The following is a 72089-nucleotide window of genomic DNA, read 5'->3' as shown; positions in this document are numbered from 1 at the left end:
CTTAACTTGAATTTGTAGACAGCGTGTTGATAATGGTACACTTTTAGTTTCCATAACACTACGTCCAAGTAAAATTAACAGGAGCCGTATTTGCTCCTGTGAGCCTCTGGTCTAGTATCAACAATGGCTGTTTAACACTCCATACTATTGACGTTACTGGCCGACATTGTCCAGATATGATAGGAGCCGAATTTGCTCCACACGTCTCGGAGGTGACACAACAATGGCTGCCCTCCTTCCCCCTGACGCCTGGCTTACATTGTCCAGATGTCCAAAGGTGATAGAAGGGTCACATTTACTCTACTTTAATATTGATAATTAAGTTAATTTATATGAGATGTTTTATGATGGTAAAGTCCAAAGACTAATGTATTTAAGAATAATTCCCAGCAGAATAGCTGGTGAATTATAATAGTATGTGGTGATGATATCCCGTTTTCTATAGACGGTAATTCCACTACAAGTTACGTTTTCTATGGGTAACTTGTTTATACAACACAGCTATTATCTGTATGATATATTAAATGCTGTCGGATTTTCCGACATAATTCCCCAGGGGGCTGCTCACGGGTCGAAGTCCTATTTAGAACAGACGAACACCGATACTCCTCCTTCGAATTATTACATTAATTTGATGTTAGGAGTTAGTAATCACACATTTGTGTGTCTGTTCGTACAGGACGGATGTCCCGTACTAGAGTTGCAGGGGTTAGAAGTCTAATGCGATTTCATTTCCCTGTTAACTCTTGAAAGGCTAATATTCAAGCCTTATTACATATTATTTAACCCAGAAGACTGGATGTGATCAAGTACTACAGTCAAGTATGATTCAGGGACTGCAGTGAGATCAGTGACATTAGATATAACTTGAAGTTTCTTCAGGTAACTGGTCACTGATATATAAACATTGAGGCCCATGGAATACATCTTGATTAAATAATAAATGTATCAAATCAGTCATCAAATTTATTGGGGTTTAATTTAGTTAATTGATTCAGAAGATTGAATAGCTCATCATTAAAGTAAAGTATGGTTCTGAGACTGCAGTGGGTTCAGTGACATTGGTCGCAGTGACTTGTAGCTGTTTTAGGCTACTGTTCACTGATTTGCCACTGAGGCCTCACGAACTCATCTCCAGCTTTAAATGATGATACTAACATCAACCTCTGTTGGTATAGTCAGCTGTAATCTCCTTAGTATAATGCTACTGGAGAAATATAATCAGCGGGCAAATTTAGATTTCTACTGGTATTGTTTATCTGCAGGCATAGGTCTCCTCAGGCTTGATACTGGGCCTGAGAGTAATTTACCTCCTGCAGAGTTTAACATGGTTATACCCTGATATTTAGTAGGGCTACCGATGAATTGATGGTAGTAGTCTGTCCCCACAAGGACAGCCATTTGGCATTTGATTTGCTCAAATTTACCTGCAGCTGCTTGATAATAGCTTTCCAGGTCAGCATAATCAACTGTTGATTGTTGTGACAAATCTTCACACTTCTTGATCTGTCTTGTTAAGTGGCCTTTAAGACCTGCAAGGGTTCTTTTCATTCTCCCTGCATTATCCATACTGGCTAGTTGGTAAAGCCTTGTGGGGCTTGTACTTGGGCTGCTCATAATACTGAACAAGCTCTAATGGTAGCCTAGGGTAAAATGCACTCACTAGGCAATAATCCTACCTCTACTAGAGGTTAGCACTTAAAATTAATACACATTATATATATACAATCATACACACTAATGATTTGAGTGATAAACCAGTGTCACTGGAAGTACCTTTAGGTTAGCTCTTCTATATCACCCTAGGATGGAATTGACACTAATTAATCACTCAAAGGTGTAATGATCATAAGTAAATTATTATATATACAACTCAACTCGAGTTGATAAAAATTACACCCAAAATGGGGTCTGCACCATTCATTAATGGTGTTAGGTTGTTGAATATAGTACAACTGACTATGGTAATAATGGGACTAGGATGAGCAATAATAGTTCAACTAGTCATATCCTACCCTGTTGTGGGTTGGCAATTAGTAAATATTATACTGTGATCACTAGTGCAATATATTAAATAATTCTCTATTTTGGAGAAATAATATACACAATTATTGATAATAGCCTCTTAATTAGCCTCTATGAAACTTCTAATATTATCAAGAAGTATTAAATATTATTAGTGACCTCGCAAAATAAACTCCACAAAATTCGTGGATAATCTCTCGCGAAATGTAACACCACGAAATCCGTGAACAATCACGCGACACCACAGCCACTACTTTGGCTGGCTTCAATATTAGCGCTGTCATTTCACGAAATAACACGCCACCAAATATCTGTGGGTGTGCATGAAACCGCTGATGAGGCTGAACTCAGTTGAGGGAGGCTCCTGAGCTCCCACGAGGCTTCGCCGCTGTCTTTGACTGGCTGGCTTTGTTTAAATCACACTGCACTAGTATATTTAATGAATCCACTGGTTAACTGGTTCATCCGGTACTAAGATGACCAAATGTGGGTTCATAGGACCAAATATTCCGGTTCCGAAGGTCCAAATAATGTGGGAACCGACCTGTGAGATTTATATTTATTTAATTTATATACTTCGATAGCAATTTGTATAATGATAAGTGGACTGTATTTCTGCAATAATCTCTTAATCTCACAAATCGATCCTCTACACATTAGGGGGGGTTATTAAATTAATATATATGCAGCCAATCAAACTACAGAATTAACTACATACATTGAAGAGGTTCCTTATCTTATAGTACAGCAGGTTAGTCCACCAGGTATAACTAGGGTGTAGACACCAAATTATCCTCTTTGAGGCAGCTTCCATCACCCAGTAACTGGTGCACAAAGCATATGCTTCCTCGTCTTGACCTGTCAAAAGGGCGCTAGCTGTAAAGCCAGATTCTATATATGACAAGTATTTCAGAGAAAACTGTACATGGAACATTGAAGACCTGGCTTAATTACCTTTAGTTTGAGGCTTCCACGTGCTCTAACCGGTCCACCCTATATAATGACATTAATGGCCATAAATGAAAGAAACATGGGTTTCGGAAAGAACACTTAACTTGAATTTGTAGACAGCGTGTTGATAATGGTACACTTTTAGTTTCCATAACACTACGTCCAAGTAAAATTAACAGGAGCCGTATTTGCTCCTGTGAGCCTCTGGTCTAGTATCAACAATGGCTGTTTAACACTCCATACTATTGACGTTACTGGCCGACATTGTCCAGATATGATAGGAGCCGAATTTGCTCCACACGTCTCGGAGGTGACACAACAATGGCTGCCCTCCTTCCCCCTGACGCCTGGCTTACATTGTCCAGATGTCCAAAGGTGATAGAAGGGTCACATTTACTCTACTTTAATATTGATAATTAAGTTAATTTATATGAGATGTTTTATGATGGTAAAGTCCAAAGACTAATGTATTTAAGAATAATTCCCAGCAGAATAGCTGGTGAATTATAATAGTATGTGGTGATGATATCCCGTTTTCTATAGACGGTAATTCCACTACAAGTTACGTTTTCTATGGGTAACTTGTTTATACAACACAGCTATTATCTGTATGATATATTAAATGCTGTCGGATTTTCCGACAAACAGAGAAATCATACTGGAACAGCTTGCCGAGCTGGGAATACAAGGAAAATTACTGAAATGGATAAAGGGCTATTTGTCTAATCGAACAGCATATGTTTTGTTTAATGGTGTTAAAAGCACAGAGAGCAAACACTTTGAACTGGGAACTCCACAAGGAGGGGTCCTCAGTCCCTTGTTGTTCAACGTTCTGATGCATAAACTTATTAAAGATCTTCCAACTAATAATGAAGACACTGTCATTTGTTATGCTGATGATATATCTTTACAGGCTGCCACCGAGCCTAGAATGCAAGTTCTGCTCGACGCTTTTGCTACTAGAGCTGAGGAATGTGGCCTCCTTATCTCTGTACAGAAAACTCGTGCCCTCATTCCATGTGGTATTCCACCACCCAATTATCATATAGATGGGCGAGCACTTGAGAACTGCGAGTCTTACAGATACCTTGGTGTCCCCATTAACGACCCTGGGTACCTTTCTTCTCTCAAGAGGAGACTTTGGGAGAGATTAAAGCCCTTGCGGGTCCTTGTTGGTGTCAATCATGGGCTTAACGTGAGACTTGCTAGAATGTTTTATGTATCATTTATACGCTCTGTGATTGACTACAATGCTCTACATCTCACACTGTATACTGACAAAGAGCTGAAATCTCTTGAAACCTTGCAAAATGAAGCTATGCGTCTCATCCTTAGGGCTCCAAAGTCCACGAGAATAGTTAACATGAGAGCAGAGTTAAAATTACCTACCATAAGTGAGAGAATCTTGTCTATTAGCACAGTTTTCGGCGTGAAGGCATTGAGTAGATCTAGACAACACATGAAGTTTCAAGCTAAACTTTCTAATATGCTACACTCACCTGAGGTCTATAGAAGAAGAACGAAATCTGATTATGTATATTGGTTCTACAAGGTAGCCAACTCCATCAAAATATTAAATATGTACCCAACTCGACTAATGATTAATCAGCCAATTACTCCAAGGGATAACTGGGATCTATCAGTTGATTTTGTAAATGCGCCCAAGAAAGATAGTGTGCACACTACATTATTAAAACAGTTAACACTGAAAAGCATCACTGAAAGTACTCAGAGTATGGGTAACGATGTTTATCAGTGCTATACCGACGGCTCTGTAGAAGAAGGTGGACGATGTACCGGATGTGCATGTAACATATTTGAACAATCTTCTCTCGTACATACAGCAATGAAGCGCGTCAATGACTGGGCAAGTACAACTCAAACCGAACTTGCAGGCATATACCTTGCCACTGAATTTTTAAAAGACAAAGGCAGTGGACTTATATACTGTGACTCGCAGAGTGCACTCCTGGCATTGAACGCACATAGTAGTGACACCCAGAAAATAGTCAGTGATATTCGAATGAATGTTTTAGCTGCCAAAGAAAACAGATTTGAGATTAAATTCCTATGGATACCATCACATGTTGGCATCTCAAGGCATGACACTGTTGATATGCTTGCCAAGTCAGCCTGCAGAAAACCAGTGGTAGAAATTGATATGGGTGTTTCATTAGCAGTGACAAAGAGAATACTTAAACAAATATCTAATGAAAATCTCACCGACCTAACAAATTCTCAAAGACCTGAAAGTTGTAGCATTAAATATTATGATAGATATCGTGAGGAGACATTCACATATGGGACTAATAGAACAAGAACCCGGCAATGTGATGTTATAGTGGCCAGAATACGCCTGGGATATAGACGTATCTGGCAGCTTTCTCAAAACCCAAATGTCGAGTACACAATGTGTCAACTTTGTGAAAGAGAAAACATGCACTCTCTTGAACATTATATTGTAGAGTGTCCAATACTGACTGACTTGCGCCCTCCTGGGCTAAGGTATGCTGAACTCTGTAGTTACTATATGAGTACTGGAACACTTGATGATATATTGGACTTGTATCCAAAATTGACCATGTAATGTATCAATCATACAATGTATGTATGTGATGTAACTATTAACCTGAACTTGTAAAAGCACCTTCATCACCTTCAGTGATTAAGTGCTTAATTGCACACTAGTTTCTTTATCAGCTACCTCACCCTGTCAGGGTAAATGAGACAAATGTATGTGAATGCATGTGTGTGTGTATATATGTATGTGTATGTGTGTGTGTGTATGTATATGTATGGGTATAAAGCATATATGGAAGCTGATCAGAATTACATTTCACCTTTGTGAATGTACATTAATGACACTATGTAAAAGACACATCTAATACTTTATGTAGGGCATACGTAAATCTGTGTATCTATGTATTTATGTATGTAGGTTAGCTGTTGGATATTTCCAACACCGAATACAACACTGTTGTATTCTCATTACTTATTACTAACCATACTAATTATTGTAGTAAGTAAAATTAACAACACGTAGAGTTCTCATGTACTAATAATTTCATCTGTGCAGTAGGCTAGAATTCTCACGTCACCTGACGCCAGTATTGCGTCAGATTTCCTTACAGTAAACACATTTTATCCAATGTATGTGAGAATTAAATTCGATTCTCCATAATTAAAGCATTCTGTATGATAACTAATTGCAGACGAATTGATCTCTAACAAAAAGCCGAATAGAGCGTTGGAATCATAGCGTCTATCTCGTGATAAAGTTAACGTCACCAGTGAATGCCATGGGGAGACATTAATTCCTCTCCCTTATATATTTACTATTCTTAAATTGGTAAATAACAATATTTTCTTCCTCTAAATAATAAACCCGTCCAGTCTTCAACGTTTCAAGCGTAAATGCGAGAAATATTAATGTTCGAGACAATAATTTGTTTTATGAACGCGGGCTCGGCGTGGGTAGAGGAAGGCCAGCTCAGTACACGTGGAGAGCCGTTCAGAGGCAGACCTGCGCTTACCGTACTCATAAGAAGACGCCATTTTCCAGCAACTAGGACAGGCGTTATCCATCCTCAGATGAAAGTCGCCACTGTGAGGCGTGAATAACCTTGCAGATAGTATCTTCAGCTGGTGCTGGTGTCGAATAAGGAGCCCTTTGACTTGGTTCTTGACGACATGTGACCGGCCAGCGAAGCGCGTCACTATCCAGGATAGGGTTAACCAGAGCCTGGGACGCGAAGCACGGCAATCTTAATACTTATACAGTGCCCACAGCTAAGTATATTCCTTTATGTGATGCATCAGGTAAAAGGTTTAATGGTAGCAGGGTGATTGTCCGTTATGACGCACGATAACATCTAATAACAGGTGATTAAAATTTATCACCTGTAATTCTTAATTTTCTTGAATATATAGATACAGTAGGTAAATCAGTTGCTACTGTAAAATATTTGTCTTGCAGCACGAGAGAAGAATTCTCCCTGCTGCCTCCTCCCATGTTAACCCGTTCTACTCGTCAGTCTACCGAGTCCAGAGAATAAGAGGAACTTCCATGGCTTTCTAAAGGAATCTTCATTAAGCTAAGATTTATTTCCTTTTATGATTCTATTGCAATTTCTTGTGTGCAGAATTCTTTGGGATTAATATGTGATTTACTGTAATTCATTACTATGCTCATAATCTATGTTCCCCTTTATGGTAATGATATCAGTTTCAATATAATTTTATAGGATTAGATTATTATTAATTGAATTAGTGAACGAACCACACTAGTTCCTGGACGTACTTACCTCCAGTAATAACCCCCCAATGTAGGTGTTTGAGGTTTGTTTCATTTAATAATACAGCCCATTAATTATTTCTATGATCATATTTTCTAGTTTTGTCCATAGTTACAGGTTTCATCTAGGAATTATCTAATGATCAGAAATTCTCAGTTTCCCTCTTTACTATAAAAGCGGGTGGTCCTTCGTAATTTAATTTACTACATTAATATTTAAATAATCATGGTCAAGCCCCAAATATCCCACATTAGCTTAGCTTTTTAAAAGCACCGAATCACCTTCTGTGGTTGAGTGTTCAATAAACCCTTGAACTGTATGTTTAACACATCTCTAACCCTGTCCATGGAGGACAGAAATGTATATATGCTGTTTAGCATTGTAAATGTGTGGCCACGTCTGTGGTAGAAAATAATAATAAAAAAAAAAAAAAAAAAAAAAAAAAAAAAAAAAAAAAACTGCCTCAGACACCATCACATAACATTGCCTCAGACACTACCACCCAACACTGCCTCAGACACTACCACCCAACACTGCCTCAGACACCACCACCCAACAACTGCCTCAGACACCACCACCCAACTAATGCCTCAGACACCACCTCCCAACACTGCCTCAGACACCACCACCCAACTAATGCCTCAGACACCACCTGCCAACACTGCCTCAGACACCACTACCCAACACTGCCTCAGACGCAACCACCCAACACTGCCTCAGACACCACCACCCATCCACTGCCTCAGACACCACCACCCATCCACTGCCTCAGACACCACCACCCATCCACTGCCTCAGACACCACCACCCATCCACTGCCTCAGACACCACCACCCATCCACTGCCTCAGACACCACCACCCATCCACTGCCTCAGACACCACCACCCATCCACTGCCATAGACACCACCACCCATCCACTGCCTCAGACACCACCACCCATCCACTGCCTCAGACACCACCACCCATCCACTGCCTCAGACACCACCACCCAATCCTTCCTCAGACACCACCACCCAACGCTGTCTCAGATACCACTACCCAACACTTTCTTAGACACCACCACCCAACACTGCCCCAGACACAACCACCCAACACTATCTCAGACACAACCACACAACCATTGCCTCAGACACCACAACCCAACACTGCCTCAGACACCACCACCCAACATTTCCTCAGACACCACAACCCAACACTGTCTCAGGCACCACCACCCAACACTGCCTCAGACACCACCACCCATCCCCTGCCCTAGACACCACCACCCAACACTGCCTCAGACACCACCACCCAACACTATCGCAGACACCACAACCCATCCACCGCCTCAGACACCACAACCCAACACTACCCCAGACACCACCCAACATTTCCTCAGACACCACAACCCAACACTGTCTCAGACTCCACCACCCAACACTGCCTCAGACACTACCACCCAACACTGCCTCAGACACCACCACCCAACCACTGCCTCAGACACCACCACCCAACTAATGCCTCAGACACCACCACCCAACACTGCCGCAGACTCCACCTCCCATCACTGTCTCAGACTCCACCACCCAACACTGCCTCAGGCACCACCACCCAACCCTGCCACAGACACCACCACCCAACACTGTCTCAGACACTACCACCCAACACTGCCTCAGACACTACCACCCAACACTGTCTCAGGCACCACTACCCAACACTGCCTCAGACACCACCACCCAACACTGCCTCAGACACCACCACCCAACACTGCCTCAGACACAATAACCCAACATTGTATCAGATACCACAGATACCAACCCAACACTATCTCAGACACCACCACCCATCCACTGCCTCAGACACCACCACCCATCCACTGCCTCAGACACCACCACCCAATCCTGCCTCAGACACCACCACCCAACCCTGCCTCAGACACCACCACCCAACACTGTCTCAGACACTACCACCCAACACTGCCTCAGACACTACCACCCAACACTGCCTCAGGCACCACTACCCAACACTACCTCAGACACCACCACCCAACACTGCCTCAGACACAATAACCCAACATTGTATCAGATACCACAGATACCAACCCAACACTATCTCAGACACCACCACCCAATACTGCCTCAGACACCACCACACAACCATATCCTTAGACACCATCACCCACACTGCCTCAGACACAATCTCCCAACACTGCCTCAGACACCACCACCCAACATTTCCTCAGACACCACAACCCAACACTGCCTCAGACACCACCACCCATCCCCTGCCCTAGACACCACCACCCAACACTGCCTCAGACACCACCACCCATCCCCTGCCCTAAACACTGTCCAACCACCCAACACTGCCTCAGACACTACCACCCAACACTGCCTCAGACACCACCACCCAACCACTGCCTCAGACACCACCACCCAACTAATGCCTCAGACACCACCACCCAACACTGCCGCAGACTCCACCTCCCATCACTGTCTCAGACTCCACCACCCAACACTGCTTCAGGGACCACCACCCAACACTGCCTCAGACACCACCTCCCAACACTGTCTCAGACACTACCACCCAACACTGTCTCAGGCACCACTACCCAACACTGCCTCAGACACCACCACCCAACACTGCCTCAGACACAATAACCCAACATTGTATCAGACACCACTACCCAACAATGCCTCAGACACCACCAACCAATACTGCTTCAGACACAACCACCCAACACTGCCTCAGACACCACTACCGAACACTGCCTCAGACACCACCACCCAACACTGCCTCAGACACCAACACCCAACACTGCCTCAGACACCACCACCCAACACTGCCTCAGACACCACCACCCAACACTGCCTCAAACACCACCACCTAACTACTGCCTCAGACACCACCACCCAACAACTGCCTCAGACACCACCATCCAACACTTCCTCAGACACCACCACCCAACACTGCCTCAGACACCACCACCCAACACTGCCGATGACACCACCACCCAACACTGCCTCAGACACCACCACCCAACCACCACCTCAGACACCACCATCCAACACAGCCTCAGACACCCCACCCAACACTGCCTCAGACACCAACACCCAACACTGCCTCAGACACCACCACCCAACACTGCCTCAGACACCACCACCCAACACTGCCGCAGACACCAACACCCAACACTGCCTCAGACACCACCACCCAACACTGCCTCAGACACCACCACCCAACACTGCCTCAGACACCACCACCCAACACTGCCTCAGACACCACCACCTAACACTGCCTCAGACACCACCACCCAACACTCCCTCAGACACCACCACCCAACACTGCCTCAGACACCACCACCCAACACTGCCTCAGACACCACCACCCAACACTGCCTGAGACACAACCACCCAACACTTCGGTCTGCCCTGGCCCTCTGCGGATCTACGGCAGCGGGCTCGGTTGACGTTCATTATGAGATGCTTCACCATCTCCCTCCGTACACGTTTCAGTATTTAGTGAATTTGTATAACCAGGTCTGGGAGTCGTCATCTGTCCCTGAGGACTAGCTCGATGCCGTTTTACTCCCTATTTGAAAACCAGGGTCTCTCGGTACGTCCCCTAAGGACTTCCGCCCTATTGCTCTCACGAGATGTGTTTACAAGCTGTTTGAGCGTATGGTAAATGTCCGGCTGATGTGGTTCTTGGAACACCATCACCACCTCTCTCCATCTCAATTTGGTTTTCGCAAGTGCCGCAGCACGACTGATGTCCTGGTAAACTTGGAGGTCTATATTCGTACTGGTTATGCTGCGAAGACCTCCGTTGTTGCTGTCCTTTTTGACCTGGAAAAGGCTTATGACACGACTTGGAGATACCATATTTTGTCCCAACTTCGTTCTTTTGGCCTTCGTGGTAATCTCCCTCTCTTCCTTCAAAACTTTCTCTCTCGTCGTACCTTTCGAGTCAGGCTTGGTGCCGCTCTCTTTGCCTCTTTTTGGCAGTATGAAGGTGTGCCCTAAGGTAGTGTCCTGAGTACTACTCTTTTTCTGGTTGCCCTCAATGGTCTCCTTTCCTCCCTTCCTGCTGGCATCTTCTCCGCTCTCTATGTTGATGATCTTACTCTTTGCTGTCCAGGTGATGATTCGCCTCTCCTTCAACAGCGGTTTCAACTTGCGATTGGATTGGTGCCGATTCATCTTGGGCCATCGATCATGGCTTCAAGTTCTCTACTACTAAGACTTGTGCCATGATTTTTACTCAGAAGCGGGTCGTTCTTCGTCCCTCTTTGTCACTTTATGGTCATCTCCTCGAGTACAAAGATTCCACGAAGCTTTTGGGGTTATTCTTTGACACTCGTTTGTCTTGGTCGCCCCATGTCTCTTACCTCCGTGTTGAATGCTCTAAGGCCCTTAACCTACTTAAGGTTTTGTCCCATACTTCTTGGGGAGCGGATAGGCGCACGCTCCTCTATTTGCATTCCTCTCTCGTCCTGTCTAAGCTCGACTATGGTTGCCCTGCATACTCTTCTGCTTCTCCTTCTACTCTTCGCCGTCTTGATCCTTTGCACCATACTGGGTTGCGCCTCAGCTCTGGTGCTTTTCGTTCAACTCCTACCCTCAGCTTGTACGCTGACACTGGCTTTCTGTCTCTCCAGGATCGCTGTAATCGCTACAGTCTTCGTTATCTTGCGTGATCCTTACAGCATCCTCACTCTCGCCTCTGTCGTGCTTTAACTTTTAACGAGCCCCAAGCCTGCTGTGGTGACCGTCTCGTCCCCTTGCACGGCTCCATCTCTTCTTGCAACTACTGAACCTTTCAACCCGTCTCTCTCTACGGGTTCTCATCGCCGTACCCGCCACGGCCGCTCTCGTATGCTCCCTTCCCATCCTCCTTCGTTCCATGCTTTGTTTGGTCCTGCTACATGGACTGAATACTTTGACCTCCAACCTTTGGACTCAACTCCTGATGATTTTTCCCTTCATAGGCATCTTGTTGACTCCGTGGATGCCTCTGTCACCTTCAACCCCACTCGTCTTGGTACCCGTGTCGTTGCTGCTTCTCAGGATGCGGCCACTCGCTTGGCCGCCTTATCCTGCCTTGGTGAAACCCCTGTTCAGGTCTCTAAGAACGCCCGGTTGAATGCCAGTGTGGGCACTGTTCTCCTGCACCATGTTGCGACCGGTGTTAGGGATCTCAGGGACTGCCACGAGGATATCAAGCATGTCCTCGAGGCCCAGGGTCATTCTGTCCTCCAGGTGGATACATTTACTCGTCCCCATCGTGGTCATCGCCGTCTGCCTCTTTGGGTTGTGAAGGTTACCTTTGATGGTAGGACCCTTCCATCCTCTGTTATTCTTGCTGGTGCCAGGTGCTCCGTTCAGGAATATATTCCCTCTCCAAGGCTCTGCGGTAAGTGCTGGAAGTTTGGGCATGGTGCCCTCAAATGCTCTAGTCCTGTCTCTCTCTGTCCCCTGTGTGGAAGCGAGGGTCACTCTAAGTTGGAGTGCACTTCTCCCCAGGCCCGCTGCCTCAATTGCGGTACCGGGCGACAGACTCAATGGTCTCAGCAGGAGAAGAGGAACGAGAGCGAACAACACGAAGATTGCTGGGAGGATGATGGATATCAGCCTGGACAGACAGGTGACGTGGAGGGTCAAGAGACTGGGGGGAGGGTCGGGAAGAAAGAGTGGGGGGAGATGGGGAAGAAGACAAAGGAGATATGGCGGACTGGGTAGGAAGGGGGGAAATCCCAGACGGAGAACCGGGAGGTAGACCATCCGGGACAGGAGGCAAAGGAATAGGGGAGGAGGTGGTGGGTGTGGTCGGGTTTAAGGCCTGGAAACGGTTGTGAGACTGAGGAAGACGGGAAGGACAAGGAGAGGTAGAACGCAACACGCGAGCGTAGGAGACGCCCACGAAGGGGCGAGACGACGAACTTGGCGTCTCGCTTCAGGAAAAGACAGACGATCACGGTGCTTCAAGTTGAGGACGGCTTCCTCGAGTTTGTAGTGCATACACGAGCGTGAGAAGGTAGGGTGGGCTTCACTGCAATTGAGGCAGCGAGCCTGGGGAGAAGTGCACTCGGACTTAGAATGACTATCGTCCCCACACAAGGGGCACAGATACACAGAACTGGTGCATTTGAGGACACCGTGCCCAAACTTCCAACACTTATTGCATAGTCTAGGAGAGGGAATGTACTCCTGAACGGAGCATCTGGCACCAGCAAGAATAATAGAGGGCGGAAGGGCCCTACTATCAAAGGTGAGTTTTACAACTCGAAAGGGCTGACGGCGATGACCACGAGGGGCTCGAGTAAACGTGTCCACCTGGAGGACAGAATGGCCTTGGGCTTCGAGGATATTTTTTTTTTTTTTGAGATATATACAAGAGTTGTTACATTCTTGTACAGCCACTAGTATGCGTAGCGTTTCGGGCAGGTCCCTGGAATACGATCCCCTGCCGCGAAGAATCGTTTTTTCATCCAAGTACACATTTTACTGTTGCGTTAAACAGAGGCTACAGTTAAGGAATTGCGCCCAGTAAATCCTCCCCGGTCAGGATACGAACCCATGACATAGCGCTCGTGGAACGCCAGGCGAGTGTCTTACCACTACACCACGGAGACTATAACTATACCACGGACAATAACCACGGAGACTATAACTATACCACGGACAATAACCACGGAGACTATATGTTTAATATCTCATGGCAATCGTTGAGGTCCCGAACATCAGTTGCAACATGGTGCAGGAGGAGAACAGTGCCAACACTGGGATTTAACCTTGCGTTCTTGGAGACCCGAACAGGGGTATCTCCAATGCAGGACATAGCGGCTAAGCGAGTAGCTGCATCCTGAAAAGGAGCAGCGACGACACACGTACCGTAACTGGTGGAGTTAAAAGTAACAGAGGCATCTACTGAATCAACAAGGTGTTTATGGAGGGAGAAATCGTCAGGAGGAGTAGAATGCAGATAGTGGAGATCAAAGTATTTAGCCCACATAGCGGGACCAAACAAGGCATTGTAAGTAGTATTACGGGAAGGGATCGTGCGAGTGCGGACGTGGCAGGAACAGCGTTGAGAACCCCCGGAGTTCATGGGGGGGGGGGGTAAAAGGCGCAGTAGTCACAATGAGAGACGGAGCCGTGCCAGGGGACGAGGTGGTCACCAATGGGGGCTGGGGACTCGACCCTACCGAAGAGGAGGGAAGGGAGCTGAGGGGCGTAGTCAGGTCATCGGGGCCCAATGCAGCAGGGGCTACAAGGCCTGGTCTTCCAACACAGTCCGACTCGGGGGTTTGGTCGCCCACCCCACGAGCCTGAGAAAATTCAAGGGAAACATTATTAGCCATGAAAACGAGGAAAAACTTTCATTCACGAATGTGCCCCAACACCCACCATGGAGCCACAATTAGAGGCAGGACACCCAACAAGAAGCTATCGCCGATCTTGCCGGGGTCCTCCAGGGGTGTGTCGGGAGTATACGCCCCAAAAACGCCACCTTAAGAACCGTGAGTCCGTCGAGAGTTCAGTGACGAAAGGAGGATTGACAATAAAAGGGTCCCCTCGCTCGAGACGTTGGGTACTACAGTTCTACAGGTGCAAGAGTATGCCTCCTCAAACTCCCGAGCGTCAAAACAAAAGAAGGTCGAAAGAATAATCAAAACAGGCAAAAGGTCGGCAGGAAATGACAATTTGATAGATGGGGGAGAAAAATGAAACACGGGTAAAAGGAAAAGGGGCCTGGCAAAATTGGTAAAGGCAGCAAAAGGACAGGACTGATCGACAGAGCATCACACTCCGGCAGCTGCCCACCAAGCCCCCTCACGGCGACAACGAGGGGGAGATAAAAACGAAGCACTACCTAATAAACTCTATTGTCAACCCAAGTCTGTTTTTTTTTTAAACAACGCTGTTTGTCGACATTATTGTATTTGTGCTGCTTTTTCAGCCATGTTCCCCCCTTTTTTATCGTTATCTTTATTTGTTCTCAACACATTTTATTCTTTATACTCAATTAGAATTAAGCTTTAGTCATTAATGTTTTTCATGCCTGAAACGCTTTGCGTAATAGTGGCTTTAGGCATTGTATGTACTAGCTCTATCTATAAATCGATCAATCTTTGTAAAATCTCTTGTATGTATGTACCTTACCTAAATAAACATTTATTTATTTATTTATTTATTTATTTATTTATTTATGAGCAGGTGCTATTTAGGAGTTTGTTTTTTGCAAGATTTTCTGTGTAATACCTGCAATAATGATGATCAATGTGCTGATTTGTGTGGGTATGGGACAGAATATTTCGATCAGGATCAATATCAGTAAGCATATAGATACAATAATGTCACGATACAATAAGATAAACAATTACAGGAATAGTTAAATAATAAATCTACTGTAAATAGAAAGTAATTATAGCAAAACACAACGATAAACATAGGTACACAAAAAATAGAAACAATTAGAAGTAGAGTAAAGATCCCCGTAGATAGCCAGGAAGGATACAGTAGTTAGGTTAAGAGAGAAGGAAAAATCAGTAGACTGACAAGAATAATATATAGCAAAAAAATAAAGACAAATAATAATCGTAAAGTAAAAATAATCTTAAAAATAAATTATTTAATATAGCTTAATGGTGAACCTATAATTAGTATGAACTTAAAAAAACAAAATGAGCTCAAAATGAATTACAATAAATGATGTATAAATCAAATTACAATTAAATTTAAAAATTAAAAAAAAAAAAACAGCGTTGAATGTAATGAAACGCCATTTTCTGGGTGAGTCCCGGAGGCTCTCCGGAGCTATCCCAGGCTGATATGCTAATGTCAGACTTTGGCATCAGTCATGTGTATGGAGTTCTTAGGCCTACCGGGGACCACGGCCAGAACCGGGCCCCCTCAGAGAGGCAAGGGGAGCAATGGCCTATAGAAGCCCCCGTGTGGTTGAAAGCATTCTATGTCTGCCATCGACCGGAACAGGCACCCAGATAGGTAAGCGCTCAAAACAAACCCCTATTCTGGTTAAAATTGCTACCAAAAACCGAACTAGTGGATAGAACTCCCCAACCGAAAACAAGCAAACTAGTGTGACGTCACACACCGCCACGCCGCTGTCTGCGCAGCTCCCCCCTCCCCAGGAGGGGGAAGGGGGAGCCCCAGACCCCCCACGCCGGCTACCCACACCTCAGTTCTTGAGGCTGGATGTCATAAACGCGAAAAACCGCCGACCGGAGGGAGGGAGGGATGCCGGGGAGCCTCCGGGACTCACCCAGAAAATGGCGTTTCATTACATTCAACGCTGGTTTTCTGGGGGGAGCCCCGTCGGCTCCCCGGAGCTAACTACCCACAGACAGAAAAAAGAGGGACTTACCCGGGAAGCGGTCGTCGCTCACTCCCCAACTCGAAGCCGAGACAACTGGCTGCAACCGCCGACCCAAAGCAACACAGGCCCGACGAGGCCAGGGACATTCACAAGGTAACGAGCAGCCAGGACCCTGTTCGACCGCCAAAATCCCCGCGCCCGAATATAAGACCAAGACATATTCCCAAAGATGGCAGCAAGAGCAGCGAACTTACAAACGTCATGGGCACGGGAAAAGACCGCAGGCTGGCTGGACTTAATAACCCTGCGGACGACCTGGAAGACCCGAACCCTCGAACAGGGAAGAAGGGAAACCGGATCAACCCACAGCGCGTTCCCGGACACAGAAGCTGTGGCACGCAAATAACGGCGAAGCGCCGCAACCGGACACAAAACATGATGCACCCCCGGCCTGACCAACCAAGCATCAACCACCCATGGACCCCTCCGGAACGGAACGCAGCAGTCTCATTCTTCGCCAGAAAAGAAGGAGACGGCTGCAAACGAACAAAACAATCACCACGACCAAAAGAGCAGAAACCCCTGCCCCCGAGGAGAGCATGAAGCTCCCCTACCCGACCCCCAGAGGCCAAAGCCAACAAGAAAAGTGCCTTGAAAAAACAATCCTGGACCGAAGGGGCCACAACGAAACGAGGAGACGAAAGGAAAGCGAGCACTCTGTCCAAAGACCAGGACGGCTCAAGCGACGCATGAGCAGGCCGGAGGTGAAACAATGCACGAGACAGCTTGCGAAACGGCGCAGACGTAACATCGATACCAAAAGCAAGCTGAAGCGGCTCCGCCAGCGCTGCAGTGTTAGCGACAGTGTTAGGCATAAGATGACGGTCCTGAAACAACCACGAGAGGAAGGACAAGACCACCCGAACAGACAAGAAACTAACACGACGAAGACGCAAAAAAAAACGGAAGGACCGCCAGGAAACTTCATACTGCCGCCGAGAAGAAGCCCTCAGGTGGGACACCAACAAGGAGGCCACCTGATCACTATATAGATGATGATAGACTCGAGTCAAAAAAACCATACGCAAAGACTCGAGGAGAAGATTGAACCAGCCACGTGACGTACCGGCCCGATCTGCTGAAAGAGGCGGAGCCGCGGGAAAACCCTTGGGTTCGGACACCGAGCAACCAGCGCCTGAAACCAAGGCTGGGCTGGCCACCAAGGGGCCAGAAGGACAACTCTCCCCTGGTAAGTCTCTAAGCGAGTCAGGACCTGGAGCAACAGCCGAACCGGGGGAAAGAGGTACAGGAACCCCTACCTCGACCAGTCTAGGCGAAAGGCATCGACCCCGACGGCCTCGCGATCGGGGATGGGCGCCGCATAAATGGGAAGACGCCGCGACCACGCCGACGCGAAGAGGTCCACCTCGGGGCGCCCGAACATCTGGCAAAGCCAACGGAAGGACTCGTCGTCGACCGTCCACTCCGTGGAGAGGGGAATGAAGCGAGACAGGGCGTCGGCCAAGACGTTGGACACGCCCCGTACGTGAACCGCCAGGAGAGCCAAACCACAAGAACTCAGCAGATGAGTCACCCGAAGCGACCAACCCCAAAGAGACAAGGACCGCATCGAACCCCCGCGGTTCAGGCAATGAACCACCGGAGAGCAGTCCGAATGGAGCCGAATCGTCGATCCGCGGGCAACCCGAATCCTCCCCAGAGCAAAGCACACTGCCGCGAACTCGCGCACCGTGCTGTGAGCTCGACGGAAGGACGGATCCCAACGCCCCTGGCCGGCCTGGTGAGCACTGGTCACAAAACCCCAGCCGAGAGACAACGCATCCGTGTACACATCGAGCGAGGGCTCGGGTAGGCGCCAAGGCACTGAACCCCGAAAAACCCCGAAGAGGAAGCCGGTGACACAGCAACCGACGCAAGGCCCCCGGGGGTCGAACTCTGCGATCGCGAGAGAGGCGGAAGGGGAAACCACGAAGGAACCAGAACAGCCGTCGAAGCCAAACCCGACCCGGCGGGTAGACCACCATCGCGAAGTTCAGGCTCCCGCACAGCCCCTCGAGCAACCGCCGGGTGACCCGAGGGCCCTCCAGAAACAGACGAAGGTGGGACCACAGCCGCAGGAGAGACTCCGGAGGAAGAGACAAGGAGGCGGTTCGAGTCCCAAATAACACCCAGCCAAGTCCGAACCTGAGAGGGAACAAGATGGGACTTCCTCCAGTTCACCAAGAACCCGAACTCGGCGAGCTGGGAAAGAACCAAATCCCTGGCTAGCAAGCAAGCCGACTGGCTTGGAGCCCAAACCAGCCAGTCATCGAGGTAGGCCAACACCCGAACACCTAGGAGACGCAAACGAGCCACCACAACCCGTGTAAGGCGCGTGAACACGCGAGGTGCCAGGTTCAACCCGAACGGGAGACAACGAAAGCGGTAACTCAGACGCCACACAACAAAACCGAGCCAGTCCCTGAATCGGGACATGCCAATAAGCGTCCCGGAGGTCCAGGGACACCATCCAAGCTCCCGGCTCCAAGAGGAGCCGAACCTGAGACAGCATAGCCATCCGAAAGGAGGGGCAATGAACCCAGGGGTTCAGACGGGACAAGTCCAGAATGAACCGCAGGTCCGCGCAGTCCCGTTTCGGAACCGGAAACAGACGGGAAACCCATCTGAGGGATGACGTCGTTTCGTGGTCCCTTGGGTGGCCCCCTCCCCCGTCATCGGGGGAGGGGGCCACCCAACGCCACTGCAGGCCGTGAGACACGACCCGAAAGGCCCACGATTCGTGGAACAAGGCGCAGGCGAACAATGCAAGCCGCCCCCCCCATCGCCCCATCAAGGGGGCAAACCGCGAAAGGGCCGGCGACCCTTACGAGACCCAGAACCCCGCACAGCGCGAACACCGCACCGACCAGACGAGGGAGGGTCCGCAGGAGGAGCCAACCCTGAACCTGACACCAGAGGCCCAGAGGCCTACCACGACAAGAGGAACCCCGAGCCCTGGCACGACCTTTCCGGGAAGACCCACCCCGGGACCCCCGGAAAACCAACAAGTCCGACATCGGATGACAAGTCGCCGACGCAGCCTGAATAAACTGCGCCACGGCAGACTTCTCAAACAGAAGAGGACAAAAAGGTGAAGAACGCCTAAGAGCCAGAGCCCAAGCAGATTCCACAGAGGAACCCAGCACCGCCTGCCGACACGCGAGACGAGAAGCATAAAACAGGGAAACCGCATCCCGCAAAATCAGCGTGAACAGCTTCAACAAGGCAGCCGACGAACGCGCAGCCGAGGACAAGGTGCCGGACCCCGGAACGGACCCAAGCATCTTCACATCCTCCACGAGCCAATCCGAAGACAGCTCCAGGAGGGAAAAGAACCGCAAGGCCGAAGCCAAAAGGCCCCGGGCACGCAAGTCCTCCGCAACGAGCGCCACTGAAAGGGAGGGAACCTGCACGTGGAGCTGAATAATGCCTACATCGCGGGGAAGGGCAGGGGCAAACAAGCACTCATTCAGGTACTCAAGCTCGCCCCCCAGGAAAACCTGAAGCACCGTGGAAGCTTCCCGCCACTCCAGCGTGCGGGAACGACAGAAGGAATGCCAGGAATCCAGACCAAACAAGGGGCAGTCTGCTAGCCAGGATGACTCCGGAACCTCGTAACGGAGCCAGAAAGGGAACGAAGTCCCAAACCTGAATGTGGACGGATCCATTTCCGAGGCATAATCCGGGTCACGCAGGAGGTAAACTGCAAAGGCCGCTCGCACCACACCAGGTTGGATGCGATAAGCCAAAAACCTTCGGAAGGACGGAACCGACGTACCCGGGGGAACACGGAACCGAACCCGGGGAGGGGCCGACACCAAATCCAACTCGTACGCAGAGGGGGGAAAAGAAAACCCCCACTCCTTGTAACAATAAGCCCCGCTCAGAGGGAAGAAAAACCCAGGCGGGGTCCAGCGGGGTCCAAGGCCCCCAAGTCAGCCCCTCCCCAGCCTCGAGGTCCTTCACCACAGGACCCGAGGCCGAGTCCTCTCCCCAAGCCCCGACCCCACAAGACAAGGATGGAGCAGCTGGAAAAGCTGGAGGAAGGGGGGCCCACTGGTCAGACCCTGAAGCTTCAGCCGGGAGACAAGACTCGAATGCCTCTGCCGCCCCCCCGGAAGGGGCACCCCCCGAAGCTGCCCGAGTCTCGAGATCAAGTAACCCCTGCTCCGACCCCGAAACCCTCAGACGCTTCGGGGCCGGAAGTAGGGGGGGGGGCAGAACGAACAGAAGGGGAAGGACGAGGAGGTGCGGACTGAACCAGGATCGAAGCGACCCCCACCCCCAAGTCCGGGTTTCGAAAAGCAAAGCGGGGCAGCCCCGGGGCATCCGGGTGAGCAACCAACCGAGCGCGTCGCAACAGACGAAACCTAGACTGCAACGCACGCGCCGCCTGTACCCGAATAGAATCATCAGAGGATTGGGTAAATTGAGTCACAAGCAAGCAGCAACACTCACAGGACTCAGGGTCGAAAGTATCACCGACCCAACAGGCAGCGTGGCAGAGGCAAAAAAATGAGGCTCACCCTGAGACAAGGGGACCGAGCAACCCTCAAACTCGCACACAGCGAGTGGGGACTCCAGGGTCACATCCATCGGACCCACGCGCTCCCTAGGGGATTCCCAGGGTCCTGAGCGTTTACTTTAAGAGGACTCGCGCTCAGGTAGTCCCAGGCAGGGTGCTGCAAACCGGCGACCAAAACTACCAAGCAAACTTCTAAAGCTGAACCCCAGAGACGTGTACACTCACGGGGACCTAGCAGAGGGCGCCACCGAGGAGAACAGTGGAAGGGCAAAAACAAACTGAATAAAATGACAGAACCCCCCTCCAGGCAAAAAGAAAAAGAAAAACAAAACCCCGCAAGAGGACAGCGAACCCCAAGGAACAGAGCCGGCCGCGATGTCGGGAAATACAAGCTGAGCAGCACCCTGCGCCCCTACCAGTGCAAACTGCCTCTTACCTGCCGGTAACAAGGGAGAACAGAACACCCAAGAGCCCAACAGGCGGCCGAAAATCCGAAAGGTAAAACGGACCAGCAGAGGCAGACCCCGAGGAGCCTGCGGAAGGTTGCCCCAAGCCCCAAGGGCAGTACTTACAGGGCACCTAGGGAAGGCAGCCCTAGGCGCATGCAGCCCGAGTTTACTGAAGATAACTCCTGGCTCTCGCACCCACAAAACCAACACCACACGCAAAGCACAGTGCAGTAGCGACACCGGAGCCAGAGCACACGACCATCGCCTATAGCATCAGCCTCAAGAACTGAGGTGTGGGTAGCCGGCGTGGGGGGTCTCGGGCTCCCCCTTCCCCCTCCCGGGGAGGGGGGAGCTGCGCAGACAGCGGCGTGGCGGTGTGTGACGTCAAGTTTGCTTGTTTTCGGTTGGGGAGTTATATCCACTAGTTCGGTTTTTGGTAGCAATTTTAACAATAGGGGTTTGTTTTGAGGCGCTTACCTTTCTGAGTGCCTGTTCCGGTCGATGGCAGACATAGAATGCTTCCAACCACACGGGGGCTTCTATAGGCCATTGCTCCCCTTGCCTCTCTGAGGGGGCCCGGTTCTGGCCGTGGTCTCCGGTAGGCCTAAGAACTCCATACACATGACTGATGCCAAAGTCTGACATTAGCATATCAGCCTGGGATAGCTCCGGGGAGCCGACGGGGCTCCCCCCAGAAAATAACAGGGTAAGTTTATATTTATGAGCAAGATTTTACTAAGACACTGAGGTAAATGCTTACATAAATACTAAGTCTGCTATAATTAGAGAATAAGTATAGCAAAACACAACAATAAATGCAAGTAAACAAAAGAATTGAAACAATTAGAAGTAGAATAAAGATTACTAGATAGCCATGAAGGATACACAAGTTTGGTGGAGAGAACAAAAAATCAGTAGAGACTGTCAAGATGAATGTATACAAAATTTGACAAATGATGATTGTAAAGTAAAATAATCTTAAAGATAATTAATTTTATTTAGTTAGAGATGCCTATTAGTGGCTTTCGGCATAGTATGTACTACCTGTATATAAACTAGAAATCCACCATTCTGTTTGTAACTCATCTTATATGTTTGCCCAAAACGCTATGTGTATCAGTAGCTTTAGGTACTGTATGTACTTGCTCTATCTATAAATCCAACATTATGTTTGTAACTCATCATCTATGTATGTACTTTTCCTGAATAAAAATTTAATTTTGAATTTTTAAATCTGTATGTACTTTTACCTAAATAAAACTTATTTATGAATTTATTTTGTTATTACAGTCTCTCTTTTAAACTGGTTGGGAGGCATACAAATTTTAATTAAATTACAGTAATTTTATTAATTTAGCATTCCCAATAATTAGGAAACCAGCCATAACCTGCATTAATTTAGCATTCCCAATAATTAGGAAACAAGCGATAGGAAATCTCATAAATGTACCTCACAATATAAACTGGGAATCTGAACTCAACAATACACAGGATATAAATTCATAATGGATATAAACTGCCAAAAGATTAAACAACCCCTGGTTCACAAGTGGCATACTTAAAGCAATTAACAAGAAACACGAATATGAAACAAAACATAGAATTGGCCTAATTACAAAAGAAGTTAAGAGATACTCATCAATGCTCACCAATATAATATGACGAGCCAACGCTTCCTTTTATGAGAATAGATTTAAAGAAGCAAAAAGAAATATGAAAATGAAAAAATCCACAAGGGCCATGACGAGGATTAAACCTACGTCTGAGAGCATCCCAGACATTGCCTTAATCGACTGAGCTATGGCATGGATAAAGGCCTCGTCACGGCCCTTGTGGATTTGTTCATTTGATGCATCACGCTATTGTGGTTTCTGTATGTAGTGAAATATGAAAAGTACATCTCTCAAAATGTACAAATCATCAAAAGTACTACATGGAAAGCCATCTCTAACATCCTAGAGTCTAAACAACAATCACATAATAAGCAGATAAAACTCTCCAAAGATGGTTACACACCTGCAACAGACTTAGATATTGCAACTGAATTCAATAGCTTCTCTTAATCAATTGGTACAAACCTTGCCAGAAAAATCCCAGAGACCCAGACACATGTTACTACAAATCTCACAGGCAGCTGTCCTAACTCTCTACTCCTTTTGCCAGTCAGCCCGAAAGACATTATATCATAATTCAATCACTTAACACTAAAGCTGGGAACATTTTTGAGATACAATCTATAATATATATATAAAAGTGGTGCCCCTGCTCTTGCACTACCCATAGCTCTGTTATTCAACAATTTTCTATAGCGTCATACTTTTCCTGATATCCTTAAGCAAGCAAGAGTGATGCCAGTTCAGAAAGGAGACAAGACAGCTGACAAAAAATATTACAGACCAATATCAAATCTACCAATACTTTCAAAAAATATATGAAAAATTATTTATAAACAGCTCTATTCGTACTTTGTAAAACTCAACATACTACTGATTAAATCCACAACGACCGTGATGAGGGTTCGAACTTATGTCCAGGATGATCCCAGATGCACCTTAATCAGCTGCGCCACGACATGGTAATATGAATTGCAATCAGGTTCGCTACTGCTCACACACGGATCCCACAGTCTCTCTGAGACACAAACTGGGGCTTTACACAATTCCCCCATGCACTTGGGCTCTTTCAACAAGCTGTTCTACCTCTTAAGAGGTTGACTATATTTCTTTGGACTATATACATTCCTATCTCAGTGACAGACATGTGGTCATCAATAGCATAACTTCAGATAGACAATGTTAACATTACTCATAAAAATGATGGAAAGTTCCTTGGCCTATACATAGTCAAGGGACTGAACTTTAGCACCCACATACAACACATAGCTAAAAAAAGTCTCAAAAACGGTCGGTATGCTTTCTAAAATCAGAAATTATGTTCCCAGGGAGCCGGTCGGCCGAGCGGACAGCACGCTGGACTTGTGATCCTGTGGTCCTGGGTTCGAACCCAGGCACTGGCGAGAAACAATGGGCAGAGTTTCTTTCCCCCTATGCCCCTGTTACCTACCAGTAAAATAGGTACCTGGGTGTTAGTCAGCTGTCACGGGCTGCTTCCTGGGGGTGGAGGCCTGGTCGAGGACCGGGCCGCGGGGACACTAAAAAGCTCCGAATTCATCTCAAGATAACCTCCCCCTCTCTGCTCTTCTCCCATTATGCTACCTAATAATCTATCCATTTCTTTCATTCATTATCTGTACATGGGGTTCAACCACTGCAAATTACCTCAAACCCATCATCACTCGGCAAAAATCTGCTATCAGAACTGTAACGAACCCTAGTCTTCAGACAACACACAGCCCCTCTATTTAAGTTCCTTAACATGCTAAACATACATTCAGTCCACACATTCTCATGTGCAATCTACATGTATAAAACCTGGTTTATAAAAACCCTGGTTCCCTGGAAATCACGTATAAAACCTGGTTTCCCAAACGCTAATCTTGATCTGAAACTTTTCCTTGATAGATGTAATAGAACCCATGAGCACTACACCAGAAATAAATATTTTTTTGGTATCCCCAGAGTCAGACTAAACTTGTGCAAATATTCCATGCAAATAAAATGGGCCAGTCTTTGGAACTCAATCCCTGATGAATTAAAAAATTGTCCAATCCATGCCCTGTTCAAAAGTATAAAAAAGTACCTAATTTCATCCTCACAGTTTCCTACCTTGTGCTTCAAACTCACTGAAAATCTGAAAGGGTACACTGCCACAATGTACCCTTTCATCTTACCTGATATGTTAGATTAAGGACCTGCCTGAAATGGTATGCAAGCTAGTGGCTTTGCATGAATGTAAAAATACCAATCTTATGTAATGACACCAACCCATTGCACCTTCTTGCAAATAAATTATTATTATTATTATTATTATTACCTAGGACAAAGTGATCGTCGAACGCCAGGCAAGCGTTATAACCACTACACTACGGAAGTTGTACATAACTAAACTTTTTAGTTATATTTTATATATGGCAATGGAAATTTTGTTTGTTGTCATAGTGAACACCAAGGAACTTCCCATCAACTCTGCTCACAATTTGGTATTGTTAAGTTTTAGACAATGAATCACAACAGATATGGTTGAGATATGATGACCAAACCACACACCAGAAGATGAGGAGACAACAACATTTCGGTCCGTCCTGGACCATTATCAAATCGATTGTGATAATGGTCCAGGACGTTGTCGTCTCATCTTCTGGTGTGTGGTTTGGTCATCATAGTCTTAAGATTAATTTGATTGTTGAACTTCTTACCAAACAAAAATGAAAAACACCTTATCAATGTTAAGGGTAAGTTTGTTAACAGTCAATGTAATGGACTTCATTTAGTTCAGTATTTACCGTGTCATTTAGAATAAGTGGGTTAGCGTGTGAGAAAATATGAAGATTGTATCATCAGCAAACAAAACTGAGGTAAAATGTTGCGCGGTATTTGAAAGATATATATGAGAAATAGGAGTGGACCAAGTATGCTACCCCTGTAGAATGCCAATGTTAACTGACAAAGTGGGAGCAGTAGCAGCGTTCACTGAAATACACTGCTGACAGAGATAAGATTGAAAGTACTGAAGGGAGTGACCTCAATCTCCATAGTGTTGGAGTTTCAGAAGAAGGTTATTGTGGTTAACAGTGTCAAAACCCTTACGTAAGTCAACAAACAAACCTATGGGGAGCTCATTTTTATTAAGTACTGCATGTAATAATTTAAGCATATTTATAAGAGCATTGTTGGTGTTTTTATGGGTTCTGAAGCCACACTGTATTATCAGACGATGATAACCTTAATAAATTCCTCTCCCAATGTGATCTATCTGAACAAACTGACCCTATTAGTGCCTCAACTTAATTATCCCATTGTTACCAATAATGTAAGTTATTAATAGGAGTTAGCTAAGTTCTATAACATATTGTTACTATAAGTGGACAGTGACTTTGTATGTTAAGATAATTGTCAACTAAATTAATAGTATTAATAATAATAATAATTTATTCACAAGCAAGTACAATGGGGTTGGTGAGAATACATAAGACTGGTATTTTTACATTCTTGTAAGGTCACTAACATGTACAGTGTTTCCTGCAAGTTCTATAACATATAGTTTCTGTGAGTGAACAGTTACTTTGTATGTTGAGATAATTGTCAAGTAAGTTCTATAACACTTCTAGTTACTGAGCGTGGACAGTGACCTTTTATGTTGAAACAATCGTCCAGGTTTATATAATATAATTACAGTAATAGGTAAAAGTCAAGTATTACACCATATTCTATCTATAAACAATATGTGGCAATGATTGCTCCTAAGCAAATAATAACTACACATCATTCACATCCATCAACACAACAAGAACCTAAACTGTCAATCATAACAGTAATCTATATTGTTTTGGTTTACCTAGATGACAAATTGCAAGCCGTGGTTTGGCCACAGGGTGGCAAAAACCGCAGCTCTTTGACATTTAATTATTCAGCTAGTAAAAAATTCTTGAGAATGTGAATATTCTAGAAGTTCCTACCCGAATCCAGGGCAAGAAATGCACGACTATATAAATAGTTCCGATACTTGTGGAACAAAGTTTGCATTCACAGTTAAAGAAGGTAAACCTTTGTGCCTTGTTTGCCAAGTGCTACTCAGTCATTACAAAGCAAGGAACTTGACATGCCAGTACAAACCTATCACAAAAACTTTTCGTATGATTATCCACCTAAATTAGACTTAAGGAAAAATAAGTTAAATTGGTTAAAATCATAAATAAATTGCCAGCAGACACTATTGACATTATTTATTTATTTTTTTATTTATTTATGCATATACAAGAATGTACATAAGGAATGTGAGGATACAAATATGGTAATTACAGTCTTGTAAAGCCACTAGCACGCGCAGCGTTTCGGGCAGGTCCTTAATCTAAGAAAATTTTAAGGAGGTAAATACTTGCAAAATTTATAGACAAAAAAATGATAACAGTTACATGAAATGAAAAAAAGAAGATGAGAGAAAATTGTAGGTACAGTATATTAAAGCACATAGGTAGCTAAGATTGATTGCAATGACAGCTTGAATGGTAGTTGACAAAAATTGGTAGTCACAATACAGCATATGGCTAGCACATAAAAGAAGACAGCAATGAACACAATGATAAGGTTGTTTGATATTACATAAAAATTAGGAGATTGGGTAACACTAGGTACAGAGCAAATTTAAAGTTCAGTGTAGGAAACTAAGAAGATGAAGTTAGGTACTTTTTGGTTTTGCTTTTAAATAAGGCAAAAGTTTTACAGTTTTTCAATTCACTAGGGAGTGAGTTCCATAGACTAGGTCCCTTAATTTGCATAGAGTGTTTACACAGATTAAGTTTGACCCTGGGGATATCAAAGAGATATTTATTTCTGGTGTGGTGATAATGGGTCCTATTACATCTGTCCAGGGAGAGTTTCAGAGCATGGTTTGCATTTAAGAACAGGGTTTTGTAAATGTAGTTGACACAAAAGAATGTGTGGAGGGAGTTAATATTTAGCAAGTTTAGGGATTTAAACAAGGGAGCTGAGTGTTGTCTGAAAGCAGAGTTAGTTATTATTCTGATAGCAGATTTTTGCTGTGTGATGACGGGCTTAAGGTGGTTTGCAGTGGTAGACCCCCATGCACAGATACCATAATTAAGATAGGGGTAGATTAGTGCATAATATAGTGAGAGGAGAGCAGAGTTAGGAACATAATATCTGATTTTGGAGAGTATACCAACTGTCTTAGAGACTTTCTTAGTTATGTGTTGAATGTGGGTGCTGAAGTTGAGTCTCTTGTCTAGGAATAGGCCAAGAAACTTGCCATCATTTTTATTACTGATGTTAATGTTGTCTATCTGTAGCTGAATTGCATTTGATGATTTGCTTCCAAATAAGATGTAGTAAGTCTTTTCGATGTTTAATGTTAGTTTGTTCGTTGACATCCATAAGTGGACTTTTTTTAATTCATTATTCACAACATTATTTAGTGTATGTGGGTTGAGGTTTGAATAGATAAGGGTAGTATCGTCAGCAAACAATATAGGTTTGACAATATTAGAGACATTAGGCAGATCGTTTATATATACAAGAAATAGAAGAGGTCCTAAGATGCTGCCCTGTGGCACTCCAACGGTAATTGGTAGAGTGGAAGAAGTTGTATCATTGATGGTTACATATTGGTGTCTGTCACTAAGATAGGATCGGATGTAGTCAAGGGCAAGGCCTCGGATTCCATAATGCTGGAGTTTAAGTAAGAGGTAGTTGTGATTAACAGTATCAAAGGCTTTTCTTAGGTCAATGAAGAGTCCAATCGGAAACTCATTTTTGTCAAGAGCTGAGTAGATAACGTCATGGAGACTAATGATTGCATCGTTGGTGCTCTTTTGGGACCGGAAGCCAAACTGGCAGGGGCTGAGTATGTCGAATTTTACGAGGTAGGAATAGAGCTGTTTGTAAATAATTGTTTCAAATATTTTTGATGGAATGGGTAGATTTGATATTGGTCTATAATTGTTTATGTCCGCCGGATTGCCTCCTTTATGGACTGGCGTTACTCTTGCTTTTTTGAGGATATCAGGGAAGGTGTGACACTCTATTACTCAGTATTACTGACACTCTATTATTCAGTAAGGAAGCTGTGGCTCTCAAATGGTTCTCCTGCAGCTCTCAAACATCTGAGGTTTATCATTTGCAGCTCTTACAGTAAGCAAGTTTGACCACCCTGCCATAAAGGCTACTCCTATACCTGGTAAAACAGGCCTATAATAATCATACATACCAATTATGCAATGACTAAATTTAGGCTTATATCTACAAATTAAAAATCATTACACTGTAATTTATAGTTAGAAATACTTATTAATCAAAGATATTGAGAATAATGGAAATATAGACAACTGATGTAAATACTAGCAGTAATTAAGCCTAGGCTAACTATATTCAATGAAATACTCCAAAAAATATCATAAATTATAGTCATGGTAATATACTATAAATGAAAAATGTACTATAAATAATATACTATAAATGAAAAAATGCCCCTCTATAAAATAGGTTAATACAAGTGGCAGTCAGGCTAATATTATTGTCCGATAAGATAATAAAATTGCCAGTATTCTAATATATTTGTGTCAGGATAATATTATTGTCATTCAAGATAATATATTTACCAGCACGCTAATGTAACTGCCAGTGTCAGGCTAATATAATTGCCAGTCAGACTCATTTAATTGAGTCAGCATAATATAATTGCCAGCCAAGTTAATACAATTATCAGTCAGGATATGTGTAATATAATTGCAAATCAGTATAATATTATTGAAGGTTAAGATATTATAATTGTCAATCAGGCTATTATAATTGCCGGAGTCATGCCCACATAATTCCCAGTCAGGATAGTATAAATGATAGTCAAGTTAATGTAATTATCAATCTGGATACGTGTAATATACCCAGTAATTGCCAGTCTGATTAATACAATTGCCAGGCAAGATAATATAATTGCCAGTCAGGATAATATAATTACCAGTCAGGATAATATACCTGCTAAACATAAATATCTCAGTCTGGCAAATATTATTTAACAGCTGAGTAATATATATTACTATACATCATTGGGCTAGAGTAATAAATATTTCCAACTCAGAAAATTATAAATGCCAGTCAGGCTAATATGACTACCCAACTAAGGTTAGTCTTTTATCAGAATCTATCTTAATGCACACAATAATGCAAGGGTTAGATCACTATAACTACTGTAGATAGGCCAGACTACTAAAAATATCTGATGCAAATATAAATGAAGAGGTTTAGTTGAAATAAATTCCAATCTAATATATATTTGTTAATGATTTATATATCTCAGTCATTAAGCAAAATAACAAAAATTATGTTAATATTTCATAAAAATAGTACAATAGTATATATATAAAACCACAGTTAAAAGTTAACAATCAACTAGAGTGCTTTTGGCTTGCTTTCAAGCCTTCAAATGTGGTGGCAGTGATGGCACTGCCAATGCCAGCACTGTGGAACATTGCCACGTTTTTTCTGTGGCAGAGAAGAAAATGGAATGGAAGCTATGAGGTACACAGATATCAAAGAAGACAATTGGTACCAGTACATACACGTTGTCTGTTGTCATGATCGTGTACATACACGATCATGACAACAGAAAGGAAAATAGGGCAGGGGTTGGAAAGTGAGAAACAAGTTAATGTGAAGTAGCAACACCATGTTTTTGAATACAGTATGTGGAATTGGGTAAGCTAAAACAGTATAAAAATATATAATAAATTATAATGGTTGAAACCATGGTGGGTGCAAGATATTTTCCTGATAAAGTTTACGATTTCCAACAATTTTAAAATTGGAAAAATGGTATTATAAGTTAATGAACTAATATGTGCTTTATTTTACATTATACTTAAAACATTTTCTGATTTATCTCTCACACTCAAAATGTTTAACCTATCACCTAAATGCACTGTCTTGTGAGTTTTCATACTACAAAGATGACCGAAACTCTTCCAAAACTCTGGACACTCATCCCAGCAAACATTTTCATGTTTTTAAAACATCCTAAAAACGACATTTCATTGTTTTCAGCACGTTTATAATTACGTTTAGAAAAGGTTTTTTGAGAACTTTTATATACAACCTTAGAACGTATATAATTAACATTTCTAAAAACTTTTTTATGATCTTTTAATTACCTACATTAAAACGTTTAGGGTAAATTAGGGTATAATAATTTTGTAATTCATATCTGAAATAGAAAGGGAGAGAAAGAAAGAAGACATATCTGAGATAGAAATGGACATCCTATATATGTATGTGTAAATTACAAATAAATAGGGTACAAAAAGAGAATTAAAATATTATATTTATTTAATTAAGAATGAGTAATACAACAAAATATATGTAATAGCTCGAAATATATAGACTATATCTATAACAGAATATAAAAGTAAAAATTTAAAAATCTATATATGCAATATGTGAACACAATAGATTTTGTGATCAAGCAGCCTGTGATTCATGTCATGCTGAGATCAGTCTGACGTTATAAGCAGTTATTGTTACTTAAAACTAAAACAAGTAAAATTTTCCGAGTATACATATAACACTATAGTTTTTCTATGACTAATAATAAAAATCTATTAATCAAAAGTTTAGGACTAATTAACTAAAAATAAAAATCTACAAGTGAATGTAAACACAGTCAAGTATAATATTCATGTAGAAAGAGAAAGAAAAAGAGAGAGAAGGAAAGAAAGAGAAAGAAAGAAAGGGAGAAAGAGAAAGAAAAGAAAAAACAGTCATGTATAATATTCATATTAGCACCATGCAATATAACTTAGATTAAGTAAAAAATCTCAGACATTTTTAAATCAAATGAAATATGAGAGCCAGAGAGACCCAGAGCCAGAGAGAGAGAGCGTGAGCCAGAGAGAGAGTGAGTCAGAGAGAGAGAGCGAGCCAGAGAGAGAGAGCCAGAGAGAGAGAGAGAGAGCCAGAGAGAGAGAGAGCCAGAGAGAGAGAGAGAGCCAGAGAGAGAGAGAGAGAGAGCCAGAGAGAGAGAGAGCCAGAGAGAGAGAGAGAGCGAGAGCCAGAGAGAGCGAAAGAGCCAGAGAGAGCGAGAGAGCCAGAGAGAGAGAGACAGAGCCAGAGAGAGAGAGACAGAGCCAGAGAGAGAGAGACAGAGCCAGAGAGAGAGAGACAGAGCCAGAGAGAGAGAGACAGAGCCAGAGAGAGCCAGAGAGAGAGAGACAGAGCCAGAGAGAGCCAGAGAGCCAGAGAGAGAGCCAGAGAGCCAGAGAGAGAGCCAGAGAGAGAGAGAGAGAGCCAGAGAGAGAGAGAGAGAGCCAGAGAGAGAGAGAGAGAGCCAGAGAGAGAGAGAGAGAGCCAGAGAGAGAGAGAGAGAGCCAGAGAGAGAGAGAGAGAGCCAGAGAGAGAGAGAGAGAGCCAGAGAGAGAGAGAGCCAGAGAGAGAGAGAGAGAGAGAGAGAGAGAGAGAGAGAGAGAGAGAGAGAGAGCCAGAGAGAGAGAGAGAGAGAGAGCCAGAGAGAGAGAGAGAGAGAGCCAGAGAGAGAGAGAGAGAGAGCCAGAGAGAGAGAGCCAGAGAGAGCCAGAGAGAGAGAGCCAGAGAGAGCCAGAGAGAGAGAGAGAGAGAGAGAGCCAGAGAGAGAGAGAGAGAGAGCCAGAGAGAGAGAGAGAGAGAGAGAGAGAGAGCCAGAGAGAGAGAGAGAGAGAGAGAGAGAGAGAGAGAGCCAGAGAGAGAGAGAGAGAGCCAGAGCGAGAGAGAGAGAGAGAGCCAGAGAGAGAGAGAGAGAGCAAGAGAGCCAGAGAGAGAGAGAGAGACAGACAGAGACAGAAAGACACACACACAACAAAAGAGGAGACAGAACAAAATTAAGGCAAGGAGAGAGAAGACAGAACAGAAACAACAGAGAGAGGAGAGAAATGAGAAATCATTGAAGAGAAGGGGAAGAGAAACACAAGATAAGAAAAAGATACAAGAAAAATATACAAGATAAAAATGACATAAATGAATACCACAAATATAAAAAGTAAAGGAAGAGAGAAGCTAGAAGAGACAGGAAACGAGAGGTGTTAGAAGAGAGGAGGAAAGGAGAGATTAAAAGACAAGAAAAACAGGAGAGAAACGTAAAAGAAATAAAAAAAGGGACATTTGTGAGGAGAGAAAATAAAGAGACCAGAGAAGACCATATATCAAGAGTGTGAGGATAAAGACATATATTTTCTTAGTAGACATCCTCTGGCTCTTGTTGCCCCTCTTGTATACGAATTGTACTTGCAAGTTTTCCCTGAAAAGATATTAACAAAATTAATATTTAATTATTTATTTATATAAATTACACACACACAAACTTATATATATATATATATATATATATATATATATATATAATATATATAGACCAGAGACCAATTATATATATATATATATATATAATTTCGTAAACCTCACCCTGTAAACATTCATGTTTCTACATGTTAAACAAGCTACGAGGATGAGGGAAGGGGATGTTCCCTCCATGCTGGATATTATATTTACCAGGAAAGAGAAAGATATATTTATCATTCAGTACCTCCCTCCTTTGGTACCTCCCTCCTTTTACCCAAGTGACATGGTCACTTGGGCAAAAGTGACCATGTCTTTTTTGGAATAAAGTATGCAATGCATTATAATCTGGAAGAAAATGAGCTTGAAGCAGTTGAAAAACCTGACTTGTGGAGAGGTCATTATGGGGAACTCAGATATTTCCTTAAGGAATTTGACAAACACTTGCTGTTAGGACATGAAGTAAATGAGATGTATGTCAAGTTTTGTGAAATATATGATAATGGCACAACAAAATTTATACTAAAGCAGAGATGCAGAACTAGGAAAAGGGGAAAAATTGCCCAAACATACAAGCAATACACAGATGCGAGAAACAACAATAGCAGTAAGGAGAGGGGCAGAAAGACTGACTTTCGGTCATATTCAACAACACAAATATACATACACACACACACATTATTGGAAAAAATTGGAATTGGAATATTGGAAAAAATAATTAAAACTAAATGGGTAGAACACCTGGAGAGAAATGATATAATTTCAGACAGACAGTATGGTTTTCGATTTGGAAGATCCTGTGTATCGAATTTACTCAGTTTCTATGATCGAGCAACAGATATATTACAGGAAAGAGATGGTTGGGTTGACTGCATCTATTTGGACCTAAAAAAGGCATTCGACAGTTCCACATAGAGAGGTTGTTCTGGAAACTGGAAAATATTGGAGGGGTGACAGGTAAGCTTCTAATATGGATGAAAAATTTTCTGACATAGAAAAATGAGGGCAGTAATCAGAGGCAATGTATCGGACTGGAGAAATGTCACAAGTGGAGTACCACAGGGTTCAGTTCTTGCACCAGTGATGTTTATTGTCTACATAAATGATCTACCAGTTGGTATACAGAATTACATGAACATGTTTGCTGATGATGCTAAGATAATAGGAAGGATAAGAAATTTAGATGATTGTCATGCCCTTCAAGAAAACCTGGATAAAATAAGTATATGGAGCACCACTTGGCAAATGGAATTTAATGTTAATAAATGCCATGTTATGGAATGTGGAACAGGAGAACATAGACCCCACACAACCTATACATTATGTGAGAAATCTTTAAAGAATTCTGATAAAGAAAGAGATCTAGGGGTGGTTCTAGATAGAAAACTATCACCTGAGGACCACATAAAGAATATTGTGCGAGGAGCCTATGCTACGCTTTCTAACTTTAGAATTGCGTTTAAATACATGGATGGTGATATACTAAAGAAATTGTTCATGACTTTTGTTACGCCAAAGCTAGAATATGCAGCTGTTGTGTGGTGCCCAACAACAGAAGTTGGCCCATATCTTAAGAAGCACATCAACAAACTGGAAAAGGTGCAAAGACATGCTACTAAGTGGCTCCCAGAACTGAAGGGCAAGAGCTACGAGGAGACGTTAGAGGCATTAAATATGCCAAAACTAAAAGACAGAAGAGGTGATATGATCACTACATACAAAATAGTAACAGGAATTGATAAAATCGACAGGGAAGATTTCCTGAGACCTGGAACTTCAAGAACAGGAGGTCATAGATTGAAACTAGCTTAACACAGATGCTAAAGAAATATAAGAAAATTCACTTTCGCAAATAGAGTGGTAGACGGTTGGAACAAGTTAGGTGAGAAGGTGGTGGAGGCCAAGACTGTCAGTAGTTTCAAAGCGTTATATGACAAAGAGTGCTGGGAAGACGGTCTCATCCTTTAACTACACTTAGGTAATTACACACACACACACACATACATATTATATATATATATATATATATATATATATATATATATATATATATATATATATATATATGTCGTACCTAGTCGCCAGAACGCACTTTTCAGCCTACTATGCAAGGCCCGATTTGCCTAATAAGCCAAGTTTTCATGAATTAATATATTTTCTCTATTTTTTTTCTTATGAAATGATAAAAGCTATCCATTTCATTATGTATGAGGTCAATTCTTTTTTTATTGGAGTTAAAATTAATAGAGATATATGACCGAACCTAACCTATCTTTATAGGTTAGGTTAGGTAGCTGAAAATGTTAGGTTAGGTAGTCGAAAAAACATTAATTCAAGAAAACTTGGCTTATTAGGCAAATCGGGCCTTGCATAGTAGGCTGAGATGTGCGTTCTGGCTACTAGGTACGACACATTATATATATATTTATATATATATATATATATTTATATATATATATATATATATATATATATATATATTTATGTGTGTATATCACGAAAATAAACACGTGATTAAGAATGTGACAATGTCAGACCACGGAGGAAAAATGAAACAGGAAATTTCCTTAAGTACTTTCGTATATTAAATTGTATATTGTATATTATATTGACTTTATATATTATATTGTATATTATATTCAATATAATGTATATTATATTGACCTTCTGAAGATGTATTTAATATACGAAAGTACTTAAGGAAATTTCCTGTTTCATTTTTCCTCCGTGGTCTGACATTGTCATATATATATATATATATATATATATATATATATATATATATATATATATATATATATATATATATATATATATATATATATATATATATATATATATATATATATCGGACAATTAGTAAAAAAAAAAAAAAAAATTAAATTATTTTACCTTGTACCTAGATCCACCAGGCCTGTTTGGTGCCTGTTTCAGTACTTCAGAAATCTGGAAGGTCACATCCTCCTCCTCAACTTGTGGATGTGCGTCGATAGATGATTCTGTAAAATTAAGTTATTTATATAATAATAAATTCAGTATAACAATAATATTCTGTAAAATTAAAAGTAATTTATACATCAATCAGATAAAACTCTCCAGAGATGGTGATACACAACATATAAAGGACAAGTTTCAGAACAAAATATGCATTTAGGAATAAGGTTTTGTACATGTAGGTAGCACATGAGAAAATAAGTGGAAGGTGATCAAGTTTATATTAACATGTTAATGACTTTGTTAAGGCTTTGCAAGAATGAAAAAATATTAATAATATAATATCACCTACCAATTAATTGTACATCATTTATAAGTCAATTATTTGCATTATTATTATTCAATACTAATGATATAAAAATGCATTTTGTAATCTACTATTTATGCAAGTATTAAGCACAGGATCATGAAATAAACTGCAAAATACTGTAATGGATAAACCAATTAATTTTACATTTTCCTATAGCTAAGTCAGTCAGTTCTATTAGCAGCAGAGAACAATTATGCCCAACCTCTATTAAATGAAACAATCTTAAGAGCAAGTGATAGAAATATAATCATTTATGCTTGGGATTATGGAATGGTTCCAAATATGAAAAATATCAAGTTTTTTGGTTAAAATTTTTTAACTTAAAATTTACATTTTTAAGTGAATTTTAAACTTTAAAAAAATTATTTAATTTTTTGGTTACTTACTTAAAATAACATTATATAGTTCTTGTTTTTGTAGAAATGCCAATTTCTTCTTTTGCCCTTCCAGACTGTATAGTGACCACAGGCCGTTTGTTCATATCTTCATTATTCTTCGAACTGTGGTTGCGCAATCAGACCCACATACACTGGTTAAAAGCATCACCTAAAAGCAACAACAAAAATGTAGTACACTGACGAATTTTGAATATATATATATATATATATATATATATATATATATATATATATATTAGTTGATTTTATACCCGCATTAGGTCAGGTGATAATACAATGAAGGTGAAAACATGGGGGGATACATAAGGGATAAACATAGGGGCTGCAGAAGGCTTATTGGCCCATACGAGGCATCTCCTATCTAAACACAAAGATTAATCCAGTGTAATTGGCCTGTTATGTTGTAACATATTATATATATATATATATATATATATATATATATATATATATATATATATATATATATATATATATATATATATATATATATATATATATATATATATATATATATATATATATATATATATATATATATATATATGTATGTATGTATGCCATATACATATATATGCTATGTTGTATGCTACAACTTGGCTGATAATAAAGCCATTCACAACTGCAGGCCTAATAAAAAAAGGAGGTGGCATAGCAATATCTTACAAAGATACCTTCATCTGCAATAGTCTCATTAGTAATAGAGACGACTATTGTGAATATACCTTTGCCAAGTTCTCCAGTAAATCCCTTAAATCCTCCTTGACTATAAGTGCCATCTATAGATTTCCCAATACCGACATAGCTTCATTCTCAGATAACGTAAGGAATCTTATCATAAATAACAATCTCAACAAAAATCAAACCAACTTAGTGGTTTGTAATGGTGAACAAAACATGCAGATACTTATATATAACCTGTGAATAGAGTGTAATAACACCAAAACTATTTGTTTATTGTTTTATGACCATAATAATTGAATCACTAATATGATTCACTAATATATAATCCTAATAATAATCACTAATATATAATCCATTGAGCATGCTGCATCTCTTTCAGTCTCTTTGCAATTTGAACAAGAGGGTTTTTAATTGATCGAACCATATTCTTAAAGTAAAGTAAATGAGATGTATTCCATATTTTGCAAAATATACGATGAAGGCACACAAACATTCATACCAAAACTGAAGGGCAGGATTTATGAGGAGACATTAGAGGCATTAAATATTCCAAACTAGAAGACAGAAGGAAAAGAGGAGATATGATCACTACGTACAAAACAGTAACAGGAATTGATAAACTTGATAGGGAAGATTTCCCGAGACCTGGAATTTCAAGAACAAGAGGTTATAGATTTAAACGAACTAAACAAAGATGCCGAAGAAATGTAAGACAATTCACTTTTGCAAACAGAATGGTAAACGGTTGGAACATGTTAGGTGAGAAGGTGGTGGAGGCCAAATCCGTCAAAAGTTTCAAAGCATTATATGACAAAGAGTGCTGGGAAAATGGGACACCACGAGTGTAGCTCTCCATCCATCTGATTGATAACCCAAATGAATTTTTCATGGATATGATACCAACATCAAATCATAAATCAGATGTGATCCTATCCCCACTGGATTTTGAAGAAGCCATAGACAGTATGCCTATGCACTCTGCACCAGGCCCTGACTCTTGGAACTCTATATTCATCAAGAACTGTAAAAAACGTTATCGCAGGCCCTTCACATTCTTTGGAGACAAAGCCAAGATACTGGCATTGTCCCTGACATACTAAAAACAGCAGAGATAGCACCGCCCCATAAAGGAGGAAATAAGGCAGAGGCAAAAAACTACAGACCGATAGCACTAACATCGCACATCATAAAAATCTTTGAGAGAATGCTAAGAAGTAAGATCACAAAATACATGGAATCACAGCATCTCCATAACCCCAGACAACATGGTTTCAGAACAGGGCGCTCTTGCCTATCACAGTTGCTGGACCACTCTGACATGGCACTAGATGCCATGGAAGACAAACAAAACGCTTTGACAAAAAAAAGCCTTTGACAAATGTGACCATTGTGTTATTGCACATAAAATGCGTTCAAAAGGAATTACCGGAAAAATAGGCAGATGGATATACAACTTCCTGACTAATAGAACCCAATGTGTAGTAGTCAACAAAATAAAATCTGGACCATCAACCGTAAAGAGCTCAGTCCCCAAGCGTACTGTGCTTGCTCCAATACTTTTTCTCATCCTCATATCGGACATAGACAAGGACACAACCTATAGTACTTGATCATCCTTTGCAGATGACACTAGAATCTTCACGAGAGTAGGCAACATAGAGGACACGGCAAACCTCCAATCAGATGTAAATCAGGTCTTTCTATGGGCTACAGAAAATAACATGGTGATTAACGAACATAAGTTTCAGCTCATGCGCTACGGAAAAAATAAAAAATATAAAAACGGAAACCACTTACAAAACTCAGTCAAATCATAACATTGAACGGAAAAGCAACGTAAAGGATTTGGGTGTACTGATGTCAGAAGGCCTTACATTTAAAGAACACAATAAAGTAGCCGTCACAACTGCAAGAAAAATGACAGGATAGATAACAAGAACTGTTCACACTAGAGATGCTATACCGATGATGATAGTTTTCAAGACGCTAGTGCTCTCTAGAGTGGAATACTGCTGCATAATGAAAGCCCCTTTCAAAGCTGGAGAAATTACTGACCTATACTTATGCATTTATCTTCGGTTTAACACAACAGGCACCAGACACACGCTAGGCATCATACACACTAGGATAAAACAAACATTAGGCCAGAAGTCAGAAAAGAATTCAAAGAATTTTACTGGAAAGGCTTGCTGTTAGGAAAGGAAGTAATTGAGATGAATTAATGCACAGTATGTCAATTTTGTGAAATATATGATAAAGGAACAAAAACATTTATACCAAAACAAAGATGCAGAACTAGGAAACAGGATTTGTTCAACTGAAATTTCAAGACGGACAGAGACCAAAAGACACAAAAATGGAATCAATATACGAAGAGGCCAAACCCCCAAACATACCAGTAATACAAAGAGAAACAACTACACGGCAGTGAGGAGAGAGGCAGAAAGAAATTTTGAAAAAAAGGAACAAACAAATGTAAAGTAGAACAAATCATATTCTATAAATACAGCAACAACCAATTGCAGGTAAAGGATAATATTCAGAGCTTTTAAATGCATGGATGGCGAAATACTCAAGAAATTGTTCACGACTTTTGTTAGACCAAAGTTGGAATATGCAGCGGTTGTATGGTGCCCATATCTTAAGAAGCACATAAACTGGAAAAGGTGCAAAGACATGCTACTAAGTGGCTCCCAGAACTGAAGGACAAGAACTATGAGGAGAGGTTAGAGGCATTAAATATACCAAATATACTACACAAATATATATACTACACATGCACAATAAACTACCCTACACAGGCTGAGTATGGTGTGTACAATAAATTATTAGCTAAAAGATAAGACTGAGTTTGTATAAATGGGGGTTAAGTCAGAGTGGGAAAATGTAAGTGGAGTGCCTAAAAACCCTGTCCTGGGACCTCTGTAATTCATAATATATACAAATAATTTAGACTCAGGTTTGGTCAGCAATATTTGAAAATTTCCAGACGATACAAAAGGGATTTTTTTCTGGATTCAGGATTATTTTTTTATTGCTGAAAACAGGTTTTCAGCAATAAAAGAAATACAGTATTGCTGGAACAACCGTCGACATCTTCAAGAGAAAACCTGAACATCTTCAAGAAGTGAAGATGACCTTGAGAAGAAGTATAGGTTGGGAGAAGTATAGGTTAGGAATTGTCTCCAAAGAATTCTCAAAGAATTACTCGTTATTGCTATCCAAGATAATTAGACGAGCCAAAGCTAAATACTACGAAGATAAATTTACCCAAATAAAGAGTACCTTACCTAAAAATATGTATGTACCTTACGTAAATAAACATTTGATTTTGAAGTGCCGGACAAACAAGGCTGTGGTGGATATGTGGGCCTGAGGGGCCTGTCCAAGCAACAGCCTGTTGGACCAAGCTCTCACATGTCAAGCCTGGCCTTGGAAGGGCTTGGTGAGTAGAACAACTACCAGAACCCTATAATGCATGTATCAAGGTGTCCAGGCAGTGAGCACCACATAATGCAGTGCAGTCCTGTAAGAATAAGCACAGTAAGTATGGGCATGGAGGGGGTGCAGCAGTGGCTTGTGAAGGGCTGGAGAGTAAATGGACATGCCCAGGGGTAAAAAGCATTAGGGTAACAGAACATAGCCCATAAAAATAGTAATGACAATGAATGAATAATTATATGAATGCAATAATACTTCATATCTCAATAGGAATACTAAGCAGGATGCAAGACAAGGTACTGGTGGTGATAGTGGTTGGTACAAGTCCTCACATCCCCACAGACACCAGTAACAGCCCTCACCTCCCAACACAGTACCCTTGTAGCGAGTTAATCTTATACTCGCTTCATTATCTTATAGCATAACTAATTAACACTAATTACAGAAGCTACACAGGTGATACTTTGGTGTGAGTTGAGCGCACTGAGCGTCGGTATCGCTACACCCTTGTTCCTTAACAACCCTTTGGACCTTTATTACAGAAAAATAGAATCAATTAATTTAATAAAATATAAAATATAAGTGCTTACTTACGATAATACTATCGGTGGAACACAAAATCTTCTTCTTCTTGATAGTAGGTGCAGTTTGCATGAAGGGTTAGTCCTCGCCATGACTGAACTGACGACAAAATGGCCGATGTGTTGATATGGCGTCAGGTGACGCTGTGACGTCACAGGTGAGGGACGCTTTGCGCATTACTCCCTCGTACTTAAAAAGTACTACAGGTACTTTTTGGTTTTATTTTTGAATATGGCAGAAGTTGGACAGCTTTTCAAATCATTATAAGGGAGTGAGTTCCATAGACTAGGTCCCTTTATTTACATAGAGTGTTTACATAGATTAAGTTTGACTCTGGGGATATCAAAGAGATATTTATGTCTGGTGGGGACGTGGCCATGTGTTCTATTACATCTGTCCAGGAAGAGTTTCAGAACAGGGTTTGCAGTTAGAAAAAGGGCTTTATAAACGTAATTTACACAGGAGAATGTATGGAGTGAATTTGTTTAGCATGTTTAAGGATTTGAACAAGGGAGCTGTGTGTTGTCTGAAGGTAGAGTTATTTATTGTCCTGATAGCAGATTTTTACTGGATGATGATGGGCTTGAGGTAGTTTGCAGAGGTTGAACCCCAAGCACAAACGCCATAAGAATGATAGGGATAGATAAGTGCATAATAGAGTGAGAGGAGAGCAGAGTAGGGTACATAATATCTGATCTTAAACAGTATACCAACTGTTTTAGAAACCTTTTTAGTTATGTGTTGTATATGGGTGCGGAAGTTGAGTCTCTTGTCTAAGTATAGGCTAAGAAACTTTCCATCATTTTTATTGCTAATGTTTACATTATCTATCTGAAGCTGAATTGCATTTGTTGATTTGTTTCCAAATAAGATATAGTAGGTCTTTTCTATGTTTTGTGTGAGGTTTGTTGGTTGACATCCACAAGTAGACTTTTTTTAATTAATTGTTTACAACATTATTTAACAGGAGTGGGTTGGGGTCAGAGTAGATGAGTAGTATCATCAGCCAACAATATAGGTTTAAGTATGTTAGAGACATTAGGGAGATCATTGATGTATATAAGAAACAGGAGGGTCCTAGGATGCTGCTCTGTGGCACCTTTACGGTAATTAAGTGGTAGAGTGGGAGAGGTTATATCATTGATGGCTTCATATTGGTGTCTGTTACTAAGATAGGATCGGATATAGTTTAGGGCAAGGCCACGGATTCCATAATGGTGGAATTTAAGTAAGAGGTAGTTATGGTTAACAGTATCAAAGGCCTTTCTCAGGCCGATGAAGAGTTCAATTGGAAACTCACTTTTGTCAAGGGCTGAGAAGATTAAGTCAAGCAGACTAACAATAGCATCATTGGTACTCTTTTGGGAGCGGAAGCCAAACTGACAGGGACTTAGTATATTGAATTTTACAAGATTGGAGTAGAGCTGTTTGTAAAAAAAAAAAAAATTGTGGAGGGCATTTGTGAGATTGCCTATTGCCGCTTCACATTGTAACCTAAAGGTAATTTTCTTGTTACCTGGTGGTGTTATGGCCATGTTCGCTACAAGGAAGGTAGGATAGTGGTCAGTTGTTCTGTCAGTGATTATACTTGATGTAAGAGGAGCTGTTATGTTGGTCCATCAGTGATCCAGGGTAGTCGCAGATGTTTGAGTGACTCGGGTGGGCCTGGTGATTGCGGGGATGAGCATACAGGAATTCATGCTGTTGAGGAAACAGTCTACTTGAGGGTTATTTTGTAGCCCTAGGTCAATATTGAAATCACCTCTGAGAACTATGTGATTTTTGTTGAGATTATTGTTTATGATAAGGTTCCTCAAGTTGTTATTGTATTTGTGTCTAGCTTCAGACACAAGCATGTTACAGTTATGTCTTAAAGGGTTGAGAGCAATTAATGATGATAAAGAGTCACTTACAACTAATGTATCAAGTTTGGATACTTGTACACATTTCAGTGCAAGGAGCAAGGCAAATAGTTCAGTCTGAAGGATAGAGGCCCAGTTGTTTATACGGACTCCCCACTCAAAATATAAGTCATATCCTATTGCCAGGACAACTGCACTTCCAGCTGCACCCGTTGGGCGCTGTAGGAAACCTTCAGTGTATATGATTTGAGAGAGAGAATGCTCTGTGGACAGAGCATCAATATGGCTTAAGACGTTGAGCTTTGCCTCAAGACAAAGCTGGGACTGATCTCTAATTTGCTCCTTTGATGGAAAGGGAGGGATTAAAATTGAAAAGGGTGTAATTTCCTACAGTGCAGGAAAGTGCTATTGTTGTCTCTCTTGGTACAAATTATAAATCTGATACTTTCTGAGTTCAGTTCCAATTTTATTTATCTATTTGAAACAATGTTTACATTCAATAAAGAAATTCTGGAGGGCTTCTGTGCAAGGGTTAGGATGAGCTAGCCTAAGCATTTTTATACCAATTTGACAGTTATTTTCAGTAACACGATAAACAACGCTCGGAATATTAAGTTCCTTTCTCATATTAAGTATCTTTGTGGTACGAAGGCACCCAAGGATTATCCTCAAGGCTTCGTTCTGCAATTTTTCAAGCCCTCCAAGCTTTCTTTCAGGATGCCTTAAAGTTAGTTTAGTTCATTTATTATGCACCCCATACCCATCTTGTGGGCGGTAGTGGAAAGGGTTGCAGAGGCACATAATGGGCTCAGGGACTGAACCCAACAATTCATTTAGCTAAGCAAGTTACAATCTTGATGAGCTAGTTACAAAATTCAGTATAAGTCGTCACATCAACAATAGGTTCGAGATCGATCACAAGTACAGTTTCTAAATTAAGCAACTGACATATGTGGAGAGCTAGTGTCACAATTGATATGTTTGTCCTGCACACCGCTCCCCATCCAGTGGGCAGCGGTGGATAGGTTACAATCACTTAGTTACTACTTACAGTTAGCAAACTGGGGATATTTGGCTAAAATTTCTGGTACCAGATCATTTTGAATGAAATATTGACACATCGTTGGTACATTGGTTATAGAATTGTCTCTGAATTCACTATCACATAGTGACGGAGGGTGTGCGAATAATTTTGTTGACAGTTAACATTTGGTCAGGTCTACATCGGCAGATAATGGGAATTCCCAGAAATACTTGTAACCGAGTCTAAGCCGAGCAGTAGTAACATCTAGAAGTCTGCTGATTTTATTGGATGAACCATAGATGTGTGGCTCCTTTTGCATAATAGTATTGAACGAAAGTTAATCTCCCCAAACACTTTCGCGTTTTGGGCAAGTTACCCCTCCACTCTCTCCATTTTTGTTTGGACATTCCCTGGTAGTGCGCGGAAATACTGAAAAGTGTATACTCTTTTCAACTTTGTCACCTTAATTCTCGTCCTATGTCTTTCATTTTGGTATCAATGCGTTCGCAATAGAATTCCCAACAGAACTATGTGCATATAATGTCAAAGACAGCAGCGCGCTCCACCCGCCGACAAGATGAATGTAGGCCAAGGGTACCAGAAAAAGAAAGCTGAGCCACCCTCAGGCAACTCTCATTACATTAGAGAGCGTGATAATACTGAAAAGTGTATACCCTTTTCAACTTTGTTACCTCAATTCTCATCCTAGTTTTTTCAATTTGGCATCAATGTGTTCGCAATAGAATTCTCTACAGGACTAAAGGCATATAAACTCCAAAAGCCCGGCTTACCATCCGCAACAAACAGAGTAAGCGAGAGTGTGTTACCAGGGAGCGCACAAGAGCGATAAAATGTATACACTCTTTTCATTTTGGTCACCCCAATTGTCATCCTAGGTCTTTCATTTTGGTATCAATGTGTTAGCAATAGAATTATCTACAGGTTTAAATGCATATAAACTCCAAAAGCAAGGTGTACCATCCGCACAAAACAGAGAAAGTGAGAGAAAGTAACCCGGGAGCACTCTAGTGCAATGTAATGTGAACACTCTTTTCACTTTGGTTACCTCAATTCTCGTCATATGTCTTTCATTTTGGTATCAATGTGTTCGCAATTGTATCTGCTGGCATTTTACCCTTTGCTTGGATCTGAAGGGTTTTAGGCTCACCACGATGCAATCTGATAGTACCACAGGTGTATATACCTATCTTCAAGCAGCAATTCACTCATTCAAACCGACTTATAATAGTTATCCATATATAAATGGTAATCTTTGTTCTACCTGTTAACCTGTCATATGAAGAAAGATTGTCAAAGCTTATATTACATTCTCTAGAAAAGCAAAGAATTAGGAGTGACATATGGTAGAGGTGCACAATGGGATGAATGGACATAACAAAGGGGACATTAATGGGGTATTAAAAGTAGCAACACAAGACAGAACTCGAAACAAAGTGTAAAAATTGGAAAAATTTAGATTTAGGAAAGAACTGCATGAGTAAATACACTGGGTTTGTACCTTAAGGTTCATGTATGCAATATTACAGAGTTCCAGTTAACTCCCATGCATGCAATTAATTTATGTTATGTTTATGTTTTTTATGTTAAAATGTTTTTGTTGATTTGTTTGTATATTTTCATAAGTAAAGCATGCTTACCGTCTTATTCCAAGTTTTATGATAACTTTACAAGGTTTAAAACATAAAGTTCAATATATATTCTGGTTTTCACACAGGAATTATACGTTAATATAACATCATAATAACGTAATGATGTCGTGTAAATAACGTTATACTGACGTCATATAAATGTTATATTTATGTTATAAGAACGTAAATTGGATAGCTTTACAGAAAGTAAACAAAAAAAACTAAATGTTGACTGAAAATTATTTATTCTTAAATATAAAGCATGAAAACATTATAATACCATAGCATTCACTATTATTTTTAAATTTTTACATAAATCTTAAAAAACTGTGTCTCAAGAATATATGTTTTTAGTTATATCCTTTGGTTTTAAGAACATCAGATATACGTATTTTTGTCAAAAGTTACAGTATTACCTTTGTGGAACCATTTAAAAACGTCCACAAACGTTCTGTGTTTGCTGGGATGAAGGTTTATCATTCAAATGCACTAACATGTGTGCTTTTATATCTTCACGTGACTTAAATAATCTGCCACATTTATCACACTCGAAAGGCCTTTCTTCTGTATGTACTAACATGTGACGTATTATAGATTTACGATCTCTAAACCTTTTGCCACACTCATCACACTCAAAAGGTCTTTTATCAATGTGCATCATCCTGTGAGTCATCATGCTTCCAAGGTGTCTGAACCTCTTCTCACACTCTGGACACTTATGAGGTTTTTCACCCGAATGCACTAACATATGAGTCTTCATATTTCCAAGACGAGCGAATACCTTCCCACACTCTGCACACTTATGAGGTTTTTCACCCAAATGCACTAACATGTGAGACTTCATATTTCCAAGCTGATTGAACCTCTTCCCACACTCTGGACACTTATGAGCTTTTTCACCCGAGTGCACAAACATGTGATTCTTCATATGTCCAAGCTGATTGAACCTCTTCCCACACTCTGCACACTTATGAGGTTTTTCACACGATTGCATTAACATGTGTTTCTTCATATTTTCAAGTTGCCTGAACCTTTTCCCACACCCTGGACACTTATGACGTTTTTCACCCAAATGCACTAACATGTGAGTCTTCATATGTCCAAGCTGATTGAACCTCTTCCCACACTTTGGACACTTATTAAGTTTTTCACACGAATGCATTAACATGTGTTTCTTCATATTTCCAAGCTGACTGAACCTCTTCCCACACTCTGGACACTTATGACGTTTTTCACCCGAATGCACTAACATGTGAGTCTTCATATGTCCAAGCTGATTGAACCTCTTCCCACACTCTGGACACTTATGAGGTTTTTCACCCGAATGCACTAACATGTGAGTCTTCATATGTTCAAGACGAGTGAATACCTTCCCACACTCTGGACACTTATGAGGTTTTTCACCCGAATGCACTAACATGTGAGACTTCATATTCCCAAGCTGACTGAACTTCTTCCCACACTCTGGACACTTATGAGGTTTTTCACCCGAATGCACTAACATGTGAGTCTTCATATGTCCAAGCTGATTGAACTTCTTCCCACACTCTGGACACTTGCGAGATTTTTCACCCGAATGCACTAACATGTGACTCTTCATATTTCCAAGATGAGTAATTACCTTCCCACACTCTGGACACTGGTGAGTCTTCATCTTCTTTATGATGGGTGCAGTTTGTGGGAAGTTTTTTTCCTCTGATGACTGCATGAGTGGTGATGCTGGGTGACGCCTCACGGTGGGACGTCAATGTTGAGGGTTAGGCAAGGCTTGAGTGTTGTTTCTTAGGCTGTTGTAGAGTTAGACTTGATGTGAGCACTCGACGGTCAATGGTGGGCTTCTTCTTTATGATAGGTGCAGTTTGTGGGAAAGTTTTATGCTCATGTCTGGACACTCACCGTCCCGTGTTGTGATAATGGCGAGTTGGCGACGATGCTCATCTAGGCGTTCCAGTGTTCTTTCTGGTGTCACACTTTATTTTTCCTACTTCTTATTTTTGTTTGTAACTGGGTGTCTACATTTAACTCTTGTGTTTTCCTCATTTTTTTCAAATTAAAGAATATGCTTGCAATTTATTTATTAAAATATAATGGTACACGTTTATATACTTTCTGAAGGAAACATTGCTCTCATGGTGAATGCACTACTTTACATTTTTTTTCAAATATAAAATCAATAAGTAAATATGAAAGGTAATAAACAAGCTCTAATAAACAGAATACAAGCAGATCCACAAAAAATAGGCAAGACAATAAGCAAATACATTCATAAACAAATTTGTAATAGGGAAGGGAGTACCACCGCTGGCTGAAAGGATTGTAGCAAGTAAGCTTATACTCCCTCCATTATCTCATTATCTTAATAGCATAACTAATTAGCACTAATTACAGAAGCTACAATCCTTTCCCCCAATTACAGGTAATACTCTTTTCATCTTGTTGGAGGGAGCCGAGGTGTAATCACCATATAAGAACACTGTTTTTCCCAAAAACGGTGGGTTTTCTGAGGGAAGAGAACGTATGTATGGAAGCTGACTTTAACCGCCCCAAGCTGCTTGTGCAACGAGCCGAGGTTATATAAACACGGACGCAGACGGCGTGGCCCTCTTCCCGACAAGCCAGCAGCTGCTCTCTTACAAAACGGCTCACTGCTGCTCAGCGAGTGAGTCGTAAACACAGAAGTTTAGCCCGCTCAACTGTTCCCCCAGCATGGACCCTACACCAGTTCCTATTGACAACGACTCGGAGCGACCCGTCAGGGGCGCCCTGCCCTTCTCAACATTTAAGGTAGTGTTTGTGTTGTTGGCGTGCCGGACCTGGCGCGCGCGCCCTGAAGCACGCCTGTTGGTTCAGCCTTGGTGACCAAATGCAGGTGCAGTGGTCCTAGAGGGGGAGGTGACCCTCGGTGTTATGGGGCACTGGGTTTTCTCCAGTAGGTGGCTGTTATTTGAAGCACAATCGGGAGGAGGCCTGTCCACCACCCCACCTTCCCCAACTGCTCAGCCCTGTACCTAAAGCTCCCTCACCCAGTTGACGTGAGGTATGCTGCTTGGGCGACTTCTGTTGTGCCGTTATTTATTATTTACGTTCTTTATATAAGTCCTTTACAGTCTGACTGTTAGTCATGGCGTGCTCCCTCATGCTACAATATTTACTGTAATTTTACCTTTGCTTTCGCCCCATGCCTATGTTTATATATTGGGTAGTGCTGTTATTGTTGTTCCAGGACATTTAATGCTCAAGCCAGCTCCTATTTTGCGCTGTTGCTTTACCCTACTCTAAACGCTGGCTATATAAAATATTATATTATTGTCTTTCAGTTACAATGTGTTATGCCTCACAATTTATTTATCCGCAGTTTATTTATCTTGGACCCGTGATGCGGGTCCAAGCCTCTTGCTGTTACCATCCTTGGGCTTGCAACTACGATTTGTTTCTCTCTGCAATTTATTATTACAATTTATGCATTGCCCCGTGCATGTTTTATTAACTTATTAAAACTCTGGCTTCTTGTATCGAGTTATTTATTAAGTAAAGTAACCTAGGTTGTGCTAGTTCCTGAGTTACAAGCCTCATGCCTTTGACTTTAAGATTATCTTGGTATTGCGTATCATTAATTTACCGCAATTTATTACTGCAATTTATGCGGGTCAAGCTGCATGTTATTTACTCTTACTGGTTTTGCAATTGTGATTGTTTAACTACTGTTTGCTATTAAGTTATCAAGTAACTCAGCTAGGCTAGGATAGGCGCAGAGTACGGCCCCCACCCCCCTTGCCTCTTGCTTAAGATTACTGGCCCTGCATTTACGTTTAGTTACATCAACTAACTATTCCCGCAAATTATGCAGCGTCTTGCTGCATGTGTATTTATTTATTACTGGTTTACAATTATGTTTGTTTAACATTTTGCTTATCGCTTTTAAGTTATTAGGTAAAGTCAGCTAGGTTAGGCTAGCTGCAGTGTCACAGGCCTCTGGCCCCTAGCTTTAAGTTTTCATGGACTTGTTTTTCCATAAGTTTCCTTAATTTATTAATGAATTTTATGCAGTGTCAAGCTGCATGTTTTCTTTAGCTGGTTTTACATTTAGGTTTGTTTAACTTTTGCTTATTGCCTTTAAGTTATTAGGTAAAGTCAGCTAGGTTTGCTAGCTGCTGTGTCACAGGCCTCTGGCCCCCAGCTTTAAGTTTTCATGGACTTGTTTTCCATAAGTTTCCTTAATTTATTAATGAATTTTATGCAGTGTCAAGCTGCATGTTTCTTTGCTGGTTTTACATTTGTTTGTTTAACTTCTGCTTTGCCTTTAAGTTATTATGTAAAGTCAGCTAGGATGTGATAGTTGCAGGGATCGGGCCCTTGCCTCTTGCTTTAAGTTTATTCTGGCCCTGCATTTACGTTTAGTTTCCTCTGCAAATTTCCTGCATTTTACATCGCTCTTGCTGCATGTTTTTACTTTACTGGTTTACAATTATGTTTGTTTAACTTATGCTTCACCTTTAAGTTAAGTCAGCTAGGATATCTTAGACACTGTCTTCGGGCGTCATGCCTCTCCCTTTAAGTTTATCTTGGACTCGTATTATGATTAGTTCCTTCAGCAATTTATTGCTAGTTATGCATTGCTTAAGTGCATGTCATTTTACTTACCGTTTTACCTTTATACTTGTTTTCTTGACTTTGTCATTAAGTTATTAAGTACTGACAGCTAGACAGTACCAGTAAACGTTTCCAGTCGTTTTGTCTGCCCGGTGTAGCCCGAAAGAATCTGCAGCCTCCCGGCCGCTGGTTTATCCAGACATGTGTGGCCTTCCAGGTCACAGGTTATCAGACGTGTTGTCTGCTCGGTGTAGCCCGTTAGATACTGCTGCTTCCCAGGCCGCTGGTTTATCCAGACGTTTTTGTCTGCCCAATGTAGCCAGGAAAGTTGTCATAGCCACTGCCGTCTTAGGTGACTGCATTCGGGGGTTCATGTCCAGCCAACGTTCTTCCTGTGATGAGTTAAACCGGCGATGTTATTCAGGTAACTTATTTACATTGGTCATATAAATATGCGGCCTTCCAGGCCGCTGGTTTATCCAGACGTGTTGTCTGCCCGGTGTAGCCCGGAAGTCACAGTGGCCCCCCCCCAGGCCGCTGGTTTATCCAGACGTTTTGTCTGCCCGGTGTAGCCCGGAAGGTTTTCACAGCCACCGACGTCTTAGCTGCCTTCGTTCAGGGGTTGATGTCCGGCCGATGTTCTTCCTGCGACGTGTCACTGTTCTAGCGACCGATGCTCGGTTGGATCTGTTGCAGCTGGTCCAGCCGTCTGCCCTAGCGTCCGAGCCGCCACTCTTCCTACGTTGTTGCTCAATTTTGGTGTCCAGCTGCTGCAGCTGTTGGTGTTCCGGCTGCTGACATTCCCGGCCGTCGGTGTTCTAGCTGCTGTGGGTACAGCTGTTGCTGTCCCAGCTTGCTGCTGTTCAGGTGGAACATGGTCCAGCTGCTGGCGTTCCAGCGGTTGTTGGACCAGCTCCCATGCTACTGCTGAAGTTGTTCCTGATGTTCCGGTTGAAGCGGTCCCAACTGATAATGCCCATCCTACTGAATTCCAGCTCCCAAGGGCCCAGCTGCCTACACGCCAGCCCCCGAAGTTCCAGCAGAAGCGTTCCAGCCGACGTGGTGCCTATAAGCACTCCTTCCAGTTTATTGTATTTGATTGTAATTTATTTCAGCTTCATGCATTAATCCCGTTTTCTCTAAAGAGTTACATTCCAGCATTATTTTGAGCATATTCTGTTTTGCAGTCGCACTTCCCTTACTGCTGCAGTTTCCCCCTTGGCCCGTTGCCGCTAATTTTGTATCTTCGGCAGCGGCCGAAGATACTCTCCATTCCCTTGTTGGCTCCCAGGTTCTATATGGTCCCTAATTGTCTCGCAGTTGGACTTCTACTTATAACCGAAGTTTTCCCTGGTGGCCAGTTGCCACGCCACTACTTATTTATCTTTGGCAGATGTTGATGCACCAGTTGCCAATGTCCAGCTGCTAGTGTTCAGAGGCAGGATTTTACAGTTTACATTTGGCAACTGTTGTTTGTTAAGCCCTTATTTTGCCCTTGTTGACCACTAGTGTTCGTGTTGTGCATGCTACGTTATTGTTGGTTTGTTAAGGTTAGGGTTTCCCTGCTTGCTTCCTCCTCCCCAGTGTGGGACATTTACTTATTTATCTATTTATACAGTTCCTACTGTATCATACTACTACTTATTTAAGTTCTTTATTATTAGGTCCGGGTTTTAGTCGCCTTACTTCTACCCTCCCTCTGCTTTACTTCTTATCGTTTTCTCTGGCATTTTTCGCCATGCCCTCAGTCGGCCCGTACTAAGCCCATTAGCTGGGCCAGTCCGTTACGCCCTTAGCCGGGACCCCTGTGGAGCCCTTAGCTGGGCGGGCCCGCCCTGTTCGCCGGCTAATGGTCCTGCGACCTAGTACTTTGGAAGGGGTATTTTGTGCTTTTCCCTATCCTTCTAGTGCTTATGTCTCTCTTTAACATTTTTTTTAGTGAAAACTTCGTTATATTTGTAAGGTACTATTTATTGCTTGTGAATGTGTGTGTGTGTGCATATGTATGTGTATATATGTATATATATATATATGTGTATGTATATATTCATTAGTTGCTATACTAATTTATAGTACTGTCATTCAAAATTTTTATTTCCATCTCGTCCGTAGTAATTTATTATGAGTCTGGGAGTTGGTTTACCATTTTCGTCCTTATTTCTGTTATTTTACTATATTAATATATTTATATATTTTACTAATATTAATATATTTATTTACTTAATAAAAATGATGGCAAGTTTCTTGGCCTATTCCTAGACAAGAGACTCAACTTCAGCACCCACATTCAACACATAACTAAGAAAGTCTCTAAGACAGTTGGTATACTCTCCAAAATCAGATATTATGTTCCTAACTCTGCTCTCCTCTCACTATATTATGCACTAATCTACCCCTATCTTAATTATGGTATCTGTGCATGGGGGTCTACCACTGCAAACCACCTTAAGCCCATCATCACACAGCAAAAATCTGCTATCAGAATAATAACTAACTCTGCTTTCAGACAACACTCAGCTCCCTTGTTTAAATCCCTAAACTTGCTAAATATTAACTCCCTCCACACATTCTCTTGTGTCAACTACATTTACAAGACCCTGTTCTTAAATGCAAACCATGCTCTGAAACTCTCCCTGGACAGATGTAATAGGACCCATTATCACCACACCAGAAATAAATATCTCTTTGATATCCCCAGGGTCAAACTTAATCTGTGTAAACACTCTATGCAAATTAAGGGACCTAGTCTATGGAACTCACTCCCTAGTGAATTGAAAAACTGTAAAACTTTTGCCTTATTTAAAAGCAAAACCAAAAAGTACCTAACTTCATCTATTTAGTTTCCTACACTGAGCTTTAAATTTGCTCTGTACCTAGTGTTACCCAATCTCCTAATTTTTATGTAATATCAAACAACCTTATCATTGTGCTCATTGCTGTCTTCTTTTATGTGCTAGCCATATGCTGTATTGTGACTACCAATTTTTGTCAACTACCATTCAAGCTGTCATTGCAATCAATCTTATATTGTTTCTGCTGTATTGTGCCTACAAATTTGTTGTCAACTACCATTTTAAGCTGTCATTGCAATCAATCATAGCTACCTATGTGCTTTAATATACTGTACCTATAATTTTCTCTCATCTTTTTTTTCATTCCATGTAATCTGTTATCATTTTTTTGTCTTTAAATTTTGCAAGTATTTACCTCCTTAAAATTTTCTTAGATTAAGGACCTGCCCGAAACGCTGCGCGTGCTAGTGGCTTTACAAGACTGTAATTACCATATTTGTATCCTCACATTCCTTATGTACATTTTTGTATATGCATAAATAAATAAATAAATAATAATTACATTAATTATTTTACATTTACGGATCCCTAGCCTTCCTGGTGTCCATTTCTCTTTGCCTCAGATCCCCAGATCTTAAAGTTCTTGGGGTACTGCTGCTCGCAGAATGCTCATTGACACTCAGACTAAACTCATTTACGCCTCTTAAGGCAGTTTCTTAGGCTAACTATTCAGCTCTAACATGCTTTCGGAGGCCAACTTACAATGGAGATCACTGTAACGGACTCGGTTACCATCCTTATAATTCGTGTCACTCTGGACGCAAGCATGTTGCAGTTACGCCTTAAGACCTGTTTCTTATATTTGATTTATGGTTTTATTTATATATTGATTATGTTGGGCTGTTCTATTGTTTTATATTATTCTATTGCATTATTTTGAAATGAATTATTACTTGCTAGATCCCTCCCCCTGGATTAACTTCTGCCCTTGACCCAGATACGGTAACTGGTTTTCCCCAACCTTTTTTACTTGTCTGGGTTTTTTCCCGCTAAAGTTCTGCTCGGTTTGGTAGTTACCTTACTTCGCTACAGACTAGTTTCCTGGAAGATGTTTTTCTCTTCCTTTCCCCTCTAGTCTATTCCCTGTGCCAGTGTTCCTTTTCAGAGTTTCTGCAGGGTATCACCCTGGCTTTATCCATTAATGACACTTGCCCAGTTCGCTTCCGGAAATGTCCCCCTCCTCTTAGAAACTAATTCCAGCAGTACCCTTAAGGGGTAGGTTCCTTGCCCGTCACGTTCATACTGCATGCCCGTTTCTGCCCACCCTTACTGCCTTAATACTTCCAGAACCGACTACGGAAGGCGCACAAGGTACACCATTGATGAACAAGGAAAAGGGATGGAGCCCGAGGGCAGACTACTGCACCCATGAGGTCGACACACATTCCTAGTTACAGCGGCCAGCCGCCGCGTTTGCCTTTCGGAGTTGGGGGTTCCGCGCCGCTGGCCCTCGCGGGATTGGGGGTGCTCCGCCGGAACCCCCAAAGTGATAAGCCTGCAGATAGCTAAGAAATATTCCCATGAATTGTAATTAGTGTAATTAAATTAATGCAACTTTCATTTACTACCTATGGATGTAGTTATTAATTGTAATTGATTTCTACTTTATCATTAAGGATTATTCATTATAATTATTCCCTAATACTTTATTGTTATGCACTAGTCAATAATTATTTATCATTCATTCTAATTAGCTATTTGATTCATTAAAAATAATTGCTTATCATTATACTATTTGTTATTATTATTATTTATTATATAATAATAATTATTTTATTATTTATTAATTTATTATTTATTAATTTATTATTTACCATTATAAAATAAACAAGTCCCCAATCTGAGCACGTTTTCTTCCAACCTCAGAAAAAGCAAGTGATATGAGCAATAGCGAACAGTACAGTTTCTACAGTCAAGAATGTAGCACTCGGCATGTACAGTTCTAACCGACCCAAGACACTACAGTTTCGACAGAGCAGACAGCAGATTACAACCATATCGAGCTACAACGCTCTCGCTCCCCCAAGTTCAAATTCTCCCCCCCCCCCACCTCTCACAATTCCTAATCGAGCCGACGCGCTCTCCCACATATCGCACACTAATATCTTTACCACTTCGGACGTTTCGCATTTGTGTACGTGTTCAATATTAAAACGACAATATAATGCTATTTACAAATAAAATCTTCTACTTAACAGGCATATAGTTGTTAAATGAAGTTTAGTGATGTTTTGACTTTGATTGTTGCCGCCGAAGGCGGCTAGTTTATTGTGCACCCCCATATTCATCCTGTGAGCGGAGCGCAAAAGGTCTTTATCAGACCTCATCTTAGATTATTACATAAACAATCTCATCTATCCTTAATTCACACCTTATAGTTACAATGTCAGCTAGTTACAGAGAAAGTGCTATTACAAGAGCTACATATTTACAGCAAGTCATCATACATTAATGGTAGGTCTTATCGCTAATACATAATAATTTGACCAATGGGGATATTACAGAGTCAAAGGGGAGCTTCTGTTTATTATTAGTCCTCACAGTACACTACTTGTTTCTGAATCTCATATGTCGTTCATCTACTGGAAGCGAAATGTGGATACAGTGCAAGGATTTCAGGTAATTTATCCATGGTAATAAGATAGGTTGCCATATCATACAGAGTGAGCTTAGATTTATATCTAAATGGCTCAATTTTACTACAATCCAAGATATAGTGTTCGAGTGTATGTCCCTGCCTATGTCCACACACTTTACACTTTACTTCATCTAGATCCCTATACAAGCTGAACTGCCAGAGATGTAACACTGTAAAAGTGTTTGGTTTAGTTGTATTTAATACATACATAGAGTACATGAGTCACAGACAGGGATTTGGGAAGGCGCCAAGTTGTCGGCCGGAGTTTCACACCTCTAAGTGTTAATGACCACCAAGTGACCTGAGGTCAGCCATGAGAATTTCACCTTGCTTCTGCTAATCTTATAATTGGAGCCTGGTAGCCTTCAAACATGCCGACGTTTAAGGAGTGGCTTGGTAGAGAGCCGGAGGCTATCTACTTGTGGGCGGAGTTAGTTACTAGGTTCCCCAATATATACTCGGAGAGCGATCGATTCGAGAGCATTAACGAGACAGAGAAGAACGGCAGTCAGCAGTGCAGAAAAGACGGCCCTAACAGGGAGGCTGTCGGCCGGCAGGGCGAGACAGTCTGTCCACTACAGACCCCCCCCCCCCTCTATCCAGCTATAGGCAGACACTTGGTGAGTTGAACATTAAGGTGACTTGGTCGTGTTTTACAAGTGTTGTGTGATGATCAGGGGCAGTCAGTTGTAGTGTTCTCAGATTCTTGGAGGATGACTCACTTTACATATATATATATATCTTGAACATTGCTTAAATTATGATACTTAGTATGTGAAATATAATTGAATTTATTATTTAAATTGCCTTTGTGTCCCCTAGAGCTGAGTTGAGGTGAGAAAGCCTCTGGGATTACTGGTTCCCTGATTTTAATGAGTACATGATAAAGATGGGACATACTAATAATGATCTTGATAACATCTTTTTAGAATTTTGTGATACAGACAAGTTCCATTCCTTGTCTTGTATGTAATGATCATGAATGGATGGTAGCAGCATTTCGTCTTCTACTATCTACTCTTCTACTTCTACTATCTACTCTTCTACTTAACCAATCTACACCTCTCCCTCCACCCCTCTCCGAACTTTCCCTTTCAGCTAATAACCCTCCTCGCTCCTCCCACCTCTCCCCCCAAACCCTCACTAATTACTTCACTATTCATTTCTTTCCTTTCGTTTTCTCTTATACGTTTGTGGCAGTGAAATGTATTCTAGAGTTCTCTCTAGAGTTTCGGGTAGCGGATCAAGTTACGGCGCCTTGTAGTCTTAGCACCTAGGTAGTCAAATACCTAGGTTACAAGGTGTTGAACGAGAGGTTGCCTTAGGAACTCTGGGAGTGCTCTAGAATAGTTAGCTAACTGAGGACGGGATAACGGACTAGAGAGAGCTGTTTCCCCCGGCCTCGTTAGTTAACTGGGGGGTGGAATAATGGACAAGATAGAGCTATTTCCCCCACCCCCTGTTACAGAGATACTTGTAGCCAAGTCTTCTACGAGCTGTGACAACATCTGTTAGTCTACTGACTTTGTTACTTGCCCCATACACATGTTTTACTTCACACATTTCATTGTGATGAACAATGGACCTGCTAGTTCCAGTTTGCACAGTTCTACTTTCTTCAAATTCATCCAGGAGTTCTCGTCTAATGACTTTTTATGGGACCTATTTGATAACTCAAGATTCCGTTCAATACTGTCTTTATTTACTGCAGCCTTAGCAAGGGTGTCAACTTTGTTATGTTCCTGCATGCCAATGTGAGAAGGAATCCACAACATTTTTATATTTACCCTCTTGCTAAGTATTCAAATATATCTACGTCTAGCTTCCAAGACAAGCACGTTATTACTTGATTGCAAACTGTTTATTGTTCGTAGTGAGGAAAGGGAGTCAGAAATAATTAAGCTGTCTACTTCAGTGTTGTCAATAATTTCGAGTGCTACCAGTATCGCTACCAACTCTGCTTGCATTGTGGACGCCCAGCTACTAATTCGGATATTTCTTTGAATTGTGCTGCCATTGGGCTGATGAGCAATAACAGCACTTCCTGCCCTCCCTGTAGCTCTATTGAGTGATCCGTCAGTGTATATGGTCTGTGCAATGTTGTTTTTAGCTTGTATATTGTGAATGTGTTCTATGGTGCTTAATTTAGCAGCAAGCTGAGCATGAGGGTTGTTTGTGATTAGTTTCTTGGTGGGGTATGCAGGGGTCAGGATGTCAAAAGGTACTATCTGCCAGGGTGGAAGGAAGTGCTGTACTCTATCATCTGTATATACATCGTGCAGTCCCATCATTTTAATATGAGTGACTGTTCTTTGAATCTATTTAGACTCGCTAGTTCCATTTCGTATGTGTTCTAACAGTGCAACTGACACAATGTTGTTTTTGTTATCACGCAGAAGCTTTAATCCCATCATAAGATTAATTTCAAATATTCTATCTCTAATGCTAAGTATATTTAATTCTTTCCGCATGTTGAGAACTTTGGTAGTTATAGGACAGCCATATATAATTCTGAGTGCTTCATTTTGCATTTTTTCCAGTCTATCAATACTTTTGCCATTTTGCAGGACCAAAGCTGGTGCATGATAGTCTATCAGAGACCTTATATACGCTAAATACATCATTCTTGCTATTCTAATATTAACACCATATTTCGGGGTGTACCCCACTACAGTTCTGAGAGCCTTGAGTCTGTCTCTACATTGTTGATGTAACTTATTGACTGCAGTTGAGGTACAAGAGACAGAGACACCAAGGTATTTGAAAGAAGAGACATAGTCTATTGGTATGTTATCTATCTTAAGTTTTCGTGGTCCACTTTTGCGTTTGCCTATTTGTCTGTTAAATACCTAAGTTTTAGCAGCGTTGATTACAAGACCGAGGCTCTCACAAGCTGTATGTATACAATTTAAGACTGTTTGCATTTCGCGGTGGGGTTTAGTATGTACAAGGATGTCATCTGCATAGCTGATAGGGATGTAGCGAGTAAACTATAATCTCGCTCCATTATCTCATCATCTTAATGTATAACTAATTACACAAGCTATAATCCTATCCCTATTTACTGGTAACAGTTTTTCCACCCTCCTATCTTACTGTGAGGTGTAGTAACCGTATATAAGCAAGAGATTTGAGAATAGCGAGCACCATTTGGTCACCATTTGGTCCGGGAAACATCTCCCGTCACGCAGGATGCAGTTGCGCCTCCACAGATCTCCAGTATCATCTATTGATACTGATGATGGCTCAAAAGGGCCACCACTTACGGGCTATTCATGCCCGTGCCACCTTTTAGATGGCTCAATCTTCATCAATCAATCATCAATCGAATAGCGAGTCAGTACAATCTCCAGTCAAGAATGTAGTACTCGGTGTAGGCAGTTCTAATCGACCCAAGACGCTACAGCTTCGACACAGAGCAGGCAGCAGACTACGACTTCATCCAGCTACAACGCTCTCCCACATAGAGCTCTGCGATTCCGGCCACACTCAGCTCTCTGCTCTGTTCCAGGCTTCGTCTCAACGTCTACGACACTTTTGTATTCAGGACTACTAAATAAATAAGAAACTCACTAAACACTGTGTATCTAATCAACATAAAACGTACGTTACAATGGTGACCTCGAATCGTACGTTACAGGGATGTTTGCCGGTCTAGTTGGGATTGATTTTAGTAAAGCATTAATTAGAACATTAAACTAGGTAGGACTGAGTACTCCTCCTTATGGGGTGCCTAGTTGCATTACTTTAGTTTCACTCCTGTAGCCTTGGAACAGTGCAGAGGACTTCCGGTTGGTAAGATAGACTCGTATCCATTGTAATAAATGTCCCCCTATATCCATTCTCGCTAATTCATACATAACCACTTCCCTATTAGCAGTATCAAAGGCATTTTTTAAATCAAGAAACGTTGTGTACTTGTTCCTTTTACCTCCATGAACAGTAAGAAAAATTGTGATACAGTTGTGTACACTTTTACCATGTGTGAAACCATTGATATCAGGTGACATGTGCTCTTTAACTCTATACAATAATCTATTAGCACCATTCTCTCAAAGGTTTTGCACATGCAACTGGTCAGTGAGATGGGACGGAATGCATCAGGTTGGCCAGGCTTTGGTACAGGTACCGTAAGACTGGTGGTCCATGATACTGGCAACTGCCCAGTGACATAACTCGCATTAAACAATTCAAATAATGGGTTTCCCGGTACACGATGTAAGAGTCGTAGAATATCATAGGTGATACCGTCCTCACCAGGAGCAGTGCTACAGCCCCTGGAGAGGGCTGCATCCAATTCATAATCTGTATATGGAACATCACATTCATCATGTTGCTTGCTCAACATGAAATTTATGAGAGAATTTCTGTCTGTGGACCTCTCCTGCAATTTCTCCCTAGTGCTAGCTGGTATCATTCCAAAGCTGGAAACCTGAGCCCATTTTGCAATTAACTGATTGGCTTTCTGTAGCGGGTTTGGGTGTGAAACTTGTCTACTATTTTTACCAATAATTTTGTTTATGCCTTTCCAGGCTTTGCCCAGGGGAGTATGGTTAAGTCCACTAACAAAACCCTCCCATTCATTTTGTCTCAGTTCAATCATTCTCTCCCTTGCCGCTGCAAGCGCGGCTGAAACAGTTTTAACATTTGAGGAGTTCTAAGGCTCTTATATGCTTTACCTGTCTGTCTAGCAATTGATTTAAGTTTTTTCAGTTTAGCATCATCATAGTACTGGTTGTGTCTTGTGGTGTTTGTGTGTAGCTGAGGAAGTCTTGGTTGTAGGGTTGATATTAAGTCATGGCTTGGTTACTGACTTTAATACTTATAAACGATTACATGACTAGCTGCTTCCACGCTGGTAGCGTCCTGTACGCTCTCTTGTTTACCTCCCTCTCGCGTCTGACTCGCAGCACATAGAAAACGGATGGTACCGTTTTCTGTGAACATGACATCCCTCCTTTTCTTTAAAAAGAATGAATACAGGATGTCTACCATGCTTGTAGCACAAAGCAAAGTTATTGACACAAAGTAAGTTATTAACATATCAAGAGATATTGCATACATTTAGCATTAATTAAGCACACAAAGAATTTAAACAACTTAATCTTTACCACAAAGGATTTCAATGTTAAAAATACATATGCAATGTTAAACAAACTGAAAGAAACTGTAATACAAAGTTACAAAATATTGAATGAGAGATCTGCATTATTCAAACAATATTAAATTTAGTTTAGCATAATAAGTAAATACTTTGCATTACATAGGAACACAATTAATCATCAAATCGTGTAGGGCGTTTAACATGACGTTTAGGGCGAGAGTCCCCAAATACAATAACATCCCTTGATGAATTGTTTATTGAGTTATAACTATTTTTTTCTTTATCGTATGCACGACTTTGCACTTCATCATTTTCTACACTAGTTGGAATCACTTTGAATTAGGCCATATTACGTGTTATACTATGATCTCTATTACTAGCTGTTACCATAGTTCCTTTTACACTAATCACTTTATATGGTTTTGTATCATATGGCATATCTAGCTTTCCCTCTTTTTTCTTTTTTATCGAGAACAGTATCTCCAACCTTTATGAATTGTTCCTTTGCACGTTGATCATGAGCAATTTTCATTTTGCCCTTGGCTAGTGCATCCTTCTCAGCGAGACGTTTATCCGTTATCATGGCTGGCATGACAGGTAGTGCGATTCTCATAGGACGTCCAAATGAAAGTTCGCCAGGCGACTTGCCCAGTGTTCCATGCGGTGTTGCATGGTAGTTCCTGAGAAAAGCATACATAGCTTGTTTCCAGGATCGTTCTTCGGCATGAGCACAGCGTACCGCTTTCATAAGAGGTTGCATGAATCTCTCGACTTCTCCATTTGCTTGAGGATGTAGTGGCATCACACGGCGGTGTTTGAATCCAATATGCTCAGCAAAGTTGACGAAGTCTTGTCCATTGAATAGCAGTCCATTGTCCGTCTTGACAACTTCAGGAATGCCAAAGTTTGAAAAGATCTTGTCGAGTTTCGGGATGACAGCCTTTGCAGATGTGGAAGTGATGATTTCTACTTCTGGATAACGTGAGCAATCATCAATGACTACCATCAAGTACTCTCCAGTTGGTAGCGGTCCGAAGAAGTCCATCGATACTTCCGTCCATGGTGCAGCAGGTAGTGGTGCAGCAGGTAGTGGTGAAGGTTGAAGAGGTGTTGGTCTTGAAGTATCCACTGCAGCTTGGTAAGAGACACAGGCATCATGCATATCCTTTGCTTGACGATCAATGCCAGGAAACCACACCTTTTCTCGATACAAGTACCTCGCAGCACAGTGTCGCGTTGTTGCGTAACACTTAATTCTGTCTGGATGCGTTCAAGTGCTTTGAATGCATCTTGGTCAACTCCTGAGGGTGGGATGCGTGGAAACTTTTTCTTAGTCAATGCATCCACTGTTGCTTGCAGAGTTGGGTCCTCTAGGGTTGCAGTACGGATTTCATCAAGAGTGAGAGCCTTAGGGACTGCATCATAGGTTACAGAGTGTACATATTCCTCGGCAACTTGTTGATGCTTGGTGATGGTGAAACTGTTGGCAGGATGTCGACTGATGTAATCAGCGGGATTGCCTGCACCCGGCTTGTATTTCACCGTAAAGTTGTATGGTTACAGACGAAGAGCCCATCTCTCAATGCGAGCTGGTGGTTTGGACTTTGGATTATTGAAGATGGTCTCCAACGGTTTGTGGTCAGTGACTATCGTGGTGAAGGGTGCACCAAGCAGGTACACATTGAAGTGTTCACAGCCCCATACAAGAGCAAGAGCTTCCTTCTCTGTCTGACTAGCGTTGCTCAACATCTGCGAGAGAACGGCTGGCGTAGGCAATTACTACTCTGGAATCTGGTTGACCAGGTTTGTGTTGGGCTAAAACAGCACCTAAACCAACAGGACTAGCATCCACCGTTAACTCAGTGTCCACTGATGGATCAAAGTACGCAGCAGTCGCATTCTCTACTAGTGCATCTTTCACAGCATCAAATGCAATTTGCTCGATATCGCTCCAGTACCATGATGCATTTTCTTCAGGAGCTCACGTAGAGGCTTCGTAATGGTAGCAAAGTCTGGAATGAAGCGAGAACAGTAGTTTACCATTCCCAGAAAACTATCTACTTCAGTGGATGTTGAAGGAGGTGCAGCATTCTTGATATCTGCAACTTTCTTAGGATCTGGAGACAGACCTTTGTCACTAAGTACATTGAATTCAATTTTATGTTGATTGAACTCACACTTTGCTCGGCTTAGCGTCAGATTCTTTTCTCGTAAGCGTTGCAATGTTGCACGAAGAGTTTTGTCATGTTCAGCTTGGGTACGGCCATAAACAATGATGTCATCAGACATGTTGTCAGCATTAGGTATATCTTGCAATACCTGGCTGATGATGTGCTGGAATACCTCGGCAGCACTGTTAATACCAAAACTCAGGCGCTTGTACCTATACAGACCTCGATGTGTCGTAAACATTGTGATGAAGCGACTCTCATCATCAAGTTCAAGCTGATGATAGCCCTTGTTTAAATCTAACTTGCTTAATACAGTTGCACCATTCAAGCGGTATATCATATCATCTACAGTGGGTGTTGGATGGCGTTCACGCATTATTGCCTTGTTGGGAACACGCATGTCTACACAAATGCGTATCTCATCTGGATTCTTCGGCTTTGGTAGAGTGACAATTGGGCTTACCCATGGTGTTGGGCCTGTTACTGGTTCAATGATATCTAGTTCCATCAGCCTATCCAGTTCGGCATCGACTTTCTTGCGAGTATGGAATGGTTGTCGGCGATGTGGTTGGGCAACTGGAATTACATCTGGGTTGATATGCAAATGTACTTTGCTATCAGTATAACAACCTATGGATTTAAATCGATCAGAAAATTCAGCAACAATAGCATCAACATTGTCTGCAGATTCCACTGCTACAGCGTTAGAAAGCTGAAGTAGCCCCAATTTGGTTGAAGTCTTGTAACTGAGTAGAGACTCCTTTGCATTCCTAACAACATGGAATGTAGTAGTGAGCATTGCACTCTTTGACTTAATCTCTGCAGTGAAAGTTCCAATCACTGGCAAGGCTACCTTTGAAGCATAGGCAGTGGCTTTACCATTGTAGTTTTCAAGCTTTGGGAACTGTTTTTTGAAATTCTCATAGTGGCACTCAGCAATGGTGTCAATGTTTGATCCAGTGTCAATAAGAACTTTGAGACAAATACCAGCAATGTATACTATAGTCTCTAGGTTGTTTGGAAGATCATTCCATTCTGTGATTGCTTGTACTCCGTAAGTGTAATCACATTCACTGTCATCTGAGACTGATTGTAATGAAATGTTGTCTTGTACATTATTAACACTCTAGATATGAGGTGCAATACTGTATTTACCACCTCGACCCCTATGACCTGATTCTCGTAAAGTGCTTTTATTCACTGACTGTGGTTTCTTTAGTGTGGAACGACACATAGCACCAAAATGACCTAGTTTTCCACACTCATAGCACTTCTTACCTTGAGCAGGACAAACATTATCTTGGTGTGGGTAGTCTCCTCCACAATTGTAACATTTATTGTTGGCACCCTCTGATGTGGGTCGGTTTGGTTTCGGTTTGATGTCCATAGGGAATGGAAAGGATGGGGGAGGTAGAGGGATGGGGAGATGAAATTCAGGAAGAGGATGCGGGTGTAGAGAGAGAGGAGGTTTGAAAGTTCGGTGGCCTGTCCACCATGGGTTGACATTTTTGTATGTGTTGTTTGTTTGCGTATGTGTTATGTTGGGTTGTCAGTACATTGGCTGGGGGGGCTAGTGTTTGTGACCTTGTTGGTGTCCTAAAGCACTAGAGCCGATGGAGTTGGCTGAAGGAGGCTAATCTTAGAAACATCAGGGTAGTTACACTTCTGATGCCACGACAAATGGTTTTTTGGTTTTATATTTTTTTTGTAGGTGTTTTATTTATTTATTTATTTTTTTTTTTATTATTTTTTTTTATTTATTTATTTGTTTAATTTTTTGTTCTTTATTCTTCATTTGGTGTAGATCGGGTCCGGGATGGGCCACTCATCTGGGTCGTCTGGCAGGCCGCTTAGTATTTGAGAGCTTGGGAAGGCCTCATCATGGATGTGTCTGATCACTTTTTGTTGGAGAGTGATTCTTCTGGTTCTGTGTGGTGGTTCGTGGATCTCGTAGTCGCTGGTGGTGTTTTCTGCTACGAAGGGATCTTCGGGGTCTGGGACATACAAGTTCTTCATACGGTACAGCTGTCTTCTGGCCAGGTAGCTGAGCCTAATGTTCATTGGCTTCATGTTGAGCGTCTCATGGATTTGGTCAGTTCTTACCCTGTCCCTCAGAGTCAGGCCCTCTGCAAAGCGAAGTGCTTTGTTTTGTACTCGTTGGATCTTCAGCATGTTGGATTTGTTGGTGAGGTTCAGGGGAACGTAAGGGTATTCCAAGCTAGGCCTTATGATCATTCTGTACAGGTGGAGCTTGATGTGGGATGGGGCTTGGTTGAAACGGAAGAGCCTCGCCAGTGAGCCCCGGGCCATCGCTGTCTTCTGGGATACGTACTGGGAGGAGTTGAGTAGCCTGTTGAAGTTGTAACCTAGCACTGTGTTGGAGTTTGAGATGGCTATGGGTTCACCCCTGATTCTTATTCCCCCCTCATTTTCAATTGAGAAGGCCATACAGCCGACAGTGCTTAATTGGATCTTTTCTGGGTTAGTGGTGATCCTCCATTTCCTTTCCCAGTTAGCAGTCCTTGCTAGTTCTACGTTTGCCTTACGGGTTACAGTTGCATGCTTGGCCGCTTGGCTGCTAGGGTTAGATGTTATTACGTGTGTTACGTCGTCCGCAACACACAGCGTCCGTCGCACGATAATGGTGTCCCTATACTCTGGTTGGGGCAGGTCGTTTACAAAGATGTTGAAGAGAACCGGGCTCAAGCATGATCCTTGGGGGACTCCAGCTGTTGGGGTGAAGGCTGCGGCCTCTTTTGCCTTGAAGCTGTGGGTAACTTGCCTATTCTTAAGGAAATTTCTGATCAGCCTGAGGAGGGTCCAGTTTTGCGCTGGTAAGTCTGCTAATTTGTACACAAGACCATCGTGCCACAGGCTGTCGAAGGCCTTGTGTACGCCCCTCGTCGCAATCAAAGCTACCTGTTTTTGTTTGCGAATTGAACTTACGGCGTCGTAGATGATGTTAATTGCGTGCTGGGTTGATCTATGTGCTCGAAAGCCAAACTGCTTTTCTGTGAAGAGGTTGTTGTACTCCATGTAGTAGTTAAGGCGGTTTGACATGATTTTTTCAAAGCACTTGCCTATTGTGTCTAAGAGGGAGATTGGACGGTAGTTGCCAGGTTGGTGGGGGTCTTTCTTGGGTTTGGGAATGAATATCATCTTGGCTGACTTGAATGCTACTGGAATGTGACCCGATGCCAGCATAGCATTGAATAGGTTGAGTATGGATTGCAGAAGATTGCCTGGTAGAAGTTTGATCTGCAGCGCTTTGATCCCTGATGGTCCTGGGGCCTTATCTCTGGTGCTTTTGATGACTCCTCTCATCTCTAACATTGTTATGGGTCTTGTTAGAGGGTGGTCGTCTTCTAGGGTTGTCAGGTCAATCAGAGGGGTGCTGTTAAGGGAGGCGGCATTTTCTGTTGTCCATTGGTTGACACGTTCAAAGTGAGTGTTGTTGAAGGCTCTGCTGTTTGAAGCTGTGAGTGTCTTTTTCCAAACTGCGCCCATGAGGTCAGCCTGATCCTGCGGGTCTTCTATTTTTTCTTGTTGCTCCTCTTCATCTTCGTCAAGGAATGTGTGTACAAGGTGGGTGAGGCTGGGGTTAACCGATCCCAGGAGCTGTCTGATCTTGCGCCAGAAAGTTCCCGGCTCCCTTTTGTACTGGTTGGCCTGTCTCACTAGGGTTCCCCAAACGTGGCTCTTGTGAGTCAGCGTAAGGTCTATGGTTTCCCTTCTGAGTGTTTGTAGAGTCAACGCTGGTGGCTGGCCAGTTTGGTAGTGGCTTTGGCAGGCTCGCTGGTACTCATTCATTTTGCCTCTGATTTCTCGGGTCGGCTTATATTGGTGGTAAGTCCTTGTGGTGGATATTTCACAAGTGGCCTCGGTTGCAAGCTGGATGCGGTTGTCGATGGTGTTTACTGCTTGGTTGATTGTTTGGGTTGGGAGGTTGTCAGACTCAATGATGGGGTCGTCAGCAAGGAAGGTGTCATAGTCACGGGCACGTATGGTTTCCAGTCTGGGCCTGGATGGGGCCACATATCTAAAGGGGGTTGCTTGGAGGGATGTGACCACAGGGATGTGATCCGACCCCACGTTCTTGCCTGGGGTTACTCTGCAGTGGAACAGGTCACAATCTCTGTTGGTCAGCACTATGTCAGGGGTGCCCCTCTGGTTGCCCGCAAAAAACGTCTTAAAGTGGGGGCCTTGGAAGGAGAGGTCCCGGTTTTGCATTAGATTGAAGAGCTGCCTGCCCTTGAGGTCTGGCCTGGCAGGAGCGTTGAATAAGGCCTGATGGTGGGCATTCAGGTCTCTTGCGATGATAGTGGGGAGGTTCCTGTCGAGCAGCTTGTTCAGAGGGATGGAGGGGAGGTAGGCCAGTCTAGGGGGTAGATATGCGGTGCAGACGATGAGGGGGCCGTGTGAAGTGGTGAGTTCTATTGCAAGAAAGTTGTCGTCTTCTATGAGGATGGGGCGGTAGGAGAGCCCTCTTCTTATTAGTATTGCCACCCCACTGTACATACCCCTGTTGACTTCCCTGGTGGAATATCCCCAAATGGAGATGTGCTGGTCCTGTCTGACCGCTGTTTCATTGAGTAAGATAACATCTGGGTTAAGTCTGGCTACCTCCAGAGTGAGTAGGTATCTGTTGTTGAAGTAATGTCTGATGTTCACCTGAAGGATTGTGATCCCCATTATTGACAATGAGACGGAAGTGTTTGTATGGCTCTAGCGCCAGTGTTATTACATTCGGTTTGGCCGCTTCTATTTGTGGAGGTGGAAGGTAAAGCTGTTGAGCCAGGTATCTTGTTCCTGGTTCCGGCCGGGGATTGGTTGGGGTCGGGGTTTCCCATAAGTTGCTGTGCCATTGAGGGGTCTTCGGTGTCACTGCTGTTCATGATGTCCACATCCGTGGTGCTAGAGTCGCTCTCTGGTGGAGAGTTAGGGGGGCTGCTTGCCCTTGCTCTGTCCACAGGGGATGGGCTTCGGCTGTGAGTGTTGGTCCTAGGCCTCTTGGGACAGCGTTGTGTGGAATTTATTGTTGTGGGGCTGCGGTTTTTGAAGCGATATTTCCTAGGGCCCCGGATGGGGATGGGGTTCCGGATGGCAAGGGAGTTTGTGAGAGCTTTGAGGAAAATCCCTTGTGGGATTGTTTCAGGAAGGGTGGACATAGGTGTTTGCCAGATTGTCGGGGTGGAGAGGAGGGGCCGGGGTTGTTCAGGGAGTTTGGAGTCTCCTGGGCGTTGGTTGAGGCCTGGGGGCGAGGAGCACTAGGGTTGGGGTTGTTGGGTTGTGCTTGGGCCTGGCCGGCGGTTGTTGTGACGTTAGGAGTCAAGTAGGCAAGCGAGTCCTCGGACATATGGACAGGGGTCAGGCCATTGTTATTCCTAAGTGAGTTCCAGAAACCTAGGAGCTTCACTGGGTTGTCTGGAAATTGGATTTGTGCAAATGTTAGGAGTTCGGCCCCTAAGCTGGACTTAGGATCGGGGTTTGGTGCAAGAGAGTTGGGTGTTGGGGCCTGTTGTGTATGATTCTGGGTTTGCTCTGGTATAACCGTGGGGTTATGGGGATGTTGGGTGCTTTGGTGTCCCCCTTGGGCGACCGACTGGGCCTGTTGTTGGTTAGGGATGCCCCAGGCATTTACTGGTGGAGGAGGGGCAGGAATGGTAATAGTTGCTTGTTGACGGGCTGCTGTCTCCGTTTCTTGCAATTGCTTGATTGCATCTTGCCTACGAGGACAGATGCGAGATTGCAATGTGTGCACCTTTGCATAGAGCACATTTGGGTGTTGGGTTTGTACATTCCCTGTAGCTGTGTTCCCCTGTGCACATGCTGCACTTGGGGGTTCCATTGTTGCATGCATTGGAATAGTGGTCATACTGAAAGCATTTGAAGCATTGCTTGAGCTTGTAAAACCTCTGTGGGTTGATTTTGTCAGGTTCAGCCATGATGCCAAATGCAGAAAGGCCTTGTGTGCAGACTTGCATTGCTTGCTCCGGTGAAGCCAGAGTAAGTTTCAGTACTTGGTTGGTGCGTTGGGTTGTGAATCTGTGGGCTTGAAGTATTTTAACATCCCTGTTTTTTTTCTCTATTTCTTCAATTATTTCCTCAACTGAGTGAGCCATGATGATGTCATGGATCTTATGTACGAAGATGGTGCGTTGGGCTGGGAATTCGGCAGGAGGGTAGACAGAGATCTTCTTCTCCATTAGTTTGTTCATGGTGTCGGTCGAAAGGAGGTCTGGGAGGTTTGCATTGGGTACCAACAAGATGGCTCCATTCGTTATTTTGTACACATTTTTGTAGGTAATCTGGGTGGTCTCATGAACCACCTCAAGTAGTTGGGCTGGAGTACGAACCCGGCTAGATTCGTCTGTGAATCTGACTTTGGTCGCCATAGCTTTGTGGGGCCAGGCAGCCTGGTCTAATCTATACTATGGTGGGTGATTGTGAAGTGTCCAGGTAGACTAAGTGGATGGTGGGTGTTAGTTAGGCCGAGGCCTCTAACTTCTAGTTGCTAGGCAACTAGAGCTACTAGACAAGGTGGTAATTGAACCTATCGATAGCCTAAGCCTGCTACAAGGCTGTTAGTTGCCCGATCAAACCTCCGCGAGAATTTCAAGAACCCGGTTTTGGCTACCGCTCGGGAATGATCGTTTGGAATGGCGAAATACAAGAGGTAGAAACAGTTTAGAAAGACAGCCTTATTCACACCTTAATTCTATGATTAGTAGGTTATGCATTGTGTATTGTGTGAGTGTGTGTGTGGTGTGTTGTGGTACAGGCAGGGAGAGAACGAGGAGGAGGGGGTGGGGAATGGGGGGGGAGGGGGTGTGGGATGAAGGATGAGGATGGGTAGTTATTTTATTAGGACATCATACTGCTGTAAGCGTCTGTAGAGCTGGGTTGAGCAACCCGTTCTCACACAAGACAGCACATATATGACTTAATGCTTAAAGTCAATATGTTGAATATGAATTAGTAAATATGTGATATATTCCCAGTTACTTTTTTTACCAAGGCCCAAACTCTTCCTCACGTACCAATTTACGTGTCACAGTACCCGTCCGTCAACATAGATAGCAGAATATTCGTGATTGGCTCAATTATACGGAAAATTGTAGTTTTCAGGTCCCACATGGGTTGTGAAATTTACCTACTATTGCCCATGCTCTTAGAATATAACAGATCAGCTACTTCCTATTGAAGGCTCGTAATTTTGTTTTGAGAAATATTAGTTGTTCTTAGTAAATTATAATAAGCACTAAAAATGATTACATAGAATAACAGTCCTTCACCAATCAATATTATATACCATAGTTTGTGCTTTACAAATCTTTAAAGGATGTTTTGTAGGAACGCTAACAGAAAACGATGTTACGTTGGAATGTGTATGGGGTAAACTACTGCAAACAGGACGGTATTGTGTCTACTATACCAACTATAGCTAGGATGGGTATATTGTCACCTACCGCCTGTTAGGTGGGAAAGGGGTCCAATACCACCCACAGGATGGGTATGAGGGTCACATCCACCCACAGGATGAGTATGGGGATCACATCCACCCACAGGAAGGGTATGGGGTCCAATACCACCCACAGGATGAGTATGGCGTCCACTACAACCCACAGGATGGGTATGGGGCTCCAACCACCCATAGAATGGGTATGGGCTCTAACCACCCATAGAATGGGTATGGGGCTCTAACCACCCATAGAATGGGTATGGGGCTCCAACCACAAATAAAATGGGTATAGGGTCCAATAACACCCACTGGATGTGTATTGCGTCCATTGCCGCGCGTCGAGCTCGAAAACCGCAGCATTCATCTCAGAACCATGCCTATTTCACACAGATTCCTTAATAAACGTAAGAGTTTTATATGTCACAAGAAAGATAGAAATATAAGCTTCATTCTAAATACCTTACCATGGGCATATTTAAATTTAAAGCGAAGATACGTGTACTTTTATAATAGCCGAGCTTTAACCCCGGACAGATTGATCGACCGAGCAACTCTCTCTCAGAACAATGTTCATTTCACGTGAATTCGTTAATAAACATATATGTTTTATATGTCTCAAGAAAGGCAGACATATAAGCTTCACTTTAAACACTTTACCATGGACATATTTAAAGTTCTAATGAAGATACATGTATTTTAAAAATTACGGAGCTCCCACCCCGTACAGACTGAACGACAGAGCAACTCTCTCAGATCAATGTTTATTTCACGTA

General features: G+C 42.4%; 1 protein-coding gene and 1 long non-coding RNA gene across 2 annotated transcripts; both read right to left on the bottom strand.

Annotated features, from left to right (window-relative positions):
* Positions 1–32938: 32938 nt before the first annotated feature.
* On the bottom strand, positions 32939–42101 carry LOC138355168 (uncharacterized). Its single transcript, XR_011223892.1, has 4 exons — positions 41977–42101; positions 37246–37405; positions 36448–36554; positions 32939–33517 (listed from the first exon to the last, which is right to left on the bottom strand). It is a non-coding gene; the product is annotated as an uncharacterized lncRNA (long non-coding RNA).
* A 4626-nt stretch (positions 42102–46727) lies between these two features.
* Positions 46728–48423, bottom strand: LOC138355166 (zinc finger protein 492-like). Its single transcript, XM_069309957.1, has one exon. The coding sequence runs from the start codon at positions 48205–48207 to the stop codon at positions 46930–46932; it is 1278 nt and encodes a 425-aa protein (XP_069166058.1). The 5' UTR covers positions 48208–48423; the 3' UTR covers positions 46728–46929.
* Positions 48424–72089: the final 23666 nt, after the last annotated feature.

Source organism: Procambarus clarkii, chromosome 6 (genome assembly GCF_040958095.1).
Source record: "Procambarus clarkii isolate CNS0578487 chromosome 6, FALCON_Pclarkii_2.0, whole genome shotgun sequence".
Taxonomy (NCBI): domain Eukaryota; kingdom Metazoa; phylum Arthropoda; class Malacostraca; order Decapoda; family Cambaridae; genus Procambarus; species Procambarus clarkii.
Note: the sequence above shows the minus strand (reverse complement) of the source record. Positions and strands in the feature narration are given on the sequence as shown.

Coding starts and splice junctions, on each gene's coding strand:
- LOC138355166 (XM_069309957.1), bottom strand. CDS start 48,207: ATGCAGTCATCAGAGGAAAAAAACTTCCCACAAACTGCACCCATCATA.